Source organism: Chanodichthys erythropterus, chromosome 15 (genome assembly GCF_024489055.1).
Source record: "Chanodichthys erythropterus isolate Z2021 chromosome 15, ASM2448905v1, whole genome shotgun sequence".
Taxonomy (NCBI): domain Eukaryota; kingdom Metazoa; phylum Chordata; class Actinopteri; order Cypriniformes; family Xenocyprididae; genus Chanodichthys; species Chanodichthys erythropterus.
In genome coordinates, this window is record NC_090235.1 from 20,382,595 (window position 1) to 20,446,694 (window position 64,100).

The following is a 64,100-nucleotide window of genomic DNA, read 5'->3' on the forward strand; positions in this document are numbered from 1 at the left end:
ACAGAAATACCAGATGTACATATCAGTTGTTTTTTACAAAGGGAGATGAAAAGGTCGGGAACCACTGATATGGAGAATATTACAGTTGTTGTATTTTTATTTTATATATATTTGTATGCTTTTATTTTAAACATCATTAAAGTATCTTTAAGATAAATTACTTGTGTAAAATGAATAACTTAAGTTGTGTAAAGAATAACTTTGCTGTTTTGCTAACATCTTCAAAATAGTGTATAATGTTGCCAGTGCTACCAAGATACAAAACCAAAAATAACTCTGAAAATTATATGTTTTTGATTAGTCCCAAAGACCACTTATTTGTCAGAATGACAAAACAATGATTGTTTTCAAACATTTCCTCAACACTCCTACTCTTGTTCAGACAGAGGTGGAAATATTACTATTACGCTGATCTGGCCGTCATCCATTTTAAGAGTGCCGCAGAATTGACACTTTTCGAGGGAATCAGCCTAATCTTGTATAGTTGCCAATGCTGTAAAGCTGGGATAGTAGAATGTATTTAACATCCAAACAATGTGTACATCACGTTCCTAATTTTACAGTTCTCACTCGGGATTGACGTAGCCTAAATCTAGTTTCATTGAAGCAAAACACCGCACACGGACGGAATTATAAAATAAACAAATAAAGCTAGTTTAAAACTTTGAGTTAAAACATTTGAGCTCGTAAAATAAATAAAGCAAAAGCATTTGACACAGTGAAATGCTAAAACTTTTGAAAACGTATTATAAACTTACCTCAGACTTGTAGATCAGCAGGAAGAAAAAGGGCTCGCGTGCTTCTCATAAATGAGCTATTGGAAAATCTGACTAGCTCCTCACAGCTGCTCACAACTCATTTAACCAGCTAACAGAGTCCTTATATTTTCACAAACGCAACGATTTTAAACGAAATCAATAAGCGTTTATATACAAAGCGACAGAATGGAAACACATTAAACGTCTGAAAGATGTGATCTTCCAGTTCCAGAGTTTTGATCAGCTGGAAGAGTGGCCGTGTCTCGATACCTAGGGAGCTGCCTATCTAGACAGCATTTTTGGGCGCGGAATAACATGCCTTCTATTACACCTTGTGGGTATCCACTAGGTTTTGAAACACGGCCATTGTAAACTTTTTAAGGAGGGCTTCCCTCATGTTTGTGAACGTGTTTTTTTCCCTTTTGATGTTGAAGGGAGAAAGACTCAAGACTCACAGACTCAATTATAAAACCATGACTGATTTAACATATATACAAGGATTGTTGTTAAAAACCCTTACTTATTTGAGCTAAACTGTACAATATTAAGCTTAGTTTATAAGAAGAAAAAGCAAGCTCCAACTTTGGCCTCCGGCAACATTGTTTTTGGGTTTGCAAGAATCCACACAATCTGCGTTTACTTACAGATGGTTGTTTGGCGATCTAGAAAAACATAAGTGTAGAGGGATTTAGTCCAACATTATCTCAGCAAATAGGAATGGAAAAAACCTGGCAAAAGCAGTAGGGAGATCCAGACATCAGCAAAGGCCAGCATGTCCGTAAACATCATAAAATCTGGCGTATATAAAACATTAAAACACACCAGACAGAGGAAATTAAGTTTATTAAATGATGCAATACACAGTCAAGCGAAAGTGAGCTATATTAAATGATACGTTTTCACATTATGTTTTAGCAGGGTTTACAGCATATCTTGGTTTGTAATCTTACTTGATAAAAAAAAAAAAGAAAAGAAAAAAAGCTCACACTTTACATTATCAAGAAACAACAACAAGGAGCTTAGCAGTGAATGCAAACATGTATCAGAAATTAAAGACTTCACCATGACAGGAATGACAGCAAATTTAATTTGGCATGTTATAAAGGAGCAAACACAAGGTTAAATGAAAGAAATTGCTGATGTGAGAGGGAGGTTTGACACCACACGGCAGCGCAAGAAAGCCTTCGAATAGAAACTTTGGTCGCTTGGCTCTTCCATGACTAACATGGTTTTCAAAAAAAAAAAAAAAAAAAACTAGTGTCTCAGAAATAATTGTTTGTAATACACTGAGAATGTAAATCTTAAAAAAAAAAAAGCGAGAGAGAGATGATTGTCAATTAACAGAGTACTATTAATAAAGGACACTCCTACATTCTCAGGAGGTAGTTTTAATGGCAAAAACGTATGGCCTGATCTGTAGTGACTTGCATGTTGTAATTAATAGTGCATATTTTAAGGCCAGGTATTCTTCATTATGATCCATCCATAAATGCAGTTCTAAGGCTACATTAAGACACAGGTGAGGGGACTGGGAACGAGAGGCAATAGCAGATACAGCCCTTAAATGGCAATACCTGAGTCAACTGTAACTTTTGACTGCAAGACGTCACCACGTATCCAATAGGATCAACTGAGCAATGCTATAGCTAGAGGCTTGGTGATAACGCATCATGGCTGAAATTCTGTATTCGAAGTGCATCACTGGTAATTTATTAAATAGCGGCTCTGGTAAAATCAGATGATTCTGAAGGCGCTCGCACAGCACGTGGGCATCAAACCTCCCAATAGGGGAAATTGTTTGAAAAATGAGGTTCACAAAAGAACAATAAATGAAGTTTATGCAGCATTTATCAGGCTTATGAGGTACTTCACATCTATACACTTTTTCGAAAAGACCAACAAGTCATTATGGTTCCTTAGAATTCCTATTGTAGCAGAAAATACCTCGTCTTAAATAGTCTTAGTCTGTGTGCCCAATTACAACAGGGCATCCTTTAAAACTGCTTAGAAAGTGCAAAATACAAATACTGATCATTCTATGCAGCATTCACTCAAGGTTGCATGATAAATGTACAAATTATTCAACGTGGAGCTGAGTATCAAATTAAAAGGATAGTCCCTCGATCAGGGGCGGGAGAGATTTTGAAAAGGCACACATACACGAGAAAAACACACTGGACGTTTTTAAGCTCACCAAAGAAAGACGAGAAACTTGATTTGATTTCCATACAACCTTTTGTACCTTAATATTTATCCCTCAAGAAACTCAAATGCCAGTGTATTTAGGATGCTTAGCATCCTTAATCAGAGTTTGAGAGACGTCAAATCAAAACTGAATTCCCTTCATAAAATATAGCAAGGTAAATACGCATCAACTGCAACGAACGGCGATCCACGTCGATGCTTAAATACAAATAGCTTATCGCAGACTCGTCGTGGAACTTTCATCAAACGGATCAGGATTCGCGTGGAGTGCGAAATAACTTTATTGCAATACTGGATATAGATCAAGTTGTGGAATCAAGTATAATCCTAGCACTCCAAAGACAGTAAAGCTCAACGACGATTAGATTGCCATTTGACACAGGTTGACAAGCTGCTTCGTAGGAAAATCCTGTCAGTTTCCCCTGAACATACATTAAACAGTGGTCATTGGACGCTTCTTGTCAAGTTTGTTATCCATAATATGGCACAACGCTAGTGATGGACATGGGGATGACACTGCCACATACCAGATCCGGAAAGACCAAATCAACCACCATGTTTTGGCAATAATCTTGGCCTGAAACTCGCTTCCTAGCTATTTCTTCAGTCAAAAAAAAAAAAAAAAAAAAACTACAGTGGAAAATGATTTCAATGAAAAGCTGATGTGTATTTATCACTACATTTTAAAAAGGGAAACTTTTTTTTTTATTTTGGTCCCCTGCAAATTTGTTACATTGCTGAAACATCCCTCATGTTGATCCACCGTACAAATTTTAAAAGTCGCTTAAAAACAAAAACTAAACACTTAATACACAGTATAGGCTTGTGTTGTTTGGTCACAATTATTGTTCTTTGTCATGAGCACATATACATATATGTATAAGGGATATTTTAAATGTTAGCACCTGACACTATTGAGGTAGTTTTTAAAGTTGGTTTAAAAAGCCAGGTCATGATGAAGCTCTCAATTATTCCGATAAATCAGTCTCAAGACCCTATTTTAATTATCATACATGCATGCTCATATTTGAATAAATAACATATTAGCATGTAATGAACTAATGGAACTGTGCTCTTTTTAACAGAATACTTTATCCCTCACAACAAGCGTCAATTTTGGTCATTTTAGACTAACTAGTTTAGAACTTAGAAGGGGGGAAGAAATCCCAAAAAAGCGTTTCGAAACACTCGTATGCTCTCATGCCCCAATAAATCATCAAGCTGAATGGCAACTGACCTGTAATGAATCTGAGTAGAGGTTTAGTTTGTGCACATAATGAACTGAGGCTCAGCAAGTACCACTGTCATGATTACGGGACCACCACAGAGTGTTTGCTGGTAAAGCAAAAGGGCTTCAAAACAGTGAATTTGGCGTATTGTGTTGATATATGAACATGGGTATTATGGTATCTCTCAAAAACCCTTTGGATGAAACTTCTGGCAAACATACAAGCAGTACACGGCAAAAAAAAAAAAAAACATCAAACACCAAAAAATTGCCTTATGTACACTTTTTACAGTACAGCACCACAAACGTCAGCGATACATGGATCTTTGTGCCAGTGTGTTTTCTGAATCGGCTGCCTAAATGTTGCCACTCCATCTGTTAATCTAGTACATCACAACCATGAGTGGTGAGATACAGTTCAAAATATGCATGGATAAAATGATTCAATGCTGCTTTAAAGGGTAAGTTTACACAAAAATGAAAATTCTGTCATTAATTCCTCACCCTCATGTCGTTCCAAACCCCTAAGACCTTCGTTCATCTTCAAAACACAGATTTAGATATTTTTGATCCCAGAGGTATGGGACTCTTACATAAACAGCAATATAATCAACATTTTCAAGGTCCAGAAAGGTACTAAAGACATCCTTAAAACAGTTGACATGAATGCCTTAAATGTTATGAAGCGACGAAAATACTTTTTGTGTGCAAAAACAAAACAAAAATAACTACTTTATTTAACCATTTGAACCATTGTGACAGTGCAGCGCTTTCAGGTTTTACATCAGAATGCCAGCTCGGTATTGGCCGACGCTGTTCATGTGAGCAGCACAAAGCATGCATGTGATGCTGACGCAGGAGACGGCCAATGAGTCAGCGTTCTGATGTAAACCGTGAATGACAGAAGAGAGGATATTTTTGAATAAAGTCGTTATATTTGCTTTGTTTCTGTGCACAAAAAGTATTCTCGTCGCTTCATAACATTAAGGTTGAACCTCTGCAGTCACATCGACTGTTTTAATAATGTCTTTAGTACCTTTCTGGACCTTGAAAGTGGTGGTTAAATAGCTGTTTATGGAGGAGTCAGAGAGCTCTCAGATTTCATAAAAAATAACTTAATCAGTGTTCCGAAGATCAATGAAGGTCTTACGGGTTTGGAAAGGCATGAGGATGAGGAATCAATAACAGAATTTTCATTTTTGGGTAAACTAACCCTTTAAATGCGCATGCATAAAACAAACTGGAGCAAACAGATAAAAGCAATGTGGATGTTCTTTACCAGTATGCAGGTGTATGAAGTACATTCAAACTGTTCGTTTGTCTCATTATGGTTTTAGCAGGTCATGAAGAAGTAGCATCTTTGAAACTTGCCACCTTAGGAATTTAAAAAGCAATGAGTACAGTAACAAAACTACCACGGTAAGTAAAGAGAGGCTTACATTTCTGCTTAAAAACACTATAGTGCAAAGTTCTAATGCAAATACATTAGCAATATATCTCTATAGGTTAAAAGACCACCTCAAGCTGGGGGGGGCACAATTCTTTTAATGAGACGTTTTTGTCTGACAAGAATAAAAATGTTTCTGAAATTTAAATCTGAAAATTGTTGGGGCACAAACTAAGAATCAAAGCTAAACTGACTAGTTTTATTCAAACCATAACAAGTAAAGCGAAGAGACATGTGGACACTGTAACCCCACACAGAGCTGGAAAAACTTCACCAAGCAATATACAAGCAGCAAAAGAGAATACTCTAGAAATGACGACGCAAGAGACATCCATTAAACGTTAATGTCATAACATCAATTCAAAGCTTTCAAGGAAACTGAGGCACCATTTCAATTCTCAGTTAACACTGTATGTGCCTCTTTAAATCTGAAACAGAGATGCTGCAGCATAGATGGACGCGATGGTCTCTAAAAACCAGCAGCGTACTTCATTCATCCTTGGCCTCTATTACATTTGCATTCACGATATTTGAACGGAATTACTTTTATTAAATATTTGCATCAGATTCCTTATGTTCTCATTAAAAAAAGTCAGTTGATTGTATAGTGAACAGTGGAAATTAAAACAAAAAACAAATAACTCAATTTGTTATGCCTGACTGATTTTACAGAAGAAAAAAAAAAAAAAAAATTCCAACAATTTGACCCCCATATATAAAAACAGTGGCTACTCAGAATGGAAATGAGTTTTTGCATAGTGTAAGAACTCAAGACCTTCTCACGTCTGTCAACTATTAATAGATTAGTGCCAATGTGATTGTATATGAACAAAGAAACAAGGCCAAGACTTGTCTAAAATTGATGGTTGTTCTCTCTAACCTTACAATCTGTCCACCAGCATGTAAATTAGTAACACCTCTTCTGATATAGTGCAAAAACATCTCGTATTTCATATTTGAGAAATTGCATATGTTGTAGACCTTTGACTAAGGTGCTGATTTTAAAAAGGTTAAAATACTAAAAACTCAGTAACTTCTGCAAACATCTAACTAAAGCATGCCATGAGGACAAAAAGAATGGTTTCTAACAAAAAAAAAATAAAAAATCAGATTGTCCAGAGTAGTAGTAGTTTGAGCAATAATTTCACCTCATCTTTCTGATGCTAAATGATAAATACTATTTTTCAAACCTAAAGTTAAGAAAAACATAAAAGCTACGTGACGCACATTCAAATGAGTACATGGATAAAGCGACAATGCTCTGCAATTGAAAAAAAAGGACAGAAAATGGTAAAACTGGAATTCACACTATAAATTCATGAGCATTTTTATAGCTTATGGCGCACATGTAATGCCTTAAGCCACTTAATCACTGAAAGTATATACTATTCTTTTGGATTCATGTATGACTTATGAAACATCAAATGTTTGACATCTCAAGCTCGCAGCACTCAACTTTAGCTTTGAATACATAGCTTAAAACTACCATAAAACAACAGCAATGCTAAATAATCTAGGCAAAATGGCAGCAGGTATGGCCTCTGAACAAATATGAATAGATTTTCTTCCACTTTCACTTTCAGAGGGATTAAAAGACGACGTTCCCCGCTCATGCAATTATGAGGAAATGACCAGTGCGGTAATGTTACCATAACACAAGTAACAGGTAACAAGAGGTAGGACATCTAGTCATTTCCACACAACTGCACCCAGATAACGTACTTTATGATCCAGATAACCACCGGAACTAGGGGTATGTGTCCATTGCTCTTCAAAGTGCATCTACTTTCACGAGTTACGAGACCAGCGCCAAACAATACCATAACTCTAGTCAAGTATTTGAAGATAAATTAAAATGCCCCTTAAACACAGTCTGTTGGGTTTAGAAAAATGGCAAAAAGTTGCAGGGTCAAACGTCATAGATTTCACCAGATCGAAAACCAAACATACCCATTATGCTCTCTGACCAGTCTATGATTCTTGTTTAGAAGGTGAAGTTAAACAAGATTTAAAAAAAAAATTAAAAAAATGGTAGTCTCAAGAATAAACTCTAGCACCTACAATTATAATGTCCTGTTGTGCTTCAGTTATGGTAGGACATTAACTACAAGTACATATGTAATCTTGTTCGGCTAACAGGAATAATTGAGAGCCATATAAAGAACATCCAATTGTTGATAATAAAAATAGAGTATTTTGTAAGCTAATACTGCTACAGTGGGTACAGGTTTTGCACTATTTACACTACTAAAAGTACCCAGCATGAAAACGACTACATTACAAATGTTCTAAATTCATAATTCATATACACAAACATACCACTAAAATCTCTTGGTTAAGAATGCATAGTTAGAAAAAGATGGTTAAAAATTCCCAAGAATTTCAAGTTAAAATTGAAACATTATTTTGGGGAAGTGATCTTACAGTTAATTAACTAACGAGACTCGATAGATCAATCACTACACATCATGATATGCTTTAGAAGGCATAGGACTGTTTACATGAAAACAGTTTACCGACACATATACAATGTATTGCGCTTCAAATTTGAACTAAGTCCGGATCAATTCGCACTAAATAAATGTTCCTGTTCAGTTAAACAATAAAAAGCTAATGTCCACTCTCCAACCCTGTGACTCTACAAAAGGAATTTCACACGATTTAAGTTTATATATCTAAAAAGAAAAAAAATTTAAAAAGGGATCGGAAATATTCTCATGGAAATGGTTATAAGCTAGAGATTTAAAAAGAAAAAAAAAACTAAGGTGCATTAGAAATTTGTATGAAATTTTCACTGACCTCGTTGTGTCTCTGAACAATGCAATTGATATCTGTATTAATCTTAAAAAGTCTTGATTGCCTGTAAAGCTGGAGTGCGACGACAGCGTTTAAACCTAGTCAGCATAGTACAGTCAAACTTGACCGTTGGAAACGGCACACAGAACCAAGCAAACCAGATTCCCCAATATTCAGCACAAAACTGCCTCATGTTTCGATGTGGGGAATATTTTTCACAACGTTAAAATTAAAAATTTCAGAATAGGTGTTTAAAATGTGATCTAATTTTGATTTGAAAGAAATATAACTCATACACCCACTCAACAAACCTTAGGTTGTTACAATCACATCTGACAAATCAGAAAATTCTCATGGCAGCAGATTTTAAAGTACGTAACAAGATAATCTCATAATCTAAATGCTTGGAGTCCCAAAATATTAGTACTTTACAGGACAATTATCCATATTAGAAAGCTATTTCTGCACCGAGAACCCTGTCACAGGTAAACGGAGGGCGTCACTGATGAGAACCAGCCTCAAATGAGCGGCAAGAGCGCCAGAAAACTGATTGTCAGAACAATTCCTACATTCTCGCTTACGAATATGTTCTTGATTCTGCACTCACTGTGTTCAAATTTTCTGACACAAGCACATGATAGCACTTGGTTAATCATGCCATTGGCGGACACGGACAGGTACAGTAGGTTGACTGAGCCCTGGACTAAACAATAAATGACACCACTATTTATTAAAAAAAAAAAAAAAAAAAAAAAAAAATCATATTAGCACAAATAAATGAAACAAAACAGGATAAGTACTTTTGTCCTGAAGTTCTCTTCTGGTCAGTGCACTTGCTTTTGCTGATAAATAATTTAGCTGTGGAAACTGCATCCCCACAACCCCTTTAACCTGATCCGTGTTGTCCTAAACTAACCCGAATCCATTGGTTTGATGAGTTCGTAAAAACTACTGTTCAGTCTCCATCACCAGCCTTGGCAATAGTATTGAATCAAGCCCACCCGGATGCAAATATAGCTTTCAGTGTAAAAAATAGTTTGAATTTTTGGATTGACTATGTAAACATGTTAACCTCTAATCTGGCATGCACATGTACAACAGATACACAACCATGCCCAACAATCTAAAAAAAAAAAAAAAAGATAAATTAATAAGTTACAGTTCTAAAATTCATGGATATTTAGGATGTTTGGAAATTGACTACATGGGCAATTGGAAGCCTAACAGCATGGTGATTCTTGTTTTTTTTCCCCCCATTTGAAGGTTATTGAAGGTCATTATACAAATGAGGCAAACACATAAAAATACACACACGCACACACACACACACACACCACCGTGCTGTTTTCAGGATGTGGGGCTTGTTTCTGGCTATGTTCAGGCGAAGTACATGGTGCGCAGTGTGTCCTGGTGGATCTGCACAGCTTTGGCCAGGGCTTGCTGGTCTCTGCCGTTACTCTGACCTGATGTGTGACTGCCTTCAGCACTGCCGAGAAACAGATACAACACACACATAAAAATCACCTAGTGGGATAATAACGAGTAATTGGTGCTTCATTACATGCGTGTATATATTAAAAAAAAAATGAGTTGGAAGCTTTATTAAGGATTAATTTAGCATAATGTATGGAGCAGTATGGAAGTTTGTTTCCGTCATGGAATAAAACAATTTATAAGATAATTGCAACATTTTTTCCTCGCAATTGCCAGTTTCTCTCTCACAATTCTGACTTTTCCCAGAACTGAAAAAACTTGGATAGTTATTACTCCTTCCTTTAGTACCTGTCATGTTCTTTGTCAACCAAGTGGTAACGGGCACGGAATGCCACCAGGTGGGCGTAATAGGCTGGTGCAGGAATGGAGACAGAGCGGGTGCAGCGCACGTAGGTGTGGCACAGCTGGTATGTGAGGACCTGCAGCTCATCAGAGGTGAAATGGTTGTCATCCCACAGCACATGATAGTGGGACGGCCTGCTGGTTCCCTGTGGAGGTTCAGCAATTATGCCATTAACTGAACTCACACACTCTTAGACAAGCATAATGTTCACCAACACTAAAGCAAATTAACCTCCACTCTTTAAAAGTACCTGATAACTAGGAATAAAGCATTCATAATCACTCAAATTCTATAAATTTGAGGAATCTTGATCGACCTCTAATTGATATTCCATTTAAAATATTCAATGGTACCTGAATTCCGGCATGACTGCAAAGATAAAAGTCAAATTCAGATGGGTGAGTAATTTTGGTGTCAACTGTGGTGCCAGCAGGGATGTTGCCACTCTTTCCAACCTTGAATACAAAGACAATTTGAAAGACAAAAAAAAGACATTAAAAACATTAAATAAACACAAACATAATCTGTTCAAGGACATGTGCATGTAGAGCAAATTCTTGAAAATTATTCTTCACCATTTACTTAAAGAGGTCCTTGATTATTATTTAAATTATTTACATTTTAAAGCTAAAATTTAACTTTAGTTAGTGTGTAATGTTGCTGTTTGAGCATAAACAACATCTGCAAAGTTACGATGCTCAAAGTTCAATGCAAAGTGAGCTATTTTCTTTTACAGAAATCGCTTTTTAAGGACTACAACAAACTACAAAGGGACTACAATGAGCTTCTTCCCAGGTTGGTGACATCACTAACCCTAAAATTTACATAAACCCTGCCCCCAGGAACACACAAAGGGGGTGAGGCCATGTTGGGCTGCTTTAGAGAAGAGGAAGTTGTAGTAGAGAGTTGTTGACATGCCGTCATTTTACGCCGGACTGCTTCACAAACGAGGGTCAATTCAAGGCTGGATTTGCACAAAAGATTAACATGATGGAACATACTACTCGATGAGTTGAATCAACTCCACAGCAACTACATAAATGTATCCACTAACCATTTAGAAATGTTCAGTTTCATTCTAAAAGTTGTAACTTCTTCCTGAATCACTCCATCAGTGTCCGACTTTAAGGCTGAACACATTACTGACAATCCTCATTTTGGCTGCGTGAGATTCTCCAGCTTTGTTGTTGTTGAGCAACTGCAGCATGAGCTATTAAAGCTCCGCCCTCTTTTGGAAAGTGTGCCAGGAGCAGCAGCTCATTTGCATTTAAAGGGACACACACAAAAACTGTTTTTGCCCACATCCAAATACGGGCAAATTTGACAAGCTATAATAAATGATCTGTGGGGTATTTTGAGCTGAAACTCCACAGACACATTCTGGAGACACCAAAGACTTATTACATCTTGTGAAATGGGGCATAATAGGTCCCCTTTAAGTTGTTTGCAATAACTACATTTATATGTACTTTTAAAAGCACTGTTTGCAATCATACAAATTGTGCTTGTGCAATAACCAACCCGTTCATTCCTGTCCATGCAGAAGAGCCTGGTGTGGTGTCTCTTCTGCACTACTACAAATGTGATTCCTGGTTGATAATCTTTCTCTAGTTTGATGCAAGCCTCACGGATAGCCAGCAGTTCATGCTGTAGAACCTATATGGACAAAACAGGATGATGAAGATTAAATGAAATGTGTGAGCACACTCATCAAGTGCTGGCAAAAAGTGTAGGCCTGCAGCTTACCTGGTTGAACTGGCCCTCCGAGATGCCATCTCTGTAGTAGATTATGCGTGTTGGTTTGAAGCGTGTGGATTTGTAGAACTGGATGAGCAGCTCTCTCACCATGGTGGCCAGATCCTGAATGATGTCCTGACGGTGCTGTTGCACTCGCACCGTGGCACAGTATCGGCTTGGGTGGGCATCCATACTGCCAACTACCTAAATGTCGTCATCAAATAAAGTTTGTAGTTAGTTTTTCGTATTTTTTTCCCCAAGGGCCCCCTAGTTCTAAGATGTTAAGAGCCTTATTAGAGACAATTGAGGATATATGGTCTGGCTTGAAATAGTGTACCAGAAGTCCATATTGGTCACAATTGTGGTATTAGTGCTACTTGGCAATCTGCAATGGGCATAATCAACCACTTTAAGGCTGTCAGGTCTGTCAGGCTTACAGCAGCAATTGAAGGTTTCTTGCCATCTCCAGCTGGTGGATGAGTCACATCTGCACCCAGAAAGATGACTGGTTGCTGAAACACCAAGGGCCTAAAAACCAAAAAAAAAAAATAAAAGTGATAAAATGTGATAAAAGAGTGCAGAATACTTTAGTGATAGATGTATTTTCTGTCCAATTTAAAGGGACAGTTCATCCAAAAATTCTGCAATCATTTTCTCACCCTCATGTCATTCAAACCCATGAGATTTTGGTATATCTAAGAAACGTGCAAATTAAAAAACAAATAAGATATTTTTAATGAAACCTGAGATGTTTCTGTTCCTCCATTGAAACCAAAAAGGTCATGAAGAGTTCATAAAATGAATCTTGTGAAGAGGTCACTTTATATGATCCAAAAAAAGTCATTAAAGTGTCGTAAAAAGAATCCATATGAATCGAGTGGTTTAATCCAAGTCTTGTGAAGAGATATGATAATATGATAAACAGATTTAATTTAGGCCTTTATTCACACATAAACACACAAACTCTGTGCATTTAATAAACACAAAAGTTTGTTTGTGCATCATGGGCTAAAATAAGCCTCATTGGTTCTCATACATCACACACACGCTTGAGAATTGTATGGGTTTGGAACGATATAAGGGTGAATACATTTTCCTTTTGGCTGATCCATTTCTTTAGGTTTCATGGGAAAGCCACCCAGGACTTAACGGACAATCAGACAAAGACTCAGAAAAGTGCCTTAAGCGTTCTACATGTCAAAGGCTTTTGGAAAAGCTGCCCTCACCTGCCCTGTGGAAGAAGAATGTTGTTGACTCCACCCAGTTTGACATTAATCTTGAGGCAGAGGTTAGAAAGGGTCTGAGGTGTGGTCTTCTGTACATTCTTCACCTGGACACACTGCGTAGCCATGCCAAGAACAGTGTCTCCAACACGCTTCACCTCAGCTATAAGAATTACAGTGTTTAGAGTGTTAAAACCTAAATAAATAAAATACACTGCAAACAAAAACACTGAAGATACAGAGGGGAATTAAATTACCATAAACGGGGGTCTTCCCAGGTAGGATAACCACCACCAACTGTAAGCCTTGGTAAGTGTACTTTAGGTGTTTGAACATGGGCTCCACACTGTCTGCTCCCTGGGCATATTTGCAAAAACACGGCTGGCCCTGAATGGGCATCCCAGCATCACGTGAGATTTTACGAAGCTGGTCAGTGAATGCCCTAGAGAAAATAAGCAAAGGATCAGACTTTTTCCACTCCACAATCAGAGACAATATTTAAAGGCAATATTTATAGCGGTTTTAGCTTTAGGGTTTTTAAAAAGTACCTGTGTGTAAACGTGATGCTTTGAGCGCTGTTGAGCAGATTCGTAAACACCTCTGATTGGCCATTGTGTTGACGCGCTCAACACATATGTCTGTGATTGGCTACAATGATCAATGCACAGGACCATTTGAAAGCACACGGAAGTGTTTGAGATTGAAAGCGGGAGTGTTTGAAAGCAGGCGTCTGTCAGCGGACCGACTCCTGTGTGTATCTGTGTAAGCGTATCTGATAAGTACATATCTAATAAGTACGTGAACACAGTGGCCAATCACATCAGAGCTGTTTACGAATCTGCTCAACAGTGCTCAAAGTGTCACATTTTTAAAGTTTCAGTACCGACTTGGTACCGAAGTCGGTACTTTTGTCAACACTATTTAGCTTACATTAAACCTTATTTTTGTTTTAAATCTTGCAGCCCCCTTGGAAGTGTGCTGAGGACCCCTAGTTGAGTAAGGGTCTATATACTTTATTTTAACAACTCAATCGAACACAAATTCAGGCCAAAACTGACTTACTTCAGAAGGAGTTCTGTACACTGCCTCTGTGGGGCAAAGCAGGCAATAGCCCACACTTTGATCTCAATCCCTGTGTGGAACTGCTTGTTCCTCATGTCCCACACACCCTGGACTGGGGTTGCTATTGCTTTGTTCTGAAACAGTCAGAGACACATGACCAAATTAGGCAGACACATCCTGATTGGGATTCAACCAAAAGGTCAGCAGAATAATAATTGTCAAGTTTAGTTGACCAGAACAGGCTCCTACCCTTCCACCATAGAGAATCGAAGGTGCCTGAAGGACCCGACCATTGACCTCAGTCATCTCGTCTCTTACCATGACTCCAAACTCACGCACATAAGGATCGGTGTTGAAGTTGGCACTTCTCATCTGTCACAAACAAATTAAATCTCTCATGAGGTGTGAATGAGATTTAGGAGACTGCAAACAAACATTTTGTTAATAACATACCAGTTTGCTGATCTCATCCTGACGGTCAGGCGCAGACCTGGCTGTGGCACGTATCATAGTGGAGGTCTGATTGTCTGTCAGTTTCTTGATGCATCTCTGTCCGGCTACTATGTTACAGACCTGAATTTTTTTTTTTTTTTAAAGAAAAGGATAATGACATTCAGAGAAAGAAATAAGAGAAGGGTGGGAAAAGCAAGTGTAAGATGTGGTCTTGACCAACCTCCAGCGGAAGGTAGGTGTGTTTCTGCTCCTGACCAACTTGTAAACATGGGAGATGTGGGTATCGCAGCACCAGTTTGTACTTATCCTTGAAGTACTGTGCGACAGTGCATTCAATGGTCTGACCATTCTCTTGCTGCAAGGGAAACCTGGAGACAAGCAAAATACATTTTAAAAAGCATCGACCTTTAACACTTTCATCACAGCAGTGAGGAACATAAATGTAATGGCATCCAAATAGAAAGGTCTATATTCATTTAAAAGTTTAAAAAAAAACATGAATGTGTGAATGATCTTACGTTTGATGGCTTGCTGGTCTCCTAGTCACATTACACACCCTGTATTTCCTCTTCATCTGTCCACAGTGAGTTATTTCAACCTTCAAACCTGTGAAACAAATCAAATTCAGATTATCACAAAAATTAATTCCATAAAAAGTCACTGTCACTAATCACTCTAATAAATCACCTTTAATCTCCTTAGTAAACTTCACTCTCTGGGAATCTGTTAAGGGCTTCTGTTGCTCTTCGATGCTTTTAAAATCCAAAACCTCACACATGAACTCAATCACAGGTTGAGCTTTGTAAAACGCAGTGGCAGACACTGAAACACATTTTACAGAAATATTAGCAGAAGAAAAGTGCATTTACAAAAATCCAACTGCTGATGTCTGTGCACACTCACCATCAATGTTGAGCATCATCTTCCAGAGGGATGGTCGAACAGACTGATGGAAACCAAACCAAACTTCTCTTCCTCCGCCGAGGGGGTTGGAGCAGCCCTCAGAAGGAGTGAAGAACGAACGTCCGACTGGGGTGTACCTGTAGAGAACAATACATGTTAAAACTGAAGTGAGCATGTACAGAAGGATGAAGCTCCCTCTAATGGGTATTTATATGGAACACAGGGTCAAAATAATATAGCCATTAACCTCATAGAGGGCAAATGTCTCATGACAACATCCAGAGCCTGAATGGTCTCAAAAGGGATGTTTGGTAGCCGTCCAGACAGTGCTTCGTGTAGAGCTTGCAGACTCACACACGACACCCACTTTATAGCTACTTTAAAGCTCCTGTCTTTTCCCTCCCCTGGAATTGTGACCTCCAGCTCCACCTAAAAGAGCAGTTTGGGACATCAGTATGTTGTGACACTCCATAAGATATAAAAAGATCACAATGTAGCTTTTTGAGAAGGTACAGAGTAAGAGTATAACATATTTCAACATTAGGGTTATAACGGTGCGTTATGGGTCTTTCGCATGTGTACAGAAGAGAGTACACAGACTTTAATAGTGCATACTTTGTCTCTTCCAATTGGTAAAGGCATGGCAGTGTAGAGATTCTTCCTTCCATCATACACAGGCTTTCGATCTCCAAAGATCTGCGTCTTAAAGTGCTGGACCATGTGCTCAACAATTTCACTACAAAAACAACAAAACAAGTACGTACAGATGTCCTTCCAAACAAACAATCAGCTCAAATTTCAAGTTTCAGTCAAAAGATGTTACCGGTTAACTCTGCGTGGGCATTTCTCAGGCTTGATGTCTATGTCATAATGGTACACCTCCAACTTGGGAATTTCCATTTCAAAGAAGTTGGCTTGAAGCTTGATTGTCCTGCCCATTGTGCCAAAGTCTGGCCGTTGAGGTGGTTTGAAGACATACTCTGGTGCTGGAGGAGACACGGGAGCTGCGGGACACGTACACAAACAGGTTTTTTCAATGCATTTAAAAGGGAACAAAACCAAGAAAATCAGGGAGAAATTTATATTTTACCAACACTAGACTTTTTAATGCACTTTCAAATTTATACAGACCAGGGATATATTAAATAATGCAATAACATTTTCTACATTAATTAGAAGAAAGAAAGAAAAAAAACAGAATAGCTTGTTCACACTAAAAACAATGTACAAATTAAATATTAAGTTTCTTTTAACCAGGTCAATTTTTTAAAGCTAAAAATGTCCATTTTTAGGTCAATGAGCTACTTCATCCCATTAATTAGTCCCACACAAACATTCAGGTAAGACTATTAGAGCTCTGCTGTGCCATATAAACTCAAGCAACAACCTTATATAACATCTTTATTTACATATACAAACTGGCCAGCTTTAGTTTGAAATGCAAGTCACTTGCTATTAACTTCTTGTTTGTTTAACTGTATTGAAAAGCAATGTCGTACTCGCTCTGTTGCACTGAATATCAGCACAGTTCCCTCCAAGCTTACCTGTGGCCGAATCACAGCCGTGCTGATGTTCAGTACAACTGCACTTTTGCTGATGTGATATTATGTAAAGGGATAGTTCACCCAAAAATGAGAATTCTTTCATCATTTACTCACCCTCGTATCATTCCAAACCCGTGAGACTTTCATTCATCTTCGTAACACAAATGAAGATATTTTAACAGAATCTGAGAGATTTCTGTCCCTCCATTGACAGTGCACGCAACTACCATTTTGACGCTTCAAAAAGTTCATAAAGAGATCATATGAATCGAGCAGTTTAGTCCAAATTTTCTGAAGAGACATCAATGCTTTATATGATGAACGGATTTAATTTAGGTTTATATGCGAATAAAAGCATTTAACAACGGACACATCAGTTGTGGTAAACGGAAGCTCAATTATGCTTGCTTGACCCACAAGAACCAATGAGGTTCATTCTCGTGTTATGCAGCACGTTTAAGCTTCCACAAGAACCAATGAGTTTTGTTCTCATGCGTCAAACAGGTGAATAAAAGGCTAAATTCAATCTGTTCATCATATAAAGCGTTCAAGTCTCTTCAGAAAATCTAGACTAAACCAACCACTCAATTCACATGGATTAGTTTTACGATCCATTTATGAACTTTTCTCTTCTTTTTCATTTTTGGGTGAACTAAGCCTTCAAGTAATAAACCTCATCTAGCACATCATTAACTATCCCAATGAGAAACTGGAAAATGAAAAATACTAAGCAACACTCAAGTATTTAGAGAATTAGTGTGTTAAAACAAAGCTCTTAACAGTAAATTAAGTTTTCAAGACAATCATTCCTTTGGTATAAACACTTCAAGGCAACTTGGTAAACAGTACTGAAAATATATGCTAGGCTTTCAACTGGCCAGCTTAGTCTGGGCTGCTTACCAGAAACATCTGACCCTGAGGACTGACACAGCTCAGCAGCTATAAAAGACATAATAACAGGTTTATTTCAAACAAACCTCAACATTTGTGATGGTCATGTGAAGAAACATATGTAAAACAATGAAAATGCAGCCATTTCACTTGGAAACAGGTTTTATGTGCAAAGTTAAGTAGCAACTGTCAAATTACAATCAAATGAAAGCAGCTGATTTAGCTACTAATACAGATTTAGTTGATTACAAATGTCTAGCTTACAATAAAATTGGGTCACACAGGGTTTGTTGATTTGAGGGGGGAAAAAAAACAGGTCAAGTTAATGCAACCAGGTTAAACATGTGAAACTCAAAAAACTTTTGATGTACAAGTACAAGAAGGTTGTGGGTATCTCAAGTCTCTGGCTGACAGATTCCCTGAAGTGTCTTATCAACCATAAAAACACAACACGACAGGAAGATACTAGGAACGTGAACCCATCCCACTGGGCGACAGGCCTTTTTACCTCCTTATCACCAACACCACACAAGCAACTCAACAACCTGCCAAACTCTCCCACACACACATGTACCATGACATCTTTTCAACCGCTTTTCTCTAGATCACCATTTCAGATGCTTCACGCTTAACAAAAAGAGTCTAAAACATACAATACACTTTATGAAGCCTAAGTGGCAACACTTTAACAATTAGCAATATTTTTTTTTCAGCAATTATTAATCTTAAGCAATAAACAAGTGTATTTTTATTAACTATGTTAGTTCACAATGCAATAACTAATCATAAATTCAACTTGAATTAAAAAAAAGACTATTATATGCTACATTTGCAAATAATAACAACGAAAAATAGTAAATGCTGTAGAAGTGTTCATCGTTTAACCAATGCAGTAAACTAATGTTGACAAATGGTGCCTTACTGTAAAGTGTTAAGTTTAATTTAAGTGCTTTTCTTAAATAAGTAAAATGCATTTTATGTATTTTGAAGTTCTCAACGCATCTTACTGAAATGTAGCACATATAAAACAGTAAAATAACCTCTCATAATAATTTAACATTCATAATTTAAACAGACAGTCAACTTTGCCAAGTTAGCTGAACATTTCGACAGTTCAAATATCTAACAAAACGTTACAAATCAACTGGAAAATTTTAATAAATAACTGTATTAACTAGAACTTTAGTCAGGAACTTTCAGCACCTGGTTAGCTGGAGAAAGTCAAACTGGTGCCAAACAAACAACGTTCAAACGTCTAAAATTCACAAAACAATTAACTTAGACCGAATCCTAGAAACTACTTTATTATCTCCAAACGTAAAAGTCCAACGTACGTCATGTTAACGTTTTAAGATTGACGTACATAACATTTTAACCAGCTGCTGTAAATTCAAAAGCCAGCAGGTCAACAAGCTTAGCTAGCAGGCTAACAATAACAATGGGCCTACAAAACAAACCCTCGACAGAAATGGAAAACAAGACTTCAGTACTATAAGCTAAAAAATAATCTAAACATCGATGTCATGTACAACCGAACGCCACTAAACTACATCTTTTATTATCATCAAAAACAGCACACTTATTCAGCTAGCATCTCGTCGGTAGCACGCTCGCTAATCATAATAATACTCACCACCAGCTGCTCCAATGGGATACATTTTAAACGCTTTCTGCACCGAAATTCAATCGCAGGCCGACACTTTTTGCTCTCCTGATGCCTCGTAACACATGCGGTAACGGGAAAGATGAATTTTATTTTAAAACAGCATCGATAAAGAGGAGAAAACTGTGATTAATGAGCGCGCTGAGTTAGTGGAGCACGAGAGCTCTGAGTGGCCCCATCCCATCCCCCCATCACAGCACGAGCGCCTATTTACCCGACACTCACACACTCTCACTGCAGAGCTCAGGAAATACACGCTAACCTATGCGCGAGGTTTAGCGACGCGTTACGCTTTATTTAGTCAGTTTATTCAAATTTACCAATACTAGTAACAAAACATTCATCAAATTTCATTTAACAGCGTCTAAATAATACTGGCGCTCAAGTTACGTCATTTCCGGTGTTGTTTGGAGATTATTTTAAAAATTATTTCGCAGCATAAATGAATGTAAAACGTTTATTTTGTTATATTTGTATATGTTATATTTATTTAATATGTTTTTGAGTTATTTTTCGTAGTAATACTCAAAACATATTAAATATAACACAAATATAACAAAATAAACGTTTTACAATCAATTACAAAGTAAATGTAATTTTAAAAATGATTTAGCTGCATATGTGAATGCAAAAAATAGGTTGTATTAATTTTGTTATGTTTATTTTTTTAAAAATATTAGAAAATAAATATGACGTATTCCCCCTCAAAATTTGTGGCATTTTTTATTTGATTTTTTGACCCCGAGGGTGAATGTTTTTTTATCATTTGATTAAGCATTCAAACATTATTTAAAATATTCTGTTCCACATTTGCTGACTTAAGAGACCTATTTTTGAGAATAAAAACATTTGCTGTATTGTGTTTAATTAGATTAATTTGCTTTTGTTTGTAACTCCTTTAAACTATTTTGTTCATACTTTTTTATGGTCAAACATAATTCATTAGATTGTACAGAATCATCCTGATTTGTTTGGCTTATAGGCCTAGTTTAAATGTGATCAGTCCAACCTAAACCTTAACCTAATCACTAATTTATTACTGTCAATTTGTCATTGGTAAAACAGGTTACAGATTTTTCTAGTTGTTTATGACTAGTCAACACCTGCATTAATTAGTTCACCCTCATGTCGTTCCAAACCTTTGTGCATCTTCGGAACACAAATTAAAATATTTTTGATGAAATCCAAGAAGTTTATCATCCTCAATAGAAAGCAAAGAAATCACCCCATATGAAATCCAGAAAAGTAGTAAAAATATTGTTAAAATAGTCAACATGACTACAGTGGTTCAACCTTAATGTTATGAAGTGTCGAGAATACTTTTTGAGTGCAGAAGCAAAACAAAATTAACTTTATTCAACAAATTTGCCTCTCCCCTGTCATTCTCTTATGCTATTTTTCGTCGCAGCACTTCCAGGTTTTATGTCAGAATGCCATGTGTCTCATTTCGGAGGCTGCGTCTTCCGGGGTTGCATTTGAAGGCTGCATACGTCATCAAGGATGTCTAGAAAAGTAACCATAATAAAATTGACTTTTAGTCCTTGTGAAGTGTAAAATACTGTAATTTCTATCTTTCTTTGCAATCTAACAGTTACGTTTCTTAAATGAGACCGCATCGATGACGTATGCAGCCTTCAAATGCGACCTCCTGAGGACGAAGCCTTCGAAATGAGACGCAGCTTAAGTATTGGCTGAGCAGTTCACGTGAGCACCACGACGCATGCGTGTGATCGGATGTACAACAGTGGTTCCCAAACTGGGGTACGTGAGGTGACAAAAGGGGGTACGCAAACAAAATGCATATGATAGATTGCGTGCAGTCTGCTGATTTAAATCGCGCTAAATTACTGCCGTTCTCGACAATGCACCTTTGTAACATACTTGCATGAAGAACAAAATATAGGCAGATAATGGATTAATTTCGATTTAAGACTCAAACTTTCTCAAAATACCTTATGTGAGTTATTGTATTTAATGATGATAACGAGCAAGAACACACTTGTTCCCAAATATCCACATGACTGCAAACGTGACATTATACAGCAGGTCAAAAAACAAAACATACATTTTAAACACAGTACTGTCAGCATTTACTCTATTTTGCAATTAAATAATAGTTCTAACGAAAACCACAGCAGAACTACAACACACGTCTGTATTTCACGAACAATTCTGCGGCTTTGAAAGAATCGTAAGAGTCAATGATTCAATGATTCATTCACAGCCACTAGCTTACTGAATGAATGACTCGATGACTCACTCATAAAAACAATGACTCACTGCCACCTACTGGCGGTTTTAGTTTAATATTTAACATTTTTTTAATTTAAAACAGTATTTATTTTATAAAGTTATTCAAAAAGGTAAAAAATGCACTGTAAAATCAATTTGGGGGCAAATATTGTCCCTTAATGGTAAAGGTGTGACTGTAGTCTAAGTGGAAGAGAGGGGGTACGCGGAAGGATGGTAATCCCTTCAGGGGGTACTCCACCCCAAAAAGTTTGGGAACCACTGGTGTACAAGAATAAAAGGGGAGAGAAGAAATTGTTGAATAAAGTCAATATTTTTGTTGTGTTTTTGCACACAAAAAGTATTCTCGTCGCTTCATAACATTAAGGTTCAACTACTGTAGTCATGTTGACTATTTTAACAATGTCTTTAACACCTTTCTGGGCCTTGAATAACGGTAATTACGTTGCTTTCTATGGGGCATTTAAAAAAAAAAAAAACTCTGATTTCATAAAAAATTATATTTGTCTGTGTTCCGAATACGAACGAAGGTCTTACAGGTGTTCAATGACATGAGGTTAATGACAGAAATGTTGTTTTGTTTTTTTTGGTTAAACTAACCATTGGAGCTACGATCAACTTAGTCTTGATGCTTTTGGGAAACACTGCCCTGTACAGTGGTCATGTATTGACTACATGACTTATTTTAGTTAGGCTACTTATCTCCACTTGGTGGCACCATTTCACCACTATTGCTGACTACCTTAGTCACTGAATGCACGCTGGACAATGCTGTTCATTAAGATTTAGGAACAATAATAGTACAAATTAGGTGAATTGTTTTTCAGTGATATTAGATAGCCTCATAAAATCAGTCACACCAAAGTGCTGTATAAATGCATTGCCTCCATAAACAAACCTCAAGCACCCGCTGCAGACACAGATGGACATACATGATGGACATTCATGTAGGTCATTTGATTCAGTGTTTAGTGACAATTTATTGTTACATATAAAATATTAATAAATATTTTTGTGTTTTTAAAAAAAATATGCAAATTAATATGTAGATTAGGACAGACAAAATAGCAATAGGATTTAGACAGAATATACAAAACAAACAGACACAAAAAAAAAAGTTTAATCCGTTTAAACCGTTTGAAAGGATATATAACTACACAAAACAATATCTGGATATGTAATTGTATCTGCGATGAGACTAGCCCGTTGTTTTCCAAACAAATTTAAGGAATCAGACATTTCTGCTGTTGAGAGGTAGGCTATTTACATGGAACTGATCAACAGCCGTCTCCTTCCCGCGACTTATATCAAATAATAATCAATTTCCTTTCGATTTGTCTGTAAACATACCATAAATACCTCTATTAAGTTTTTTTGTTCTTCTGAAACTGGTTGAACGAGTTGGGGAGTAACTGCTGTCTGCTGCGCTCCTTGGCCAATGGCACTAGATCCTCCCTGCAGTGCGTAACAGCGCAATTTAGGATTTAACCAAGTCTTTGCTGCGGGGCTTAAAGCAGTCTTCAAGAGAGACGCTTGACGCTTGCACACACAATGTTAGTGTAGACTCTGTGGACCCCTATAGAGTTAGACTGCCTTTTTGCGTTGTCTTATCCAAACTATGACTGGAGTATTCGACAGAAGGATTCCGAGTATTAAACCTGCAGATTTCCAAAACACTTTTCAGCTCTCCACGATGCATCATCCATCTCAGGAATCTCCAACCCTACCGGAGTCGACAGCCACGGATTCTGGCTATTACAGCCCAGCTGGAGGAGTTCATCATGGCTATTGTTCACCGAACTCGGGCACATATGGGAAACCTCTTAATGCCTATCAGTACCAATACCACGGAGTCAATGGATCTTCTGGAAATTACCCTGCAAAATCCTACCCTGATTACGGCTCATACTCCACAGCATATCACCAATATGCCGGAACATATAATAGGGTGCAGTCACAACCGAGCCCGCAAGGTCAGTTATATTATATTTAAGCATGTTATTATTATACATATTAATCATTATCATGGTTTAGCATTATTATTGAACATTATATAACTAATTTGTTATAGTTGTTTCTTATTATAAGGTCTGAATTTTGTAAATAAGTTGTACAGTACTGTAAATACAGTATTGCATTTAATTCGAAATAGTTCCTTTACTGTGTTTGATGGAATAAAAAAACCCTGCATGCAAAATGAAGATGGATTGCGTATAAAAATAAGAGCGCGTAAAGATTCTCTGACAAATTATTCTCCTTGACTTTACGCGAGTAGTAATTTTAAAGCACCGCGACACTTGACATAAATCACGGCAATAATTACCAACAATCAACAGAGTGCGTTTCTATCCCAGTGTATTTATTTCATTTCTGTTCACCCGTCAGAAAAAGAAACAGCCGAGCCCGAAGTGAGGATGGTCAACGGAAAACCCAAGAAAGTCCGGAAGCCCCGCACCATCTACTCCAGTTTTCAGCTCGCTGCTCTGCAGAGAAGGTTTCAGAACACGCAATACCTCGCGCTTCCAGAGAGAGCCGAGCTCGCGGCGTCGCTGGGACTCACACAGACACAGGTTCGACGATATTTTATTTTGTTATAATTTTATTATGTGTTTTTTTATATACTCAAATCAGCAATAGGCCTATTTTTATAGCCTATTAGCAAAATAAAAATATTAAAATGTGCTTGCTGCAACGTTGAGGCATTTTATTTATTTTTCATCGCTTGTAAAAAATTTTTTAACGATATACATCTTAATAAAAAATATTTTTTGTTATAAGTTTGGCAGAAACAGTCACTGTGATTTATTTATTTGCCCCCAGAAACTAAAAAAAAAATTGTTTCTTCACAGGTGAAAATCTGGTTCCAGAACAAAAGATCAAAACTAAAGAAGATCATGAAAAACGGCGAACTGCCACCAGAACACAGCCCCAGCTCCAGCGACCCGATGGCGTGTAACTCCCCGCAGTCTCCCGCGGTCTGGGACTCACAGGGTCCTCAGAGACCTCACCATCAGCCGCAAAATATCAACACAGCGGCATCCACGTTTCTGGAAAGCGCCAGCTCTTCCTGGTATTCCTCCACCGGGGCGATGAATTCTCACCTTCAGGTGCCTGGCACGTTACAACACTCGTTGGCACTCGGATCAGGAACGTTGTACTGAAATCTGTTTATTATTTTGTTGTATATTGGACTGGTGTTAACAATTTTTTTTTTTGAGGAATATGCAATGTATCGATATGGCAGTCCTAGAAGAACGTGTATAATGTGTAAATTGTGTGCATGTAATTTATTGCATTTGGAAGAATTATTAAATGTTTTAAATGGACAATGGACCCAAACACTCTGAATGGTGCCTTGAATTTTGACCTCAACGCGTACATCCGACGATGTGCCAAAACATTACGGACAACCCCAAATAAATGTGTTTTTCTTTAATTATCAAACATTTTGTCTTCTTTAAGTTAGATTTGCAACAACGCACTGAGCACTTTTCTTTAGCGTGAGAGCGGGATGTTACTTTTCTGTGCAAGGGACTTTAACTTTTTAAGACTAAAAAGAAATGTCGAATGGGAATTATAGAGAAAACCATGATATTGTTTTAACATTTTGGGATCATGTGTTCTGGGCTGAGTCACTATTTAATGGCGAAGAAATGGAAAACATTTCTATACAATCTAATAAAATAAAAGAATAAGGGTTTGCTTCGGTCTTGGTCCTCGGCTGGCCTAATAAAATTAAATTAATATTCTTTTTTATTATCATTAGCTAATTCCAAACAAGGAGCACTGTTAGTAGGACTGAATATTTGATCTACATCTTGATTATAACCATGACGAACGAAAAATTTGGCTATTGGTCTGGCAAACAGTGTGCTCTGCCTTGCTGTCTTTGTGTTCCTTACAATTAGTAGCTTTGAATTGTAGTGAGGAGGCGAAGGGACGGCGCGGAGATCTGAGGCAGTCCGCATGCCTGTGGGGGCAAACCGGCTCCAGCGACCACAACCCAGCCCTGACAGATCCTCCTCCTGGAAAAAATGCCGAACATCTCATTAAAACCAGTGCTAACATTTCTACAGCTGACTGCCACGGATAAATCGTGAAAAAGGCCACCGGGACATGGTGGAGATTTCTTTGTGGACTATGATATTATTGTAGGCCTATAACCTAAAGAAATAATATTAATAATAATAAAATAAAATAAAAAAATCCTTCATCACGGTTCATAGCCTACTTAAAAAAATATAACTTGAGACTGATATTTTCCCATAACGCCCACATAGAATTAGTATTTGCCATGTTTTCAACACTACAATTTTGGTTAACAATAACTATAAAGGAAATAGTGCATGTTTCTCCATAACACCCACACAGAATTGATATTTGCCATGTTTTAAAGACTGAAATTTTGGTTAACTAACTAAAACAAATAGTGTATTGTTTAATATAAAAGTGAAAGCCTAACAAATCAACGTGACAAATATCTACCCAATAGAAACCCACGACATGATCATGAGAAAATCGTAGTTGCCTACGTACTAATATGCATTTTGTTTATACCCCCTCCCCGCGCGCGCACGCACGCTTCCAGCTCAAAACATACTCGCCATATCAAGTCAACTTTGCCTCGTTTTCTATTTCACGTACACAAACATGCTATATCCCATGCCATTATATCGAGAGTCTTGTTAAATTCTAACTGAACATTTTCCACTCAACGAATTCACTACAAACCGTGTATAAATAATGACAGTTAGCTTTACTGGACACCCTCAACTGTAACACTCAACAATAATTATACTTCCACCAGGATTAGCTCCATTATCATAATCTGGACATTTACAATTATCTATAATTTGCAAAGATGCGCCTGGTTCTTGATTGCAGACGGTTTTTTCCCTGGCTCACCATCGCTAAACAGTGACAGTAATAACGGCTAATTTTGCAAGCAATATATAAGAGGTGTCGGGATGTGCAAACACTTTCACACCTGGATTTGCTTACTCAACACAAGCGGTATACACAGGACCGTCCGCTTTCACAACGATCTTTATTGAAACATTGAAACCAGAGATTTTGGTCTATGCGAAACAATAAATTTATCGAAGGTAAGTGTTGTTCCATTAGCCTAGCATGTTGTTTTGTTGTTGGCTAATCTGAGTGGCGCTCACGGGTGTTGTGATGAACTGCAGTTCGACTTGTTGGGGAAGGCACAAGGCAGGCTATTTTACAGGAAAACGTCTGACATACGAACGCTGGGATCTAGTAAACCGGTCATGATTTGTATTGGTGTTTATGTCTCTCAAAAATTCTTGGCTTCTTGGTCTAGGTTAATTCTCAGTTGAGGATGTTGTGATCCGCGGCTGTATCGTGTCTGTCTGTCCATGTCTGTCAGGGGGCCTAGCATGTAGGAGCCTCAACTCTCACAAACACATTTTATTTTTAATATTATGTGGAATCCAAAGATTATTTAGCTGTACTATTTTAGAGTTGCAAAAAAAAAAAAAAAAAAAAAAAAAAAGTAGTAGCTATTTTGAAGACATATGTGCATATTGCTAAAAAACCAATGGCAAATGTGTATTTGACCGTTCCTATTTCAAGATATATGTTATATTCTTATAGGCAGAGCAAACATTTAAATGAACCATCCCAATCCGTTGATGAGGAAACCTTTTTAGAAAATCAAGCCCCATTCTCTGCGGCTGGGGCATCCACGATTTGACAGCTGCAGGGGCTTCTCGTCTCTCTATTCAACATTGTAATTTTAGATAATATCCCAAGCGTTCACTCTCCTCGGCAATTTGTACATGAATAACCGAATAATTTCATCTTTTGTTTCGTCTTTGCCACTTCAAATCCAAATAAAGATGCCTTTTAGTATTAAAAGTGGTAGAAAATTACAGGTAATTATCTTTGACGGTAAAAACGCTGTAATCAGCGGGCTACATCAAAAATTACCCTAATTATGTCTGCATTTATGAGAATGGAAAAAAAACCCTCTCTTGGATAAAACCCATAAATTGTCCCAAATATCTCCTTCATATTGAACGAGACTGCAGCTGGATGCTTTGTTCAGGATCGATCCTGTGGCGAAAGGCATTCAGCGTCTCGCAGATCAAGGCAGAGAGAAAGGGGAAAAACATTTTGTCAATACCTTAATAATTGAGCTAGAGAATGACAAGATGGACAAGATGCGGCTCTATTCTGTAGGAAAAACACTTTGAGAAACCACCATCTCGGGTAAGCCATTTTGTTATTGCTTCGTATCTGAGCATTAGAAAAATACCATATGATGTGGAGGTGATTATTTACAAATTACTGTGTTTATAGGTCGTATTTTTCTATTTTGTAATTAAGAAATGTTTTCAATGCAGATTAATCAAATTCATAATTGATTTTAAAAAAAGCTGGTCTTTCGTAATATATCCCAAAAAAGAAAGGCAGGACACGTTTCTTGAAGTCATGTTTTACTCCATTTATGACAAAACATAAAAAGTTTTTAACAACTAAAATCGGACAATATATTTACAATCAAACTGCTTTCGTTTGCATGATCAAAAACATAAACGCAGGAGGTTTGAGTTCGTTTTCAGATGCGACTCAAGCGCGTGACAAAACGTTTCGCTTCATGTCCCAATTTCATGTTGGTGATGATTGTGTTTGATTACAGCCAAACGTGAAAACAGATTTTAATAAATCCGTTTAAGATGCTACTGACATTTAGTTCCACTGTCGAGCTTCGCCACACCACATGCCTTCATCCTTCAAAAGAAATCGTCCCCTTAATAGGCTACAATATGTCTCTATTAGGGATGTTAAACCGTGAACTGGGCGAAGACAAGATGTCAACGTCAAGGCCTCTGGCCTAAAAACAGGGCTAGTTGCCTATCTCTGCATGGCGTCCTGATGAGGCGACGAGTACCAGTGTGAGTAACCGGGCATGTAGCTGTTAGCAGACATGTTTACTCCTTTAGAGGAGGCTGAGACGTCCCAGATAGGCGGAATGGCTGGAGAGCGCGGAGACAGGGCGATGGAGCCGGGCAAAGGGTCACTCTCGTGAGGGTTACCGCCTTGTTTCAACAACTTCTTGAACTTGGATCTTTTATTTTGAAACCATATCTTTACCTGAAAAGAAAGACAAACAAAAAATTGGGGTTGCTTATTTGTAAAGTGAAGAAGGTGTCTAATTTAGCTAACATGGAAAAACAATGTATCTTCTATAGGTCCACCATTATTAATGACAAAAATCAGATATCATTCTCAACCAAAATAAAAAAGCATAATTCACTATTCAATTCAAACGAACCCACATCTTATTTGTGTCTGTGTGAGATGTAATACTGAACCAAAATTCACTATTAAATGCAAATGAGTCCACATCTCACCTGTGTCTGTGTGAGCCCGAGAGAGGCAGCCAACTCCGCGCGCTCTGGTAACGCCAGGTATTGAGTCTGCTGGAACCGGTGATTTAATGCCTGGAGCTGCAAACTGGAATAAATCGTCCTCGGTTTTCTGATCTTTTTGCCTTTTCCGTTGAAACGTATTTCTCCGTTTTCAATCACTGTTGTTTTCTGCTGTTCTGAAAAGGGTGAATATTGTGGAATGATTCCCGCACATAAATATTTATAAGAATTGTAAATATGATTTTTTTTTTTTTTGACAAACCCATATAGTCTTTCGGGCATTATATAGCATAATTACATTGTCTGTCATATTTAGGAAATTGCATGTAGTGACATGTCGAGACTGAGACAATTAGATGCTAATTATAATTTGCAATGGTGGGTAGAATCACTGGCGGAACGCAATAAATCATTTTGAGAACAGCGTTATTGCTGACATACGACGGGCAAAACTAGGCGAGAACAAAAGGGAACGGGTAAGGTGCTTTAGATAAGAACTTTGAATGCATATCCTTGTTATATTTTATCGGCTTTCCTCGTATAGTTCAACAATGAAAACGCATGCATGTTAATACGCTTACCTGTGGCGTCTAACCTGGTCTGTGTTCCGCTGGCGTTACTGTGGTAGGACGGCAGATACGGACTGTGGTGGGGATGGCTCACATAGGAGTAAGGTAGCGACCTGTTATAGGAGTTCGAGCCGGAGTACGGAGAGCTGTCGTGCTGATGATGATGATGATGAGACCCGGAATGGAGACAGTGGAGCGGATAATGACTGGCGGCCATCGACGGAGAGCTCTGTTGTGAGTGCGATTGCTGTCCAAACTCCATGAAAGCAGATTTTGACGAGTCTTGAGCCTCCAGACCGTCAGCCATCGTAGTCATGGTCATCATCAAATTTTCTGCCTTGAGAGCACTTACCCCCTATCTCTGAAGTCCAAATGAGTCCTTTCGTTGTGTTCGTTTCTTTCTCTCCTTGGTTAGGGGATATTGCGTTATTACCTCCACAATTTATCCTTTTTTGTCCTGTAATTCTCACGCGGTATGGTGGAAGGTGGGCTTGAGTAAAGGCAGAGATTTTAAGGTGGATTCTGTTAAATTTGAGTCCTTGCTTCCAGACTTGATGCAGCCACTACAAGTAAAATGGTTTGTCTCCAAAGGGCAGCGCCTTCCGATTGGTCATTCAACCTAACGTCATCAGTTCTCTGCTTTAGCTGAGACTTCACAGTGAGTTAACCTACCTTAACAGCTCCCACCGTAGCCATAACCATGTGGAGAATAACAATGCTGGGATATCCCTCTGATATTCACAAAATTCCCACTCAGATTAAACGACTCCGGAGACAATATCACGAGCGCTGCCATCGAAGTAATTAATCGCGTGGTTCGTAACCGCGGCTGAGGTGCTAAATAACGCTTAGCATACAAACCGCAAGAACACCACACAAATCGAATCGCTTTAGGTAGGATATAGCGAATATATTGCCATATGTACAACTAAAAAGGTATTTTAAATGGACGTCGATATCTCTATTTATTTTTCAAAACAGCAGAAACCACAATAGTAAAATAATAATAGCTAATACAAACACAGAACAATACATAAACAGCTAGCCTAAATAAGGTGAATTACCGTAGCCTAGAGAATAAAAATATAAGCTCTACATAAATATGCGATGACAAAATAATAGTGTGAAAATGCATAAGCGTCTTCAGAGAGGATTCACGTGAACTATAAACACGCCAGATACGGTCTGGTTTAATTAAGCCCCAGTCACTGAAAGGCCCGGGTTAGTGACAGCCTTTCCTTGTAGTAATCACGAGCCAGTCACAGTTGAAAATATATGCAAATTACGAGTGCAGTTTGTGGTTTGGCAAATCGCGATCACATTATAAACCATGATGTAAATATACCCTACAACTGCAAGGCTTTCTTCATTCTCATTTCACTCAATTTTTATTTTATAGACAACGAGTTTCCTCATGATATGGCATAAATTTACTTTAAATGGTAATGAAAAAGCAATTACGCTCGCAATCAGTTATACCCAAATCCTCTTTGATTATCCGTTACACTGTATTCAGACTGGCGCTATAAAATTAAGAACAATTCGTCTGTAATGATTATGGACCTTGTTTATTTTGGGAGGTGGATTAAAAGTGGATATAGCATAAATTATCCGCTAATTATACACCAGTGTCGCCTCAATTATCCTCTTATCAAAAATGGTAGCCCTAAATGCAGCATTTAGTTTCAATTTTCTCCCTTTCTGTAACAAGAACTGCGTACCTTGCTATTATTACCAGGGATGTTATTTACTTTGCCGGATTTAAGAGTGCACAAGCGGCGTAGATAACCATTTTCCATGGTGGACTGAACTTGGGAGAGACAGAAAGGCATCTGGTCGCTATGAAAGCTTGTGGATTTCTTAGTCAAGATATCAGATATTTCGAGTTTAAAAGAAATGTACCGCAGGTAAGAGGAAACGTGGAGCATTTGTTTGAACAATCATCAATATGTGAATGTTTTTGTTTCTTCGGAATTTTATAGAAAGCTGTCATAATTTGCTTAAATGCAATTGTCAAATGACTTAACATAAGTGATCAGGAATTTGATTGATTATTGCTGCTGCATGACCAGTGTGAAAAGTGTTGTCAAGCAAGTGAGAGAGAACCCAGATAGCCATGGCATGCTACAAACAAATCTTCCAATTATGCTTTCTTGCTGCCATTTTAAGTGCTTAATTGATCGAGACTTCATGGTTTGGTACCTTTTAAAACGACTTCCTTTTATAAAACCTGCGTTGACACTTTATATTTGACAGTTAAGGACATAATTTATAGTTATATTTCCAGGGACTGATTTATAACATAACATAACTTGACACAAGTTGACAAAATTCTACAACATAATGAATCTGTTGACCACAGGATGCGTATGTCAATTAAAACTCTATTTACAAGCTGTTGAATGATCGTAAATGGTGTTATGTTTCTACATAAATTGCAATATCCAATATCGAAAAGAAAAATAGAAATTTTTTGAATTAGTGTCTTTGAAGACACCTTAACCGTTTTGATAAAGTTAAAATTGACGCTTAAAAAATAAGTGACATTTTTGTTCGACAATAAAAGACAATAATATATTTTATTTTTTGTATTATAGTAGCGTCTAATATCAGCAACACCAACTCTTTAGGCTATCGCTGAAAAAAAAAATCTTAATTTAAATTTCTTTAAATAAAAATGAACTGTGTTGCATTTTATTATTATTATTATTGAATATTAAATGTTATAACAAAGAATGCATGTAAAAACCCATAAGCATCAAATTACAAATCTTCCAAAAAATAAAAAGAGGGGATCTGTGTGGACATGCCGGCGCTCGAGTGCATCCATGCAGCCCTATCTGAGCCTTAACACAAAACTAGATTGAAATGGATTCGTCTTCATTCCGAAGCGAGCAGGATCTTGTTGTCATTGGTCCGAACAGACATGTTGACCGGCTCGGATTATATAGCGTTGTCAGCAGCAGAGGCGGCTGAACGTGCCTGCTCTCTCCCGAACTCAAGCCTGTCCACAGACACTCAGGCGTCGACGGATTTCCATGGCTGCTGAGCAGAGGAAGTGGCGAGGCAAAGCGAAGGCAGATGGATAGCACGCGCAGCTGTCGGTATTCTGCACGAGATCACTATAATAGAAATCAAGAGAGGAGAACAAATATCACCAGACCCCTCCCTGCCGTTTAGGTCATATATTAAAGCACGGATTTTATTCCAGGACTGTTTCACTAAATATTTAACTGAGCCGGTAAACATATTCGGAGAAGTTGCTTCATTTATTGGAAGCCGATGTAAATAAAGTTAGGCTAAAGCCGAAAATCTACCGATTAAATATTTGCATAAATTCTATTCCAACAAAGACTATGCAAACATTTTAAATAATAAAAAAAATAGTCACTTAATCATTAGCCTATTAATGTTTGAAATTGTACAGCCTACCAATTCAACTGACCACAAAGAAAGAGCCTATATCGAAATATCGGCCCACTGTATTTCTGAGCTGTTAATTCTCGTGTCATATCCTCATTCTTGATTGACTGGTGGGTTGATTAACTTCACACTAACAGTGGTCACGGTTTGGTGACCATGGCCTAAACATCATAGCAAAACGGCCCATTTTTTGATAGCCATAATGTCATATAGGCATTAGTAGCTATCTGTGCATTTGACGTACTGCATTGGATATATCATCCCAATGTACAGCAAAGAAGTTTGTTTATCACTAGAAAATAAGAACATAAGGCTGTAGTACACAGACCTGAAAGGATACTTCAATGCAAAATTGCAGCCAACACAAAGGCGCACGTTCATTAATTTTCAGTTCATCTAAATGAAGGTGGCTCTGCTGAAATATCTTTTATCTTTTGAGAATGTTGTACAATTGAGAACAGTGGGATTTTTTGGGGTTCTTTTTCGACTTAATAGAAGACATTATTAGCTCTGACAGCACACGGCTCAGGTCTGGGGGAGAGGATTTTCTAGAGAGATGACAGACAGGAAGGCCAGCAATCACAGGCTTTTTTATCCGAATGTACTGTTCGATGCCGTTTATCCCTGATGATAGAAAATTGCTCTGTTGCCAGGACGCGGCTGCTGAAATAGAGGGCAAGAGCAACATTTCCATTTTCCAGTTTGAAAGCCATTGAAATGAATTAGTAAAATGAAAAAAGAAAAAAGAAAATCCCGCGGTAAACAAAGAGGGGCAAACAAAGATACACTTTATTTCCTTGCGCCGAGTCCCCTTTCATTTTGTAAATTTTCGTTAGCTGCTTTTCTGAGGCTTTGAATTCAACACTGAATTCGAAATAATGGGTTCCTGATGTGCACCGGAGATAATTACACATTTTCAATAAATTCTAAATGTAAAGCAAAGTGCAATTTGTTCTTGGTTGTATATCACTGCAAGATTTGTTCACATATTACCGTTTTCAATAACCCTTTTTTTTTTGTAAAAAGTGTTAATAAATTTTGAAATATAAATTCGCACAATAATAAAATAATCGCACTAATAGGCCGACATACTAGCCTAAATTAATCATTTTGACAAGTGGATTTTCATTCGCCTCGTATATTGATAATATTTCTTAACGTGTAATCCACAAAGTCTCGGGGAGGGGTTTGTCAGAATATAACTTGTTATGACAGTTTGAAAACACACCCAACGAATAGTAGGTTTTCGTGTCATGACAGACACATGCTTTATTGTTATTTGGGTGTGCAGTGGCCGACCACAACACGCATTTGGTAAACAACCGCGCGGGGGAAAAAAAAAGATGCTCGAATAACCAACACTCCTTGTCCAGACATTTCATAGGTGAAAAAAGCCAAGTTTACAAGACTAGCTACAAGACAACCATAGGCTATAATCATAATTTTGATAAGCAACAGCACCAGTTGTCATTGCTCGCCAAAAGGGGGAAACTCGTAAATATTAACAGCAGGAGATCAGCATGGCAGTCATTTTCATGCGTGATAGTAACCTGTAAATGTTAAACTGACCTTAAACACCGAAATAAGAATTATTAGGGTTCAAATTATTTAAATAGGCCTAACGATAAGAAATATACACACACACACACACATATATATATATATATATATATATATATATATATATATATATATATATATATATATATATATATATATATATATATATATATATATATATATATATATATGTGTGTGTGTGTGGGTGTGTGTGTGTGTGTGTGTGTGTGTGTGGTATTTAGCTATTGATATCGAAATGCAAATTAGCTGCCGTTAACAATTGATGCCTTTTACAAAATAATTTCAAAATGTATGCGTCGCAACTATTATATAAATGAAACATGTTCCCATATAAAATCAACGCTTAGATAGAGTAAGAAAGAGTAATAGATAGTGCGTAAGAAAATCATTTATCACAACATCATACACTCATTTGTTTATTCACATTCACAGCATCTTTTTAGTCCACTGATTTCACTTTGATCTCTAAAAGCGGGTGAAATCAATGGCTATATTAATATTTAGGTGAAACGTAGATCCTGTGGCCTATTTTGCATATGAATCTTTGCATGGGGCAGGTGGTTCACCGCGGCGATGTCTGCTCAATGTCGTATATTAATTTAGCCTAAAACATTTTCCCCCGTTACATGTACATATTTACCTTAAATGCGTGTCCGCATTGTCTGAAGCTTTTGCTGTGTCCTACATTTGCCTGAGCTTTTTATCCACCCATAGTCATTATTTATAATCATTGCTATTAGCTGGCTCTGATAGATTTTGATCTTTGATTGAAGCTGGTCCAAGCTAATCTGATTCGAGGGACCATGGTTACGGTTTCTTTGTGTGTTAATCATGTATCCGTACAACAAAACATAGTAATTGTATTTGCTTAATTGTGTACTGATATTTGGATTTTTTCCCATTTTGGATACAGCTGAGAATTGCAGTGTCAAACAACAACAATAACAAATATAATAGGCTTCTCTAAAAGGTAGTCGATATTTATTAAAATAATGCTGGGACTGTGCTGGGATTTGGTGGGCTGATGTTGCGTGTGATTTAAGGAGAAGTTTCCCTGAGGTCAGGTGAGGAAGTGGCACAAACAATGAAGCATGGACATTAATTGTTTGCCTGAAACTCAAGAACAGTGAGTTTGATGAGGCGTGAAGACAGCCGAGAAAAAAAGTCACACCTGGAGAACCGCCTTGTGCCTAAACCACATTCATTCTCCTGCCATGGTTCACATGAAAACCAGTCTGCAGGAGCTGCGTGCGTTTCTCAAGCTCCTGTTCATGGCTTAATAATTACAAATGACGAGCAAAAATACAAAGACTGCCTGAAACTACAAACTTCCACATTCTAGCTGATGAAGAACATTTGAAATTCACTCACAAAAGGTTCTGCGGGAGCTATAAAGCCTGCACAGTTACACCAATTGAGCGGTGAAGCCAAAGAATGGCTGGTCGCCAAAAATTAATGTTTAAAAACACAAGCTGTTTAATTTAGCTGCATTAGTAAAGGTGGTAGATTACTGTAATATTTGCAGAGAATTAAACTCCAAGTATGAAATAGCACGTCCATTATACATTAAGTCATAAGTGAGGACTTATATTTTATCAGACACTCTATTAAGCATATTTAAGTGTATAAAAACATTAGTCTCATGATTTTGCATAGTAATGGTGAATAAATGGTTGTAGGGTTAATGGAAGACAACATCTCTTCCATTTATTTCAGATTAAATGCCGTGAAGGCACTAAAGGTGCTAAATTATTTTTGTGTAGATTGAAAAAAACATGCAAGAAATAAAGAATTGTTGGTTTAACTTAAAAAAGTAAGTTAACTGGTTGCCTTAAAATTTTGAGTTCATTGAGTTAATACAATAAAGGCGATTGGTTTAATCAACAGAAACTCAAAAGATTATGTTATCTGAACCACATTAATTATTGAAGTTGATTTGACAAAAGAAAAAAGCATTAACCAAACCATTAAATGATATCTTGGCCTTTTGTGCAGTAACATTAACCACACAAGTAAAATACAGTCAAAAGCTAACCAAACTAATAAACAAATAATAGTAATCTGTGAATTTATTCATAAGATCATTTGAACAAATGTTGTTAAAGCTCATACAAGCGTGTTAATGCTGTGCAAAACAAATCCCCTTCAGCATTTATTTTCATAAACTTTAACAGCCATTTCAGTTGAAGGGTTTTAGGCTTTTCCCATTCTACCAAAACACACGCCGGCAATCACAGTGATAACTGCTCTTGGAAATGCATTAAACCATGGAGCTCATTCAATCAATGTAAGGAGAGGGTGTTCAAAAGAATGCTGAATATACAGTGAAATAATTCCACAGGATGATCGCACAAAACATCCGAGAGGCTTTCCGCACACTACGTGAGAGCTGGCATTGAAATAACAGAAATGCAGGTATGGGGGGGTCTGAGGACTGCAAATCATCTCCATATAGAGCAGCAAAGATGAAGGACAGTAGGAACGTTGTTCGTGTTTGGATCTGGATCAAAATGGATCTGATCACACCAGACTTGGACATGTGGCGGTTTGAATGGCATGGCCAGGGTGGTGAGCTGTCAGTCTTAAGCCCTCAACTGCTTTCCTTCTTTTCCAAAAGCCAGCAGACCAGCGTAGGAAGAAGGCAAGCGTTTGTGCAGTCCAAAACCCTCTTGACTATTCAAGCAAAACCAGCATCGTTTGATGTTTCACAGCTGGCCTTCAATAAACATTTCTTTCAGAGTAAAAAATTTTGCTTTAAACTATTTGTTTAAAATAACTGTGAGGATTTGATAACAATGATTGCCACTCTTTTCGTTTTGTTTCAGCAGCATCTCCTCGCTGCGTAATCAGGTGGGTGTGCAAAAGCTCTTCCTAAATAACAATGGAAACCTGGATGAAACAATGTTATTGTTTTGTTTGACACGTCAGCTTTAGAATTCTATTGACTGAATATGAAGGACCTCATCCACACATCCGTCCTCTCCTCTCCTCTCCTCTCCTCTCCTCTCCTCTCCTCTCCTCTCCTCTCCTCTCCTCTCCTCTCCCAGTCACCTCTGTTCAGTTTCTACAGCTGCAGTGAGTGAGATATGACCAGAGAATTGGCCTCTGGGAGAGCAGCAAGCCATCCTGGTGCTATTAGGCTCGTGGCTAATAATAGGTGTTTCAGTCCGGGGGAAGATCAATCAGGGGGAATCATGGGGAATGTTCTGAGGAGCGCTTTTACACATCTGTCCAGATGGATGAAATTACACTTGTCTGTTTTTAGTTGCATTACTCCCAAATTGGCTGTCTACTTTTTTCTCTCTTTCTCTCACTCTCCCCTCATTCATGTGTCAGTGGTCTACTAAAAGGATTCGGCACTAAACTCCCTGTCATTTTGGTCTTTCCTCGCTCGCTCTGCCCTGTCTATGCTCAGTCACCTTATTTACGTTCTTGCATTCAATAAGCTGTATGTTAAAAACAATGTAGACACACACACACACACAACACAACACAACAGGATAAATTAGAGCTCAAGTATATAAAAAAAAAAAAAACTTGACATGTTCTTTTATGGATAATTTGTGGTAAATTTGATCATATTTAAAGGTCAATGAAAGCTGAGAGATAACACTAATTATTGCAAATGCTGAAAATCGTATTCAACAAAAATGGCACTTAACTGAAGTTTTTTGTTATAAAAAATAGAAATCACATCATGGGTTCCTTAAGCCTGAAACCAAATATAAATATGTTTTGCATTTAAATCTGAAAATAAGCAGTTTACACTGTAAAAAATGATTTTCATGATTTGACATCACGTTTTTTCTTTTGCCAAAATAACTTAGATGATTAATGTGGTTCAGATAACATAATATTTTGAGTTTCTGTTGATTCAACCAAATCGCCTTCATTGTATTAACTCAAATTTTTTATTTCAATGAACTCAAAATTTTAAGGCAACCAAGTAGGATTTAAACAAAAGATGCTGAGGTGAAATGGATAAATATTTAAGATTTCAATTTTTCTAAGATTTCTAGCTCACTAATCATGCCAAAAGGTACATTTTTTTTAAAGTTATATGGTAAAAATGGAAAAATATTTAATATTTCTATAGTTCACTAATCACTCATATAAAATGTCAAATTTTTGGTTTAAAAAAAAAAAAGATAATGAGGTAAAAATATTTAAAATTTCCAGTTCGCTCCATTATACAAAAGGTGCCCTCTAAAACATGCTGGGTTAAAACAACCCAAGTTGGGTTGAAAAATGGACAAACCTAGCAATTGGTTTGTTCTAACCCAGCGGTTGGGTTAAATGTTTGCCCAACCTGCTGGGTAGTTTTATTTAACTCAACCATTGTTTAAAAATTACTGTATCGCTTAATTAAAATGAACGCAAAATATATTGGAAAATAACGTTTATTAATTTGTTTAATAAACAAACATTTATTAATAAGTTTAATGAATAATAATGAAACAATAAACATTTATTAAATTGCTTATTAATAACTGTTCACCTTTTGATTATTATCGTTGCCTCTAGAAATGAATTTTTAATTTCATTTTAAGCCAGATATATAGCAATTTTTAAACATAGTTGGGTTAAATTAAACTACCCAGTACATTGGGCCAACATTTAACCCAACCGCTGGGTTTGTCCATTTTCAACCCAATTTGGGTTGTTTTTTTAGAGTGTAGGTAATTGCACTGTATAATTACACCGTAACAAGGACACCTTAAAATAAAGTGTAACCCAAAAGGTAAAATTTCCTTTATGCTGACAATAAAATATGCAATTACAAATGTTGTATTAAAGAAGAAATTTTCCCTGGTATTCTCAGACTTTTGGACCCCCACTGTATTTCTCATCAGCTCTGCTATCTCTATCATTTAAAACATATAATTACCTCCATTTGCATTGTGCAGCTGCACCCACAAATCCACAATTCTCTCATCCAAAACAATGACATTTGCGTGCACTGCAGTACTTGTAGTAAATGATTAGAAAACAAAAACCAGTGTTCATGTGAGTAAAGATACTCTAAAACCAATGTTTTTGGACCCATATCCCCAAGAAACAGAGATTGCAAGCAAAAGGACACATGAGAAGGTGTGAAACTGAGGCATTGAAATCCTGACCTGCAGTAACCCTTGAATAGGTGAGTGCACTAGCTGAAAAGGTAACCACATGCTGGACGGGCCGCTCGTGATGCAGCACCGGCAGTTATCCAGCACAATGTGTCAGTCAGAGAGTGGGGCATAGAGACTGAGAGGGGTCATTTTCAGACTAAGAAACAGCTGTATGCATCTGCGCTTCCCAACCACGACGGCTGACAGCTCGAAATATTTGATACTTGAAAGTGGCTGTCTGGCAAGTTGTATTGAATTAGCCTTTTTCAGATTACGCCCTCCTGAGTTCTTAAACGGACCAATGTCACTTCTATCAAAACTCTGAGACTGATTTGCTTGCGGCATGAATTTGTATAAGTATCTCTGCCGTAGTCACAATGGGCTCGCCTCGCGCACACAATACGGGCACTCGGAGAAATTACCTCTCAAGAAAGACACAGCGGGATACTTTTTATCAGTGAAAATGAATACTGTACATCATTTGTTGATTCTAAGCCTGCAGAGAACCTGATTTGAGATGTTCTCCTATTTTTGATTGCCCAACATTGAGAGATATTTCAAGCTGTCTGAGAAGAAAGAAGCAAGCTCGATGACCAGAGGAAGAAAATCAAGGCTCCCCAATGTGTTACCACTGGCAACGGGGGAAAATTAGCATTGACATATAAGCGAGGCCACGGAAAGGCCTCTGGGTATTTTACGGCATGAAAAGTGACAATCAAAGTAGATGTAAAGACATACTCCCTGTTCTATTTATATTGAAATCAGCTTCTTTTATATTTCCAGAAGGAAGAGCGCTCAACTTATAATGTATGTATTTTGTTCATTTCACCATGCCGCACGATGCCCGTGCTCTCATGTTTGCCCCCTGCTGCGGTAAACAGAATGCGACTCTCATAGCGGATGCATTTCAGGCCACTCACAACACGCTAGTGAGGCTGACATGGCCTCCCTCATTTTCCACCACCAAATTCAGCTCTCGTGATTGCCAACACACATAATGATAGCGTCTCCCAGAGTCACCGAGGTGTCCCACTGACGCACCAATGTTCTCTCTGTCATATTGCAGGAAATTCAGCGGCGACTACCCAGGAGATCCTGCCATCTACATGCATCAGGAGTTGTTTTGTTAATCGAAATAAAGGGCGGATTGCGTGATCCGAGGCACGGAGCGGCTCGCTGTTTCCTCTCATTACAAGACGGCCTTACCAGCGAGGAGGAATATGCATGAATACATTAAAAGGTAATGAGGAAGCTGCCAGGAGAGGGTCGTTCAGGGCAGAGCTTGGCGTTGGAGAGCTTTCAGAGCGTTACGTGATGGACTTGTCATCTCGGCACGAGAAGCAAAAAGAGGTGGAGTTTAATGGCTTTACTAATGGCAACTGTTGCCAGGTCTTCCTTGATGCTGCTCATGTAGGTGCAGAAGCCTCTCAATTTGTATTGAATGTCCCAACTCTCTACAATGCGAGTAAATCAGTCGCATATGCGACCAAATTTCACGAGAGGCGACTAAAAAAAATTTCTTTAAAGTCCCCCTGTGGTGAATATCAAGTTTTTAAATGTTGGTTATCTGTCTATGTGGTGTTTTTAATATGCTTTAAAGGATTAGTTCACATCAGAATTAAAATTTCCTGATAATTTACTCACCCCCATGTCATTCATGATGTATGTCTTTTTTTCTTCAGTCGAAAAGAAATTAAGGTTTTTGAGGAAAACGTTCCAGGATTTTTCTCCATATAGTGACTTCAACGGCTACCAATGGATTGAAGATCCAAATTGTAGTTTCAGTGCAGCTTCACAGGGCTCCACACGATCCCAGATGAGGAATAAGGGTCTTATCTAGCGAAACGATCAGTCATTTTCTAAAAAAAAAAATAATTTACATACTTTATAACCACAAATGCTTGTCTTGCACTAGCTCTGCGATGCGCCACGCAATACATAATCATGTTGGAAAGGTCACATGTGACGTAGGCGGAAATACCGCGGTAGGGTGAAAAACTCCATCTCATTTTCTCCTTCAACTTCAAATACGTCCAACATTCTTGTTTTACCTTTTTTTGTAAAGGCCGTTTGACTTATTCTTTGCTTGTTCGCTTTGTAAACACTGGATCGGTACTTCCGCCTACAACACACATTTTCCTCAAAAACCTTAATTTCTTTTTGACTGAAGAAAGAAATAAATATCTTGGATGACATGGGGGTGAGTAAATTATTAGGAAATTTTTACATTATGTGTCAAATGTTGTAAAGAGTGATACCATTGTGCAGCATTTACTACAGTCAAGTTGACAGAGTGGATCTCTGAGCTGGTGTAAGTAAGGTGGAGGCAGGGCTAATTTGCATATTCATGGGCCACGTGTACTAAATGAGGTATGGGTGTAAAGTTACAGAAGAAATGTTTTACACAGGAAAAAACATTTAAATATGTAATTTTGGTAATCGAAGATGAGTTTTAAGGATAAAATTACTGACTACAGGGGGATTTTAATTAGCCAATGGCTAGTAAATTGTATGATTTCGGTCACCTGTAATTGAGTTAGAGGCAAAAAATAAGTTACAGCAGATATAATTTCACATAAATTTATGTAAAAATGCATGAGTATTTTGTTTATGAGTATAAACATAGTCGGTTATGTCTTAAGTGAACATAAACAGTTGAGAAAGTAAACAGTATATTTGATCTGTGCATTAGTCTTAAAGTGACAGCAGCCTAATATTCCTGCTGCTGTCTGTTTTTAATGTTAATCAAACAACAGACTCGCTGCATTAAAAAAAAAAAAAATCACTCAATGCTCTTGACTGAATAACGTTTGTAACTTTAATATTCGATATTTAATTTATAATGTGAAGAATATGCATGATTACTTTATTCAATTTCTGTACCAAATCTACATCAATCTACTGTTAGATCTACATGAAAGCACTGTTTATTTCATTTGAATCTGTTTTCTATATATTTATTTGTGCTATTGTTTGATTATTTGACCTCATTTTATTACAGACCGTTTAGTTGACTTTAATAGTGTTTGAAATGTATATTACACTCATGTAGAATTTTTTCATTTGCATTGTTCTTGTAAAAAGTCTGGCGAGTAAAATAAAAATAAAAATACTAGCCAATGGTGACTTGAACTTCAGTGTTTCTGTAGAGGGTTGGTTTCACAGACGAGGCTTAAGCATAGTCCCAGACTAAAATGCATGTTTGAGCCGTTTTAACTGAAAGCAATACCTTAAAGTATGTCAGTGCCATTGTTTTGTCTCAAGATTCACTTCAGTTATGTTTTTTTCTAAGGCACGTTTATAAAAGCCACTTAAATGTCCTAATCCTGGTTGACGCTAATCCCTATCTGTGAAACCATAATGTTTTGTAAAATTAAAAATGTGAAATATGAATTCTGTCTTTTCTCAAGTATGAATGAAAACACTGACTTTGTGAATAAGTTTAAAACACAAGACAGACAAAGAAGGACCCAAGGATAAATCATCATTCTCAATAATTTAATAGAACACTCACACCTCCGATTTGATCAAGGCAGTGTGGAATCGCATAATGGAATGTCATGGCAACAACACCTGGCAACAGTTTATCCAAGTCCTCATGCCCCTCCCCCCAAAACCGAAAGCGCTGGAACATTATTACTGTGAGACAGAAAGCCCTATGAACAAATAATGGGTGAACGCCAGTTTAAATAAAGTATGGTTTATGACTTGTGGTCAGGACCGTCTCTCTTTTTTAAAAAGTGTGCTGTATAAAAACCGCTGCCAACATTTTTTTTCTCCATACGGTTATAATACAAAGTCGTTTTTTCCCCCTTCTCACAGTGAGAGATTCAGTCAATAAAAGGACCGGCAGTAGACCAGTAGTCTACAGCCACAGGAGAATGGAACAAACCGCACACGCCAAAACAAACTGGTGCTCCTTTGCGATTTTTCAGTCCGGGCATTTTAAATAAAACATTTACAGTCCTTCTGCACAGGGTAAACGTTTTGCAAGCATGCCCTGCTTCGCTTTTGACAGGAATCAACAAAAAGACTGGAGGGATTCATTTCCTTCACCTACAAAATAAAGAGCTATAAGTGTCCCGTTGGATTTCTGAAATATATTTGAGGACAGGTCCAGGTGTTTTGGTCTAATTCACAAACATGCAGGCTGTTGGGTATCAAATCAATTACCCAAATGAATTGTACAATACCGAGAAACAGACACAGCAATTTTCTACTTCCATTTCTATGTGCCACTGCAATTATAGATCATCAGAAACTGTCATTAAGTAACACTAGGCTTGTATTAAGACCATACAGACTCTAGTCACTGTCTTGCAACTACAAAAAGAAGGCGTCCATTAACACGGTTTGCTTTGTAATAGTCACTGGCCTTTAAATGATGATGATGATGATGATGATGATGACGACGAGGAGAAAAAGCAACACTGGATTTTTTGTATACATCAACAAAACCAGCTATCAAACACTTGGAGCCAGTGATTAGCAGGCTGTTCGAAATTACGGTCAAACAAGGCTCCATGTATGGAAACAGCTCTGAGAAAGTGAGAACTGTGCTAATTCATTTTAAAGTGAGACACACTAATAAGTGAGGTTTCATAAATCATATTTTAGACCCTATGGGGAATTGAGTTTTATGGATATCTTTTAAGGTTGGTGACCAACACAGCAAAGCACTTAAGAAGAATTCATTTTTCCAGCACTCAAATGTCTCCACTGAGGTATGTAGCCATTCCCGAAGTCCTCACGCTGAATTAAAACCGATTTAGGTGGGAGAATTAAAGCGGGAGCTAAAAAGGAGCTGAGGTACATTATACACCGGCTCGTAAAAGTCATTCATTTTAATACACACCAATCAAGCTGTTGAGTGACTTACTGTATGTGAAGTTTTTACCGTGATGACATCTCTCTTTGCAGACAGACAACCTGGAGTGCAACTATGCACATTAACTCAGCAGACAGACGGCGCAGTTTACTTTAGCACCACTAAAACTGCAAAACAGACACGTGTACAAAACTACTCATATTTAAGATGACTTAAATCAAGGTTGTCCATCAAAAACTGGCATGCGAGTTGAGGCAGAATGTACACAGGATCTATTCTGAGACACAATGCAGATGCCAAGACACAATGAACACAAAGCATCCTTACCATATACAGAAGTTCCTACAAAATAACGAACATGTGCATCTTATACAAATATCAATTTACATGGCTCAACAATAAGTTTTGTTAGTTAGATTTTTTTTTTTTTTGCTAACCATTCACATGTAGTGAGAAAACAGGCAAATTATTGAATTTCTCAATAAATGATTGAATTTCTCAATTTTTCATTTATAAATGTAAAATTAATAAATAAAAATTATAATTATATTTAATTAATTAATTATAATTAATTATAAAATATACATTTAAATAGTTATTTTAAAGAATTTTATTCAGTAATATGCATCTGGAAATTATACAGTTATCATAATTATACGAGAAAAATTATGCAGAAAAATGACGGCATACATAGCAAAACAATACGGATTTGTTCATAATTTTTAATCCATTCTTTTTAATGCTACCAAGACAAACACAAGGCATTCTTGTGATTTCAACAAAACCAGCTAGATACAAGCCAAAGATTTCATATATAGAAAAGTAGGTGCACTCATATTACAATGTATGGCAGAAAGCAAAGATAAGCATACATAGATGCCACATTCGACCACTCTAGAAACGTTTGCACGCCCGCCATCTTGGAACGGTCAGCGTGTCGCCACTCAGAGTAAGAATCAATGATGCCACAACATTACACAGCTTCCGGTTGCGAATCCACCGAGATTTAAATTCCCGAAAAAATGGGATAACCTTTCACAAGTGAGAATTTGTTGGTTTCTGTTTACGTATTAACTCAATATTACAGGTTTTTACTATGGTAAATGTTTTTACTTTTACTATACTAACTTTTTAATGTTGTGTTAGCTGATGCCTATGTCTTGTTGTTTTGGGTTAGTTTAGCAAAATCATCTGCTGAAGTCGATTGCAGATATTAATATTCATACAAGCATCTCTAACTAAGGTTGCAGATGCTCAGTTAACTCGCTCTTAAGTGTCCACAAATCAGCTTTGACTGTTCCAATATGGTGGACGGCTTACATATAGCGGCCCACTGAAGCAGCCGCTAATGAGGAATCTATGTATATATATCTATAGGAGAAAGTGCAATGTGCAATATAGCGGAATAATTACCGGCTTCTTAATAAAAGAGCCAATCGGCAATTGGTAAAGTCACAGCATCACTGCAGCTGCTGTTCCTATAGCTCCGGTTGCTAAAGAAAAGTGTTTTCAAACGAGTGTTTAGGATTGCACACATGGGCATTAGCTGAAAAATGCAATTTTTTGTCATGATTTGAGCATTTAGAAACAAACGAGACAGCTGATGATTTCATTGGTGACTTCAAATATGAAATCTATTCGTAAGCTTGGTGAACAGGTTTGGAGAATTTGATGTTTCCCCATTCAATGAGATAGGAGCTGTACTTGCATGACTGAAATAACTGTCCGAGATGCGTTTCAAAGGCCTTTGTATAAGCTTAAATTTTACTTAGTAGGCAATCAGAATTCACAACCATATCACAAATCACAGAAAACTAAATGTTTAGGTTTGCAAGGCATACAAACTATTTTTAAAAAGAATAAAAACATATAGCACTAGCCCAATATGCCAAGTGACAGTTCCATCAACTGTCCCGAAACTCTCCCTCCATGAATTGGGGCACAATTTGATGAATTACATTAAGACTTTGCCTGGAAACTATTCATCTTGTGTGTTTATCTTGGTGGGTCTTAAGTAGTCTTATGAAAATAATAGTAGTGGCCAGTCTGAGCCACATATGTAGCAGGTAAGTCTATCAGTATTGCAATGTATCTGATCCCTGGTGAAAAGTCCTGATGAAGTGCTTAAAGAGGTGGATGGCGAGAGTACATTAATATAGCTTCTTTGACCTTAGTTTAAGATAGCTGTTAGGCTGTGAAAGAGGATCAACTCCCTAAAGAGTGGCTGACTGTGCATGTCAGATAGAGGGCTGTCAGGGTTAAAGTCTGACACCGAGAGGAGGCTGTAACGGAGCCGGGCCAAAGGCTGCAGGAGCCAGGAGCTCCTGCCAGGACTGTGTGGTAGAAAGCTGTTAATGAGCGTTGTAAAGCTCTTAAACATAATGATCTGGACTTCTCTCCTAGTGCTAATGTCTATCACATGCCAAAACCCGGTCGGCCCTTCAGCACATGTCCAGGATGAGACTCACAAGGAGGATGACTTGGAGGATGGAAACCGTGGACAGAAGGAGACAAGAAGTGCTGCTTGGTATCAAAGGGTTAGTTCACCCAAAAATGAGAACATTGTCATCAATTATTCACCCTTATGTTGCTCCAAACCCATAAGACTTTCGTTTATCTTTGAAACACTGGATATTTTAAATAAAATATCTTCAAAAGTCATCTGGGAGATTTCTGTCTCTTCATTGACAGTCCATGCAATTACCACTTTGACGCTTCAAAAGTTCATGAAGAGATTGTAAAAATTATCAATTGAGCGGTCCAAAATTTCTGAAGACACTCGATCGATTTATATGATGAACAGACTGTATTTAGGCTTTTATTCACATATACACACTGATCAGCGAACATGAACAGAAGCTCCACCATACTTGCTTGATGTGTAAGAACAAACCTCATTAGTTCTTGTGGAAGCTCGAACGTGCAGCGTAACACATAAGAACGAACCTCATTGGTTCTCGCGCATCAAACAAGCATGATTGAGCTTCTGTTTACCATATCTGATGTTAATAAATGTTTATATGTGAATAAAAGCCTCTTCAGACCGCTCAATTCATATGGATTAGTTTTACGATCTTTTTATGAACTTTTTGAAGTGTCACAGTGGTAGTTGCATAACTGTCAACGGAGGGACAGAAATCTCTCAGATTTCATAAAAATTTCTTGTATCAAAGATGAACAAAAGTCATACAGGTTTGGAATCTTTATTTCTTAGAAAAGATTTATAATATGTGAACTAAACTGCTTCACTGCTTATTATTTTTGAAAACCTTTTGTCCACCAAATCAAAGTCATATGGTGCAACCAACACAAAAAACAAATAAACAGATAATTCAACCTTTTTACAACAAGGCAAGGTTAATTTAAAATTTGGGTGCAACTACCTAAAACTGAATTATATTATTTTTAATAAATTAATAATTAAAATAATAATTATAATAATTCATAATACTATTTACCTTGAAAATATACTAAAAACATTTGAAAGCATTCAAAATAATGAATACGATATACACACTCACACGTATTCAAGCTGTAAGTAAAATGTTTTTTGTTTTGTTTTAATTCACACCGCATTAAATTTAAACATTTTTTGAAAATGGTGTGAACGTTTTTTTTTTATTATTAAACCATCATTAATACAAAGAGTACGTTTCTAAGAGCATGGCACAAAGATTTCCCCTTTTTTTAATCACAGACACTCTAATATGTCATTGACTGATTAATCAATTTTGTGTAAACTCATATACATTAAAAATAAATATGCAAGTTATAGGAAAAAATATGGGCAGCGAGTTCCTTTTGTCACTCTAATGCATAATCCAGAGCATTAGAGCAATGTGAAATTGGGATTTATTGGCTCTCAGCTGAAAATCAAACAACCTGACACTTGCATAAGCATCTAAAATAGCCTAATAAATTATCACACATTAGCGAACGCTCCCAGTACAGCACGTTTCCTGTTAGAGGCAGGCTGAATGGCAAACACCAAGGGACAAACACCACTCTGTCCTCTTGATTATATCAAATAAATACTTACAGCACATGATGGAGGAGGAAAATTCTTTTGTGTGAACACTTTTGGCCATGAATCAGAGCGCTGACATTTTAAGGCCCCACTGTTGGTTCTGCCGCTGACTTGCTTTCACACAGTTTGTTGCAGAGGCTCAACACGTGTTCGTGACAAGCGGCACTAGAAGAGCACTAATAAATATCTCGCGCTTTATTCCTGCTTTGAGGTAGACCAATTAACCGTGTGCTGCACGCTCTCTCCGATGACATACGTCCCGAAGAGAGCCAAAAATAACACGGCTGCAGGAACACAAGAAGGGAGGGGGGAGTGTGTGTGTTAGAAAAGTACAGGTTTGGGGCGTATTTAAGGGCACTGCATCTGCATTAAAGCCTGAGTTGATTCTCCCACAGCGGTGTTCATTAAAAACCTTGGCCTGAGGCACGAGAGAGAGGGTCTGCTCCGCTACAGCACGGTGAAGGACACTAGACAGAGCCACCTGTGGCAGGAAACTTATCTCAGATGTGCAGCCCTGACAGGGCATCCGTCAACAGGACCAGAGCAGCGTTGAGTTGATCCATTAGCGTTAACAATTGGCCCCTGCCGTGTAGTGAGGAAACAGGCAATAAGTTAGCATGGAGGATCTGGTTCTGAGGCGGCCTTCACAGGGCATCCTAATCAAGCCTTTAGACCCCAAAAATGCAGTAACACTTTACTTCGATAGTCCACTTTAGACATTTTACTAACTATAAGTAACTTTGCAACTACATGTCAACGAGCAGTTATTAGAGTATTAGTAGACTGTCTGCTTAATATCTGCTAACACTTTATTTTGATGCTCCCAACAGACATTCAACTGACTATAAGTACGTCAACTTATTCTACTAACCCTAACTGTCGGTCTACTAATACTCTAATGAAAGTTAGTTGACATGTAGTTGGAAATTAATGAGTTAGAGGACATATAGTTAAATATAGTTAGCAAAGTTACTTACAGTTAGTAGAATGTCTAAAGTAGACTATAGAAATAACCAAATAAGTAACCAAAAATGCTTCTAACAACGCAACACAAGCGGTTTAATTTCCAAAATGTGTCAAGCCACAAAACATAATACAAGTGGAACTACAGTCTGTTTATCAGTCTATCCATGCATATATGGAGGAAAAATTATATTTCAATTAGTGCTATCAAATCGATTAACTGTGAATAACTGGATCTAACATAAAAGTTTGTATATATGTGTGTGTGTGTGTGCAATCTGTGTGTTAATGTGTTTAACCGACCAAAGGCCAATACAGCCACTTCATTTGTGATTAAAATATTTTAAAATGTAATAAATGTATATATTTTTTTTTCTGGCATGATTTTATAACATCATATCAACATAGTGCAAAATGGTATTAAAGGTGCCCTAGAACTTTTTTTTAAATGATGTAATAAAAGTCTAAGGTGTCCCCTGAATGTTTCTGTGAAGTTCCAGCTCAAAATACCCCATAGATTGTTTTTATTAATTTTTTTTAACTGCCTATTTTGGGGCATCATTAGAAATGAGCCGATTCAATGTACGCGGCCCCTTTAAATCTGGTGCTCCACACCCCAAGAGCTTGCGCTTGCCTTAAACAACATTAAAAAATTCACACAGCTAATATAACCCTCAAAATGGATCTTTACAAAGTGTTTGTCAGGCAGCATGTCTAATCACGTAAGTACAGTGTTTATTTTGATGTTCACATTGATTCTGAATGAGTATGAGGCTATGCTCCATGGCTAACGGCTAATTCTACACTGTTGGAGACATTTATAAAGAATGAAGTTGTGTTTATGCATTATACAGACTGCATTTTTCTGTTTAAAAATGAAAATAGTGACGGCTCTTGTCTCCATGAATACAGTAAGAAACGATGGTAACTTTAACCAGATTTAACAGTACATTGCTAACAAAACATTTATAAAGACAATTTACAAATATCACTAAAAATATCATGTTATCATGGATCATGTCAGTTATTATTGCTCCATCTGCCATTTTTTGCTATTGTTCTTGCTTGCTTACCTAGTCTGATGATTCAGCTGAGCACATCCAGACTTTCTGCCCTTGTCTAATGCCTTTCATAATGTTGGGAACATGAGCTGGCATATGCAAATATTGGGGGCGTACATATTAATGATCCCAACTGTTACGAAACAGTCGGTGTTATGTTGAGATTCGCCTGTTCTTCAGAGGTCTTTTAAACAAATGAGATTTATATAAGAAGGAGGAAACAATGGAGTTTGAGACTCACTGTATGTCATACTAAATATTAATTTATTAATATAATAATAATTTGTATTAATATTATGTACAATATTAATATAATAATAAATTGTTTGATTGTCCTTTTGCTAGCTAGAGATATCAGCCTATTAGCATAGCATTGTTTGAAAATATCGTCATTCAGTATAACCAAAAGTGTCATTCAGTAAAACCGAAATTTTGGTTAAACTAAATGACTTTTATCTTGTAAAAAAAAAAGACAAAAGCAGTGTTAATTGATTATAAAACCCACATAATCTCATTGTTAACACTTAATAAAACTTCAAAATTAATTAAATCTCCATTATGTTATTTTACACTTTTAAAAACCTTATTCGTCAATGACCCATTTACAAACTTTTATGTTAGATATGATTAATCGTGATTAATCCGTTTGACAGCACTAACTGCAATGCTTTAGCGTTCTCGCAAATATTTTGGATTCCCCCAAGAAACTTTCCATTCCCTCACAAAATGTTTACGTTCTCTGAGAAACTTTGCATTCACCCGCAAAACGTTTGATTTCTTTGCAAGCAGATGCAAAGTTTCTCAGGGAAACACAAAGGTTTTGCGAGCGAGCACAAAGGATTTGAGAACAAACGCAAATGTTTTTTGCGAATGACGCAAAGTTTCTCTGAGGAAAGCAAAACATTTGCAAGAGAATGCAAAAGCATTGAAATATTTTTTTTTCATCATATATATCCATCATATATATCCATCATATATATCCATCATATATATCCATCATATATATCCATCATATATATATATATATATATATATATATATATATATATATATATATATATATATATATATATATATATATATATATATATATATATATATATATATATACTTGGATTCTGTTCAAAACTCTGCTCCCAATTTCTGTATATTAAATATCATATATATTATGGCCATGAATTTGTTCACACAGCATTTTCAGTTTCAAGCTAAAGGTGAGTTCATACTCATAGTATTTAAATCGCTGGAGGTTGCAAATTCTCCACTGTCTGCACTCTGAATGGTTGTCATCTCAACGTGTCACCGCACATGTGCATAAATTTGAATTCTGTTAAACTTTCATCACCAATTTGTCACCACAAATAGTCGATTCTCATTTCATATTACTGACTTTTTCACTTTTCTTCTGCAAATTGCAGTTAGGGTTAACTGATCGCACCTTGTCACCAAGTTACTGCACTGTTGGTCACGAGTAGGCGTTTCTACTGCTGGTTTCCCTAGTAACATTGTGCTGAACCTCTAACGTCTGACCTCAAATTGCACTGCTGCTAAAAATAAAACTGCATTTTGATAAAGAATCATTGCTAATACGAACATGTTGGAGACGAAACTATTTCTTTATAAACTGCTACAATGCATCAGGCAACAACGAGAATCAACGCATGCTCAATGCTATTTGATGTTCTTCCATGCATCACTTTTTTGTGTACGTCTCTGTATGTGGGCAGTCATACAGAATAGAAAACAGGATGGATGAATGTCTCCTCCATCGTCTACACTCGACCACAACATTTGACAGTAGGCGGATCACATGAGCTTCACTGTCTTCTCAGTCATCGGTAGTCGTTGCATCGTGTCACTGCTCATTTGCATAAAGATGAACTCTGCTCTCATTTGCATAAAGTTGAACTTTGTCATGGTGTCTGGCACACCCACATCAAATCACCAAAGTCCCTCTCACCTCAAATCACCAACTCGTATTGAAACTGAATGACTTCCGTTTGACTTTGCAAATTGTGGTTAAAGTGAACATAACTTCAGTGTTGACAAGAGACATACTTGTCTCTGGAACCTTGTCGAACCTTGATTGATGCTGTCGGAAGTCACTTTTCTGTGCTGAATAAAACCCGGAGTTTTTCTTTATAAAATCTTATCAACACAAAAAGCAGTTCCTTTGGCATTTTCCTTGAAAATGCACTGTAACAGTGTTACTACAATAACACCTGAACCACACAACGCACCCCAATCAATCTTTTTCAGCATTTGATTATTGCTTTTTTAAAAGGGAGAAAAAACTAATGATTGGTGCTGGCAGAATGTGAACATGCCTGCCGTATAGGAGCAGTGAGAGTGCTGGAGCTGAAGGCACGATAGAAGACAATGGATGAAAGGAGCTGTCAGAGCGAACAGGAGAAGAAAAGAGAGAAGTGCCATGGGAGCGAAGCAGAGAGATGAGATGACAAAGCTGGGAGGTGACAGAGGAGGAGGAAGAGGAGGAGTAGGAGGGGAGAGGGTGAGGAGGACACAAGGTGAATATGAGAGCCTTCGGAGAACAGACGCCAGCTCCCTCTTGACCTCTCTCTCAGTTTGAGGAGCCCAAGATCTGAAAATGACATCAGATAGGGGAAGTTTGACTCTCTTTCATGTGCCTCTCTCTTTCATTATGCCTGCACTTCTCTCTCTTGCATGAATGGACAATACATTTAAAACACCAGACACTGCCTTCTGAATACATACATATCAGACGTCTGATGTTCTGCCTAGAAGGCAAGATCATATCTATCATTTTATGTCTATTATTTCTACCTTTCTATCCAGCTATCCATCTATTTGTCCATTTAACTACCTTTCAGACAGACAAGAGAGATAGATAGTTAACAATAATAAATATAGCTGCGAGCAGAAATTATCGGGATTCAAGCGCTTTAAGGCCTTTAAGCAAATGCGTTAAAAGGTATTATGTTTTAATTAAAAAGCCTGTATCCATCTTGATCATAGATGGAAAAGACTGTAATAGCGCCACCAAGTGACCAGTCACCAGGTCATTTTTCACACGACCACAGAAAGAGCTCATGCATAGGTGTGCCATGTTTGATGAAAATATCTCCTTCCTTTCACGATTTTTAGCCATTTTAGTAAATGTGGCTCCACCCACTTTGAACGTTTTGGCGGCCTGCACGATTTTAGCCCTGATTTTGGCTCGCCGACAGGTTTTGAGAAATCGCCGACAAATGCTCGAAATCACAGGCAAATCGTTGCTCGTTCACGCGAGTGACAATCACGAGAGAATCGCCGACGAGTCGCCGACACCCGTGAGATATTTGGCATGCTAAATATCTGGACCTGTCGGCGATTCAAAATCCTGCTGTGTGAAAAGTGTTCTGACTGAAAACTACATTGGCGATGACCGACAGCCAATGAGAGAGCAAGATACAGAGCAGCGGGGAGTTTGGGGAGGAGTTATAGACCACAATATCAGCAAGCATGGCTTCGTTTCAGATAAACATTACAATTATATCAAACAGAAACAAAGCACAAACATTTGCTTGACCATTCGCAACAGCAGCACATTGAAAAGTTATTTATTTACCTCCAACTCTCGTTGCAGAACACACAATCCACAGTCTCCCCAACCCTTTCCTCCTCCATATTCTTCTTTTCTTTTTCTTGTTTTTGCTGCAAATCAGCGCACAGGCAATTCGTATTGCAAGCTTCTTGCGGGCTACCGTTTTTAATAATAATAACTCCGGTCTTGAGCGCGTGATATCGTGTTGTTTCCTTGTCACATCTCGCGTGTGTTTGGTTGTGAAATGGAGTTTGCGTGCCAGACAGAGTTGTCGGCGATTCTTCCTATTGTAAAGTCATGCAGTGTGAAACCTTCTGTCGCCGATCCATCGTGCAGTGTGAACACAGCAGCGACTGAATGCTGGCCAAGATAGTCATGCAGTGTGAAAAGATCAGTGACCCGACTACTTTGAAAATCGTGCAGTCTGAACTCGGCTTTAGGGACCATGAATCGTATTTCAAGGTTGTTGTTTTTTTTGATAATTATTAACAATCAGACTCCGGGGAATCTCGCTACACTGGTTTGGTTCCGATCAGGCCAAAAACCTAAGACTGGTTCGCTATGTGCTTGAACCCTTAATAATAATGCATTTTATTTATATGCAAAACAAATTACAACCAATAAAATATACATATACACAGTCACTGCAAAGCCTGCCTAAAAAGGTGTGTTTTAAGGTGAGATTTTAAAAAATGGGAAGAGTATCACTATTGTAGATGTCTTGTGGAAGCAAGTTCCACAGATGAGGGGCAGCACAGCTAAAAGCTCGAGATCCCATAGAAGCCTGGACGGAGACAAATAATGTTACGTATGTGATAAGCTGTCCGAGTAACATTGTTAATGTGCTTCAAATTACTGGAGTATTGTCAAAGATAACAGCCAAGCTCTTAACCTGCATAGAAAGGGAAACTGGAGAATCATCAATGCATACAAATAAACCATTAACCTTAGCCAGATTATTTTTTGTACCTATGAGAAGAATTTCTGTTTTGCTACTATTAAGTTTAAGAAAATTGCTTGAGAACCAACTGTTAACTTCGGACAGACACTTAGAGAGAAGACGGAGGAAGAACAGAAGTGGGTTTAGAGAACAGATAGAGCTGGGTGTCGTCAGCAGAGCAGTGAAAATGAATGCAAAATTTTCTAAAAATTGCTTCAAAGCGGGAGTAGGTAAATGATAAATAATTAAGGGCCCAGAACTGATTTCTTTGGGACACCAGTACTGATACTAGATGGCTAAGATTTAAACTGACTTAGTTGTACAAATTGAGTACAACCAGAGAGATAAGATTTAAACCAAGCCAAGGAAGTAACAACAATACGTTGTTTGCAATCATGTGGTTCTGGTGACGCGCGAAATACCCGTGGAGGGCAAGCAGTGAAAATTAGAATGGAAGAGATGGAGAAAAGTCCTTTCTGTGTTGGTTTAGAAAGTTGTAAACAGAAAATCACAACATATGTTGGACGTGATCTTTATGTTATGAAAATTAGCGACTTTCCCACTGAATTGAAAGACTTTCCTGCCATCGAAGAAGAAGATATAGAGAATGTGAATCTGCCGTCACGGCGCGTTCAGTTCTAGTCTGGGTTTGTTTATATCGCGCTGCCTTTCTGCTAGTGAAGTTGGGGAAGTATTTTTGATTTTCTGTCACGATTGTGAAAAATGTCGCCATTGTAGGTCATTTATACTGAATCGAGAATTGCAACAGGAGCTCACATCATCGTTCAAAGAAAAAACTGGACGGTGTAATACAATTGTTGCCTTTTATACGTGTAAAAACACACCAAGGGAAGCAGGTTGAGGAGGTGACAGAAAGACGCTGTATATCAAATCTAATAATGTCACTGATTTAACCCACTACCTCTCACTCAATAAAATAATCACATAGTTGAATGTTTTTGAAAGTGTTGTCTTTGTTGTTGAATCGACTTCTGTCAGCTTGTTAAACATTTATTTGGACATTTTCTACTATGATGGCTGAAGCAGCAGCGCGTGACATTGTTCTCATGGTAACCAGATCAACATTGTGAACGGAATACTATAAAACTGAAGTGAAATTACCATTAAATGGGATAAAATAGCTTCTCTTCCCTGCAAAGTCAAAAACAAATAAGATAAGCAGGTATCCATATTCATTTCAGTATCAGCAGACGCAAAACGCTATTAAAGGCGACAACTTTTAAAGTTAAAAAACGATGTAAGTTATAAAAAACGGTATAAGTTATGTAAACGATATAAACACCTTCTGGGTTCTCTATTTTATCGATTTTAGCAACCATAAATGACGCAAAACATACAAATTTTGAGTTTTTGATAGGATTCCTAAAGAGAAAATACATTCCCTGCCCTCCAGACTCATTCGCGCTGCTGCAGTGACGTCACGTGCAAACAACCTATTCCAATGGATTTAAATCTATCTAATAGGATTTTATGTGAAATGGTATCGAATGCTGCAGTTAAATCAAGAAGAATATAGATAAGAGTCAGCCACTACCAATAAGTCATTCGAAATCTTAACAAGGGCAGTCTTAGTACTATGATGGGAAGGAAAACCAGATTGGAATTGCTATATAGGTTATTCACAGAGAGACGGTCATGTACCCGAGCCGCCACAACCTTTTCCAGAATTTTGGATAAAAACGGTATGTTGGGGATACAAAGATAGACAGACAGATTTTGTACTGCCTGGATGACAATATTCTATCATTCAAGAAATCATTCTGTATATCTATCCATCCAAACAGACAGAATAGATAAAACACCACACTAAAAATGCTGGGTTAAAAACAACCCAAGTTGGGTTGAAAATGGACAAACCCAGTGGCTGGGTTAAATGTTTGCCCAACGTGCTGAGCAGCATGTTTAGAACAACCCAACTATTATTTAAAAATTTCTCTATTAGCTGGCTTAAAATGGTTAGAAATAGGTTGGAAATTAAAAATCAGACATTTAATTACTAGAGGCAACAATAATAATCAAAAGGTGAACATTTATTAATAAGCAATTCAATAAATGTTTATTGTTCAATATTCATTAAACTTATTAATAAATGTTAATTTCCAGCATACTTTAGGTTAATTTTAAGCAAGAAATACAGTCATTTTTAAACAATAGTTGAGTTAAATAAAACTACACAGCAGGTTGGGAAAACATTGAACCCAACCACTGGGTTTTTCCATTTTTAACCCAACTTGGGTTGTTTTTAACTCAGCATTTTTTAGAGTGCAGATAGAGAGATTGATAAATATAACGACAGACAGACAGACAGACAGACAGACAGACAGACAGACAGACAGACAGATAGACAGATAGATAGATAGATAGATAGATAGATAGATAGATAGATAGATAGATAGATAGAAAAGAAAAGAAAAGAAAAGAAAAGAAAAAGAAAAGAATACACTTTCAATGGTGTTAAAAGCAAACATGGACTTCACTGAATAAACTACACCGAAACCCAAATATCCAACAGCAGCAAACATCATGAAGCGTATAAAGTCACCCAACTCGAACAAGCAGCGAATATGCAAAGCAGAGTAATGTCAACAAATCCTGCAGACAGCTGTTTGGGGTTTCTCTACCATTGCTCAGATTTTGGACGGTTCTACGTATCCCGCACCACTATTTCTATAATCCTAAACAGATTTGCTCCAACCACCAGAACAGCCAGAGTCTGGGTGTCTCTGCAGCGTTCTCCACAGAGAACATTAATAGGCTGCATATGCTGATAAATCATGGAATGGATTAGACGCAACGTATGTGGTCCTCTGCCGTAACTACTGGTGGCATTTAGGGACACATTTTAACAAGAACAGAAATTGATCCATGCTGTTCTCACATGGTTTTCTCAGTTGACCAAGAGCAAAATGCATAGACAAATTTACAGCCCCTTTCCTGCTATATAATAATTTTATAGGCTATAACCTGCAATATATCTGTCACTTCGATACGTGTCTGCATTTATGGATTAATGTCTTTCTGTTTGTGCCTGTATTTGTTCATTTACGTGGGGGGTCGAGGTTCAGACGCGGTCTCTCCGCATGCACACAGGCCGCTCTTTCTTTCACTATCAGTGCTGGAAGGGCTGCCCATAGTGCAACCGGGGGAAAGACTGATCACAATTATCCAAGATTCCGGAGGGGCAGTTTTGTCTGGGACAGCAGGGTGAAAATTACACACATGCTCACACGCCTAGAGAAAATAGAGCCAGGGTCAGGAGTGTCCGGATCTCAGTGCCGCACATGAGGGGATCATGCAGTCTGAGACTTTTGCTATCTCTATTTTTCTGAAGGAGGGACAAACGGGAAATGACACCAGGGGATTGGTGGGTTGTAAACAATGAGGGTGCTTAATGGATGCCAATCTAATATGCCCGAGGCAAGAGAGACATCAGCACTTCAACACTCCAGACAGAGGAGGCCACACAGTCATTATCTATAAAAAAAGCATACAGGCCTTTTACAAGCGCTAATAAAGATAATTAGTAGAAAAACTTGTAAACGTGTAAAGACCTATTGAGAGACTTATGTCATTTGTTTTTGTTTCTTCTAATTAATTGTTTCTCATATGGGTCAATGACATGATGCTCGTTTTTGTCTGCTAAATCTATTAAATAATTAAGAAGAATACAATGAAAAATGCAACTCATACATACAATTATTTGAATACACATATCTTATGATGATATAACTGTCCTAAAAATTCTCATAAAAAAATTATATATATATATATATATATATATATATATATATATATATATATATATATATATATATACACAGCAAAGGCTACACACCAAGGCTACATTTATTTAATTAAAAATACAGTAAAAAACTGTAATATTGTGAAATATTATTACAATTTAAAATAACTGTGTAATATATTTGACAAAGTAATTTATTCCTGTGAATTTTCAGCATCGTTACTCCAGTCTTCAGTGTCACATGATCCTTCAGAAATCATTCTAATATGCTGATTTGCTGCTCAAACATTTATGATTATTTTCAATGTTGAAAACAGTTGTGTACTTTTTTTTCAGGATTCCTTGATGAATAGAAAGTTCAAAAGAACAGCATTTATCTGAAATACAAAGCTTCTGTAACATTATACACTACCTTTCAAAAGTTTGGGGTCAGTAAGAATTTTGATTTTGATTTTTTTTTAAAGAAATTAAAGAAATTAATACTTTTATTCAGCAAGGATGCATTAAATCAATCTAAAGCGGCAGTAAAGACATTTATAATGTTACAAAAGATTAGATTTCAGATATACACTGTTCCTTTGAACTTTCTATTCATCAAATAATCCTGAAAAAAATATTGTACACAAATATTTTGTACAATTGTACACATTAAATGTTTCATGAGCAGCAGATCAGCATATTAGAATGATTTCTGAAGAATCATGTGACACTGAAGACTGGATTAATGATGCTGAAAATTCAGCTTTGCCATCACAGGAATAAATTACTTTGTGAAATATATTCAAATAGAAAACAGTTATTTTAAATTGTAATAATATTTCACAATATTACTGTTTTTACTGTATTTTTAATTAAATAAATGTAGCCTTGGTGAGCAGACGAAACTTCTTTTAAAAACATTAAAAATCTTAGTGGTTCCAAACTTTTGGACTGTACTGTAATATATGTATATATATATATATATACACATTGTTATATTGTAAAATATTTTTTCAATTTAAAATAACTGTTTTCTAATTTAATATATTTTAAACTTTATTCCTGTGATCAAAGCTGAATTTTCAGCATTATTACTACAGTCTCCAGTGTCACATGATCCTTCAGAAATATGCTGATTTCCTGCTCAAGAAACATTTCTTTCTTATTATCACAGTTGGAAACGATTGTGCTGCTTAATCTTTCAGTGAAAACAATATTCTTTGATGAATAGTGTTTAAAAGACTTATTTGAAATAGAAATATTTGCAAAAATGTAAGTCTTTCCTGTCATTTTAGATGAATGTAATGCATCTTTGCAGAATAAAATAACTTATTTCTTGAACAGTAGTGTAATTTAAACAGGAAATTATGTCACAGTGATGTCACAGACCTTCATAAATGTGCATCAAGTCTGTTATATCAGATAATTTTAGCTTTTTATGACAGGACAAGGTTAATGCAGGCTTTAAAATGCCATGTGACTTGACTCCCCAAAAACATAATGATATTTATGAACTAATAATTTATGATGTTTGTCATTTATGATACCTAAATAGATGTATTTAATAAAAAATTTTTAAAATAATAATTGTACACTCACAAATATTCAAGGTATAAGGAAATTATCTAGCTTGATGGTTACACTACATGATATTTTTGTCAAATCATTATTATTTTTTAAATGGTATAAACACAAATGAAGCCAAAGTGTACATTTCCTTGTGGCAAACTAGATTTGATTTCAAATCATTTCTATATCTTGGATAATCTTATATGTCACTGACCTGTCTATTGAGAAAATAAGAGAATATGTTGGTTACATCAATCATATAGGCAACGTTTCATGACTGAAGGGACAGTGTTTTGTGTTGCATCAAATGAAGCCCCAAAACATTACAGCTGTCATGGCGGCACAGGGCAGGAGCACAGAGGTTCAGTCACTGTGCTGTGAACAAGCTATTAAAAGTAAGCATTAAACAGCCCTTTTAGCGCTGTCAAACATAAGGACACTGGTGTAGCCCCACAGCGTATTTAAAACGAAGTATTCCTGGGTTTCATTCTAAAGTACACACTAAAACAGTTGGGTTTTATTTAATTACACAGATCTCCAGCCTCTTAACGCTGCTTTTCACATACTGTATGGTTTGACTCCCTGGCTCTTCTGAAAAATGCCCATTATTCTCGATGGTGGGTTGGCCATAATGGACAAGCACAGGCATTTAACTGCAGGGTCAAAACAAAGTTTAATCATTTCAAACTCTTTATAGTCTCTTCAACAGTGTTGAAAGCCCATGAAATACCTGCACACTACAGTATAAGTGGTCATTTTTGTCTCCCAAACTGATCATCCTGGTAATGGGCTACAAATATGAGGTGGGCATTTAATTTTTCAAATTTATTGCTTCCCATTTTACACCCCCTCTCTCGCTTTCAAATTATTTTCTTTCATTCAATTAAGGCTGGGCGGTATGATAGTATATATCGTTACCACGTTATAAAATGTCTATCATTTTAGATTTTACAGTATCTATGTCAATATATATGTAGTACAGTACTACATGCAAAAGAGTAATGAAATATGCATGACTGAGAAAATAAAGAGTGGGACGTGCTTGATGTTGAGAGTTATTAGAGTTATTAAAGGGGTGGTTGATTAAGATTTCACTTTTTTAACTTTAGTTAGTGTGTAATGTTGCTGTTTGAGCATAAACAACATCTGCAAAGTTATGACGCTCAAAGTTCAATGCAAAGGGAGATATTTTCTTTTACAGAAATCGCTTTTTAAGGACTACAACAAACGGCTGGTAGGGACTACAATGAGCTTGTTCCCGGGTTGGTGTCATCACTAACCCTAAAATTTACATAGACCCCGCCCCGTGAACATGCAACAAAGGGGGTGAGGTTTACAGAAGAGGAAGAGTTGTTGTCGCAGTGTTGTTAACATGCCGTCATTTTACGCCGGACTTCTTCACAAACAAGGGTCAATTCAACGCTGGATTTGCACAAAAGATTAACATGACGGCACATGCTAGTGGATGAGTTGAATCGACTCCACAGCAACTACATAAATTTATCCACTAACCATTCAGAAACGACCAGTTTCATTCTAAAAGTTGTAACTTCTTCCTGAGTATCTCCATCAGTGTCGACTCCGGTTTGAACAATGTAAGGCTGAACACCGTTACTGACAATCCTCATTTTGGCTGCGTGAGATTCTCCAGCTTTGCTGTTGTTGAGCAACCGAAGCGTGAGCTGTTAAAGCTCCGCCCTCTTCTGGAAAGGGGGCCGGAAGCAGCAGCTCATTTGCATTTAAAGGGACACACACAAAAACGGCGTGTTTTTGCTCACACCCAAATAGGGGCAAATTTGACAAGCTATAATAAATGATCTGTGGGGTATTTTGAGCTGAAACTTCACAGACACTTTCTGGGGACACCAGAGACTTATATTACATCTTGTAAAATGGGCATTATAGGTCCCCTTTAAACACAACAAGCTGTGAACTCAATGCGGTTGGTGCTCGCGATGACACACTCCCGAAGCACGCGCACAGAAAGCCGCCTCTCTGAAGGCCTGTTCACACCGGGACGAATATCGCCGCATTTTTCGCCGACGTTTAACGGCTCGTGACTAAACAACGGGCGCCAATGTGAGTGTGCACACCGACGCGAAAAAAACGCCTCGGGTTCGTTTTTTTGTTTTACGCGCCGCGTTAAAAACTGGCCGACCAATGAGATTGGTGCTTTTGTTCACATGCCTGGAGCTGCTGAAGTTACAGTAAAACACGACTTGGTGGCGCTCAAGCACAAAACAGTCTTGCCGAGCACACAAGACAACGAAGAGAAAGTAAGTAGACGAGGAAGACCCTTACAAACTATCCATGCGTCTCAAACTGCTCCCTAACTTCCTAGGTCGTGTATCAATATACCATTTAAATGAATGTGGCCGACTCCCTGATCAGTGCCATGACTAGCACTAGCACTACCAGAATTCTATAACTACTAGAACTGCCAATAGCGGTCATTTTGACTGTTCATACCAGACAGCAGTGAATGTCATTTTTGTCATGTTATATTTACTTCAAAGCTTCTATGGTCATGTTTTATGAAAAATGTGGGGTAATTTAAGCATACATAATATAATATGTTTGTGATATTATTGTGTAAGAGCTACTAGACCTCCCACAAAAGTGCATGCCGCAATTTGCTTTCCGCAGTTTGCATCCGGCAAGCTGGAGATCAAAGTTTTTCACCGCAGTTAAAATGTTGTTTTTGAAAGTCAAAATGTCAACAAATATAAAATGAAGCAGAATATTTCGTTAGATAAAAACATATTGTGAATTTTGGAAATGATTACATCTGTCTTTATTCAATACATTTTGACTTTTGGAGTTTACAATGCTTTAGCATTATCGGAAATGTTTGGACCACACGAATCGGAAACAATTTTATGCAGCCTCTAATGAAATCTAGAAAATCTTTTTTTACGAACCGGAATTATCTCTGAATCACTCTCAGAATCAGTGTCAGACGAACTGTCAAGAGACCAAGAGACATCGCTCTCTGCTCCTCCATCAGACTCTGCATCATCAATGTTCTCAAGCAAGGATAAAACCTCAGTGACAGTCATTTTCTTTCTTGTTGCCATTTTGACGGTAAAGCTAAGTTTTAGCTTAGCAAAAGCACACAAAACTGCCAGAGAAAGGTTGCTAGGCAACGGCTACGCACATCTTTAACGGCGGGAAAAAGCGCTGAGGAGATACAACGCCTGTAATATGTGTGGTCAAATTGACCGCTATGGCCATTCAAGGTAGAAATACTCAGAACTCTTTTGTGTTTTGTAATTTTAATAAAATAACAATGTTAAAATAAAATTTACATTAATTTAAGAAAAG

General features: G+C 37.3%; 4 protein-coding genes across 5 annotated transcripts in view; 1 reads left to right on the top strand and 3 right to left on the bottom strand.

Moving 5' to 3' along the window:
• si:ch211-57n23.1 (uncharacterized) overlaps positions 1-1,144 on the bottom strand; it is a 6,321-nt gene extending 5,177 nt beyond the window's left edge. Inside the window, exon 1 of the mRNA XM_067411456.1 lies at positions 759-1,144. The gene's annotated coding sequence lies outside the window, so the exon portion shown is untranslated. The remainder of the gene's footprint in view (positions 1-758) is intronic.
• A 4,125-nt stretch (positions 1,145-5,269) lies between these two features.
• ago2 (argonaute RISC catalytic component 2) lies at positions 5,270-20,029 on the bottom strand. Its single transcript, XM_067411524.1, has 20 exons — positions 19,718-20,029; positions 18,094-18,132; positions 16,473-16,653; positions 16,265-16,385; positions 15,897-16,078; positions 15,650-15,786; positions 15,434-15,568; positions 15,265-15,352; positions 14,967-15,114; positions 14,747-14,866; positions 14,543-14,665; positions 14,294-14,427; positions 13,489-13,673; positions 13,235-13,394; positions 12,446-12,536; positions 12,018-12,212; positions 11,793-11,927; positions 10,625-10,726; positions 10,217-10,416; positions 5,270-9,920 (listed from the first exon to the last, which is right to left on the bottom strand). The coding sequence occupies exons 1-20, from the start codon at positions 19,740-19,742 to the stop codon at positions 9,812-9,814; spliced, it is 2,610 nt and encodes an 869-aa protein (XP_067267625.1). The 5' UTR covers positions 19,743-20,029; the 3' UTR covers positions 5,270-9,811.
• Positions 20,030-23,596: 3,567 nt separating this feature from the next.
• On the top strand, positions 23,597-25,158 carry dlx5a (distal-less homeobox 5a). Its single transcript, XM_067412240.1, has 3 exons — positions 23,597-23,970; positions 24,383-24,567; positions 24,847-25,158. Exons 1-3 carry the CDS (start codon positions 23,616-23,618, stop codon positions 25,156-25,158), a joined length of 852 nt encoding a protein of 283 aa, XP_067268341.1. The 5' UTR covers positions 23,597-23,615.
• A 3,721-nt stretch (positions 25,159-28,879) lies between these two features.
• On the bottom strand, positions 28,880-30,291 carry dlx6a (distal-less homeobox 6a). 2 transcript variants are annotated; one of them, XM_067361325.1, is made up of 3 exons: positions 29,979-30,291; positions 29,380-29,573; positions 28,880-29,119 (listed from the first exon to the last, which is right to left on the bottom strand). In XM_067361325.1, exons 1-3 carry the CDS (start codon positions 30,289-30,291, stop codon positions 28,880-28,882), a joined length of 747 nt encoding a protein of 248 aa, XP_067217426.1. The 2 variants fall into 2 exon arrangements, with proteins under 2 accessions (XP_067217426.1, XP_067217425.1); XM_067361324.1 differs by having other exon boundaries at positions 29,973-30,291.
• Positions 30,292-64,100: the final 33,809 nt, after the last annotated feature.

Bases quoted from the DNA above. Each gene is read 5' to 3' on its own strand.
- ago2 (XM_067411524.1), bottom strand. From the start codon at position 19,742: ATGTATCCCATTGGAGCAGCTGGTG. The intron at 13,674-14,293 runs GTAAGTCAGTTT...TATTTTCTCTAG, and splicing joins TGTACAGAACTCCTTCTGAA to GGCATTCACTGACCAGCTTC. The intron at 10,727-11,792 runs GTTGGTTATTGC...TTTGTATTCAAG, and splicing joins GCATGGACAGGAATGAACGG to GTTGGAAAGAGTGGCAACAT.
- dlx6a (XM_067361324.1), bottom strand. From the start codon at position 30,291: ATGATGACCATGACTACGATGGCTGACGGTCTGGAGGCTCAAGACTCG. The intron at 29,574-29,972 runs GTATTAACATGC...CACCCTTTTCAG, and splicing joins GTTAGACGCCACAGGTAAGC to AACAGCAGAAAACAACAGTG. The intron at 29,120-29,379 runs GTGAGATGTGGA...CTTTCTTTTCAG, and splicing joins TCGGGCTCACACAGACACAG to GTAAAGATATGGTTTCAAAA.
- dlx5a (XM_067412240.1), top strand. From the start codon at position 23,616: ATGACTGGAGTATTCGACAGAAGGATTCCGAGTATTAAACCTGCAGAT. The intron at 23,971-24,382 runs GTCAGTTATATT...TTCACCCGTCAG, and splicing joins GTCACAACCGAGCCCGCAAG to AAAAAGAAACAGCCGAGCCC. The intron at 24,568-24,846 runs GTTCGACGATAT...GTTTCTTCACAG, and splicing joins TGGGACTCACACAGACACAG to GTGAAAATCTGGTTCCAGAA.